This window comes from Rhinolophus ferrumequinum, chromosome 10, assembly GCF_004115265.2.
Source record: "Rhinolophus ferrumequinum isolate MPI-CBG mRhiFer1 chromosome 10, mRhiFer1_v1.p, whole genome shotgun sequence".
Taxonomy (NCBI): Eukaryota; Metazoa; Chordata; class Mammalia; order Chiroptera; family Rhinolophidae; genus Rhinolophus; species Rhinolophus ferrumequinum.
Window position 1 is genome coordinate 77590481 of NC_046293.1, and position 72089 is coordinate 77662569.

At 33.8% G+C, this 72089-nt stretch overlaps 1 protein-coding gene across 4 annotated transcripts; it reads right to left on the reverse strand.

Annotated features, from left to right (window-relative positions):
- Positions 1–4756: 4756 nt before the first annotated feature.
- On the reverse strand, positions 4757–50286 carry SLC6A15 (solute carrier family 6 member 15). Of its 4 annotated transcripts, XM_033118608.1 has the most exons (13): positions 49379–49661; positions 36212–36322; positions 33227–33691; positions 29523–29680; positions 29025–29151; positions 27594–27775; positions 20384–20494; positions 16916–17157; positions 16620–16812; positions 15269–15461; positions 11753–11912; positions 7042–7204; positions 4757–6025 (listed from the first exon to the last, which is right to left on the reverse strand). In XM_033118608.1, exons 3-13 carry the CDS (start codon positions 33513–33515, stop codon positions 5654–5656), a joined length of 2190 nt encoding a protein of 729 aa, XP_032974499.1. In that variant the 5' UTR covers positions 33516–33691; positions 36212–36322; positions 49379–49661; the 3' UTR covers positions 4757–5653. The 4 variants fall into 4 exon arrangements, with proteins under 4 accessions (XP_032974499.1, XP_032974501.1, XP_032974498.1 ...); XM_033118610.1 differs by lacking the exons at positions 36212–36322; positions 49379–49661 and adding an exon at positions 50034–50286; XM_033118607.1 differs by lacking the exon at positions 36212–36322.
- Between the last annotated feature and the right edge of the window lie 21803 nt (positions 50287–72089).

Below are 72089 nucleotides of genomic sequence, written 5' to 3' on the forward strand. Positions count from 1 at the left end.
AACTGGTTTGTCTTTTGTTAATGATATTATACAGGCAATACTTATTTTCCTATTAAAAGACAAACACTCATTCATACTTTCCCCTCTGGTTACCTGAACATTGATGTAAAGATGACTATTTAGAGTTCCATTAGGACTATTGTCGAATAATCATCATTATGTGTATTCAGAAATAGCATCATTTCATGCCCAAAGTATTTCCTCCCTATTTTAAAAAAAGTCCTTTAGGGCCTTGACATTACTTGATCGTAAAAAAAGAAATGCTTATGCTTTAATCATACACAACTATTGAATTCCTATGAAACAAATTACTTGTGAAATTTCAGATACTTTTTCATTTAGTCATGGCAAAATCAAGGAAAAATCTGTGAACTAGTGGTTGTCATCACTATATGCATTATAAAGTGTACTTTTGTGGTGAGAATACCCAAAAAAAGTGATATTTTTATCCACCATCCCTATTGTACAGGTGCTTTGCTCACTCTGCCTTAAAATAGAAATGAGTTCTAGCAGTCTTAGTTGAACAAGTTGGCAACTTGAAAAATTAAAATCTTTGAAAAATTCAAGTTTAGAATATGGACTACTGTATTTTTCTAAAAGAACACAAAAAGGTAACTTAACCACAAAGTGATGACAAAAAGTGTGTTGTTTCTACTATTGTAATTCATCTGTGAAATTCAATAGGAAGGTAGCTTAATCTACTTGTTTGAATTGGGATTTGTTTGAATATAAATATTTTATGAAGAGATGGGAAATAAATAGAAATGAAAAAGTTTTGGATGAGAAAGTGCTCTGTATGCTTCATGGATATGAGTTATGATAATGAGTTGAAAAGTAAAAATAAAATAGGCAATAAATTCCATATTATGAGAATAAAGTATATATTATGTCAATAATTAGATTTATTCTGCTTAATCAAAATCCTAGATATCAGTTTGTTAGTAACTTTACTTGGCTAAAGAAATGGGGAGTAGATGTTCCTCTTCTGAAGGGCTCGTTGGTTTGCAGTTGTCTATGTCCACATTGCTTAATTTATGCAGAAACTCAGAAAAAAATCATTGAGATTATTAAATATCGTACAGAATTATTTGCAAAAAGGCTGAATTGAAATAATTCTACCCAAAAGTGTATTAAGAAAGTATACAATGCATAAACTTCTCTTTGATTTATTTTACTAAGAGATTGGGCCATCCAGATACGCTCTTGCTCAGAAAAGCTATCTTCATTGTGCAATTCTATCAGTTACTGATTTAACGGACTTCAAATCTCCCATTCTGATCCTTTTAATACTCAAAATAAAGCAAGCCTTAAATTGAAGAGGAAAAAACTCACATTCCTAACAAAAAAAAAGTGTGTTCTAGGCGAATGAGTATATGCCAGGCATCTGCACCTATGAACTTGGTGGACCTTGTTGATAGTGTGGGTAATGAGCAGATAAAATGAACGCCACGTTGCTACCATGCTTTTACATTTTAAAGTTGACTCAATCTTTTCACATTGGGGTACACTGAGGTGTTCTGCTTTTTATAAACAGTCTTTTAAAGAACAGTGAAATTACATATTTTGGCAAATCTTTTAATGGCTTTTCCTGGGAAAATTGTATGCTCAGAAATATGTCAATCTCTTCCAAAGAACCTTTATCTTTCTTGCTATACAAGTGAATACCTGAAAAGGCAATCAGTGGAAAAAGAATGGCAGCTAGGATATCACCATTAACCTACAGGGCATGGTTCCTTTTATTTACAGGGCACAACATATGGTATTGCATAGGCACCACATGGCACATTTCTTAACGTTCATATACATCAGGTGTTTTGTTTTGGTTGTTGTTTGTGGTGGTAGTATGGGTATGTGTGTGTTTTGATGGTGGTAATAGGAATCATGTGGTGTGTTAAAACACTAGTCAAATCTGAAAGACATCGAATTTAGGACAAAATAATGAACCAGTCCGTTTTCTCTTTTTACTTCCACATGATAGGCATTCACAAGGCACTGTTTTAGATGAGAATGCATGTCAGGATAACTAGAAAATCAGCCAATTTTGGAGTCAGTCATTTGAGGCAAAATAACATATGGAACATTTTACTTCAGTCCTAAGCTATGAAGGTAAAAGTATGCTACGCTCCATAATGGATAGCTTATGGAAAGTGTTATCTTTAATATTTCCAATAGTTTTCTAGAGTTTTATGGTTTTTCCATTTTTGTCACAACTTTATGGCTCAAAAATTTACAATGAAAATTTATGGAAAAATCCATGCAATTGCTATTGCTTTTACTCATACCCAATCAACATAAATACGAATCTCTTTTGGGAGTGTTCAGGAAACAGAGTGACCAGAACAAAGTCAAAAGGAGAAAAATATTTTACTTTTAAAGAATTTTTTTATTATAAATTTCAGCTTCTAGCCACCAAATTATTTTCACCCCAGTTATCACTGTTATAGTACCTTCATTTACATTCTCTTTGATTGAGACAATTAGGATTCATATTTTACTTGTACTTTTTTTCATCTTCCTTACACTCATAGTATCTAACTCAAAATGCACATTAGAATACGTTTTTAAAAATATATTCATGTCCTGTATCCAATCCCAACAGGATTCGGATTCAGTATGCTGAAAATATGTCTTTAAAAGGGCACAAGAGACTTGAAAGCATAATTATAGTGAAGAAGTACTACTTCCTGATCTTAAACTTTCTGGGATCACAAACCCATTTGAAGATTCGACAAAAAAAGTAACTTCTGCCTAAAAAAACAATAAAATAAAAATGCCCTTATACACAGACACATGGTGATGCAAATATACTTTCATGAAATTGCATCCTAAAAATTCGTTGCACCAATATATTAGACTCTCTCATTATGACTCTAACACCTAATAGTGAGTTTATTTTCTCCCCCCTCCTTTAATTTCACTCTGAATACTCTATCAGCTCTCCTGTCACACTCCCCAGCCTGCCTTCCATTTAAAGATACACAATACTTGGCTATGTTACGTCTAGGTGAAAGTTTAGACCAAGTCTTCAACCAGAAGAAGTTTAAAGTAATACAAAAACAAGTAGCCTCAAATTTTAGAGTACAGAGAAGGATACTTCATACTATCACTCATTGATTAAATATTACACTATCTGGGAAAGGACAGGTAAGGGCTCTCCCTGAGGAAGGGGAGAAAGTGGGGAAAAGATGAATAGTTTATACTCTACTCACATTGGTGCATTGTCTTATTAGTAAAAATAGTGTAGATTCTTGGTGAATAGATGCTGAAAGAAAGGATGAGCACATGAATAAATGAATAGCCAAAGAACTGACTAAAAGAAAGAAGCAGGAAGGAGAGACCATGTTTATTTCGCTTTAATGACCTCTATGACTTTGTTTTGTCATATGCCAAGTGAGAGTATTAGAAGTAGTTTAGATTCTCTTCCTTTTCAAAAGTAGAATCCCTACCTTCTTCACGTCACTCTGTGAATAGAAAGGGGGGACCTATTCCCTAGTCGAAGGCAGGTATCCAAATTGTAGATCAAGAGCTTTCATGGAAAGAGAAGGAGCAAAGAAAAATGGTACTATTGGGGAATGTAAGCTAATGCCTTTTGCAGGTAAAATATTTGATACAGACTTTTTAATATTGGGGTAGCTTATGAAAAAATATTTCTTCAACACAAAAATAAACAAAATTTATATCACTTCAACTTCTGAAATAGTGAAGCAGATCTATGCGCCTTTATATGAAACACCGCCAAAATAAATTATTCATTGACATAAATACAACTCAGAAAAAAGAATACTGACTGCTGTCATTTATGTAATGTGTATACATAGAGCATCTTTCGAAGGATACAGAGAAACTGATAATGGTGTTTGCCTTCAACGACGGGAAATGGGTGGCTAGGAGAAATTTTGAAGGGGAAATTTATTTTTCACTGAATTGTTAATTTTTTTGAGTTTTGTATAATGTGCATATATTGCCGATCTATAAAATATTTTTAAAATATAAAAAGTTATAAACTGTTTTAAAGAGATGCAAAATATATTGGTGAATATGTAAAAACAAAACAAAAAACCCAGAAAGTTTCAGTCACCAGTGGAATTATATTTCAAAAACTATGATGCAGTTTGTTAACATGTCTATAGCAGACCAAAAATACTTGGCCAAAATAAATCAATGGATAGGGTATGTGCGACCTCCCCTATTTTGCTACTTTATCCACCATTGTTTTTTAAACTGTACATTTAAAAACTATAACTGATATAGTGGTTATAAATAAAGCCTTTTAAAGAGATGGTACTCAGTGGAGTTCTTCTGCTTCATCCAATTTTATATCTACAGCTTCACAATAATCATTGTAATTTTTTTTATATATTTCAAAGACAATACTGACCCAGCAAGCTGTCAACTGTACATGTAGTTTCCCAGAAGTATTTTTTTCAAGAATTGTGAGGCTATATTAAAACATCATTTAACCATGATACTCTATGTTGCCTTTGTCTCTAAGGTGGTGGTAACTCTGTTAATCAATCTATTAATCCCACTTGGAATGTGATGATTAATTACTAAGAAATGTATAAATGCTGACTGAAATGCAAGAAAATCCAGTTAAGGCGATACAAGAAAACTCAATATGGAAAACAAATATCATTTTTTACTTTATTCATAGCTTAAAATGTAATGCCATACAATTTTAACAATCACTTAAAAAAGGATTTATATTTGCATAAAACAGAAGCAAAAGAGAAAGATATGAAATAAAATGCAACCTTGCTTCAAGTTTTCAAATCAGTATTTGGAGTACTAATATACACCTATATACATTGCAAGTATATTATATAAATATACTATGAGTAATCTTGAATCCACAATAAATATCAAGGAGGTTTTTAGGCACACGGCATAGAAAAATGCAGAATCTGCATAATTCTTGAGAGTGCTGAGTGACTCACTCTTAAATCATTTTCACACATATATTTTACACAAAATATACAGCCATCACACACATGATCCCCAGTCACCTCGGAGTCTAACCTTTCATCCCAATATAAGTGCCTTCTTATTCTTTGATACTAGTTCTCTATACAGCCATTACATAAGAAAATATTTTGCAGTTTTCTTCAACTAATTGCCTAAGAAGGTATCAATACTACCAAAATAAGTACACAATATATCTATCTACACAATATAATCGTGGAAATGTGTTGAGAGGCACCAACTTACAGAACTGTTCATTGTAATACTGGGAGTTACCCTGAAGGCAAACTTACTCATTTTAAAGTATACCATTTTTGAATTGCCAATAGTATTACATCCAGAAATTTTTAGAAACTGAGGTAACACCTGTTTGTTTGTTTGTTGTTGTTGTTGTTGTTGTTTTAGTGATAGAAATACTTGAAAAAACACCAAGACTATTTTTAAAAATTCTGACCACCATGAACCTCATCACTGTAAGCTTGTCTGCAAGTCTTTCTGTGCAAATGTAAACTGAAGAACCCAAAGGAACACTCTAGCTGAATTTACATACACTGTTAGGGTTAAAGATCACAGCCATGGATAACCTGAGATCGCCCTCTCATAAGGGAAGCCTAATGCTTCTCTTCGTTGAGCCAATGTTCATTGACAAAGATGAACCGAATAAAACCCACTGATTTCCCACCCCCGCCAGCTACAAGTCAGATTCTGGCATATCTGGCATATCTGCCATCAAATACCCGATTCCATATCGTCCATTGGGAGCAGTATCCAGACTTGGTGATCCACTCTGTTTCCGATAAATATTTTTACCAAAATTCGGAGAGGACATCTCGCTTGGTATCTTTCCATGAATGAGGCTTGCATCATCTCCCTCTAAGTTTACAGGCTCCTTCAGAACCCTTCCTCTCTTATAGGTCACAGAGGCTAAATTACCAGAGCTATCATCTATAAGGTTGCAGCGACGAATGAGGAAGACAACCGGGACGGGGAGTATGGCTAGGACAACCAGAGAGACACAGACAACCATTCCCCAGGTTGGATAGCTCAGAAATTCTTCAGATGCCTGTTAAAGCCAAAAAAAAGTATTTATTAATATTCAGGTTTGTAAGCAAAGAATCTGGGCTAGTCTTGTGACTTGCTTTGTCTAGGAGAATGCTGTGGAAATGACATTCAGCAACTTTCAAGGCTAGGCTTTAAAGGCCGTGCAGTTTCGGCTTCTGTTTCATAGAATGCTACCCTGAATCCATATTGCTCGAAAGAAGCCAAGAATGAAAAATCAGAGAGTGACACTGGCTCTCCAAGTTTAATCAGCTTCCATAGGACCCAGGAAAAAACAAATCATTACATTTTGGGGTAGTTCATTAGTGAGCAATGGATACCTGTTACATAAGTCCTAAAATCTAAATTGTGAAGTGCATCTGAGCCAAAGGGGTTGGGTAAGGGATAACAAGCTTGTTCATGCCCCAGTCATAAATTTAGTTGTTATTATATAGAATTATTGACCATGGAATAAAGATCAGAGTTATCTCTGAAAAGTAAGCACTCTAATTTTATAACAGCTAATATATGTTTTATGATTGCATTATTATGTGGGTAATACAGCTTGAGAACAGAATTAAAATGGTGGTTGCTAATATAAAACAGCAATAACAAAATTTTACTTCAACAGTTACTTAAATTATGTCTACATGGCTAACACATATTTTCATTGTTATATAGTGTCTGGGATACAATTTAATATATTTGTACCATATATGAAAAAGATTTCCGATGGTTTGAGCAACATGTTTTCTAGTTAAAGGCCGGGTGATTATTGGTTCATCTATAGTGACATAACTAAAGCTACTAATGAGAACCAAGTTACTGTTTCTCGTGTATTTAAAAAAAAAAAAATCTACAGTATACAAAAAAAATCGTACATGTTTGTGACCAAACAAAACATAAATCTCTAGATCCTTGCATAAAAGCAATACCATGCATTAAACAGCAAAGTATGCTGTGAAGAAAGCAAAAGACAAAAACTTCTAAAATGGCATTTTACGTATATGTTTTTCTACAAATTCTTATTTTGTATTTTACCTTATCTTCAATCCATGCATTATAGCCAGGAGGATTTAATCCCATATTCACAACACTAGCTATTAGCAGTGATAATAGCATTAGAGGAGAAATATATTTCCACATATAGTAGTAATATTTGTTGGGAGCAAAGCCCAGCATATCCCTTAGGTCTTCCATAAACCTAAATAAAAAGAAAGCAAGTTTTCCTCAAGTTTATGTAATACCTTAAAAATGTGCATTATATCAGTGGTATGACAGGGGTTTAGACATGATACCCCATGCACCTTTTATACTGAATCAAAAAGTCCTATTAGAAGATGACTTAAAAATTAAGAGCCCATATATGGTAAAATGGAACCAGTTAATTACATGCTGTAATTCTCATTTAGTGAAAGCCCTCTTAAGCCAATCACTGAGAAGTTTCCTTCTACTGATGACTTTCTTCTCTATGAACACAGTATTTGCAATACATTAAAAATTCCTTGTCTTCTTGTCTTTATTTAGCAATAATTAATTAATATCATCCAATATACACAATCCATGTTTATATTACCTGTAGTCTCATTTCTTTTTATACTCGGTTCATTTGAATTGAAAGGTCAATACATTGCAACTAATTGATGTGTTTCTCAAGCCCATTCTTCTATTTTATTAAATGTATTAGGGTGACATTAGTTAATAAAATTAGATGGGTTTCAAGTGTACATTTCTGTAACACATCATCTATATGTTGCATTGTGGGCTCATCACCCAGAGTCAGTTCTCCTTCCATCACTATATATTTGACCCCTTTCACCCTCTTCTACCACCCCACACCCTACCCTCTGGTAACCACTAAACTGTTGTCTGTGTTTATGAGTTTTTGCTTGTTTGTTTGTCTTGTGCATTTGTTGCTTTCAGTTTTATATCCCACATATGAGTGAAATCATATCTCTAGGTTCCTTCTACAAATCTTTTTTTGTTTCTTCCAATTTTGTGCTGAATCAGCTGGGTCCTCTGAACTGCAGTTTGCCAGGCTGGCTTTTGCTGATTGTATCCCCACAGTGTTGCTTCATAAGTGCCTGTGATCCTCCTACTTCCTGTAAATTAGTACTTCGACCTAGTATTGATCAGACTTTCTTTTAAGTGAGCTTACTGATGTATTATTTACATGAAATAAAATTCACCCTCTTTAGGTGTACGATGTTAACACTGTCAAAGCACATGGTTATTACACACTAGTTTATCTCCCTTAATATTTATCTAGAGATTAATATTTACTGCCCACACGCCAGTCCTGTACCGATATTTCTGTAGATTTTGGGGTGGTCTAAAGCTAGTTCTCTAGAAGATTCTTCAAACAGGGAACACAATAACTATATTCCCTAACTTCCTGCATGCTTATAATTGTTTGTCTCTGGTCACTATACTTGTATATCATTTTGTCTGGATTTGAAATCTGTGGCTTACATTTTTTTTCCTTGAGAATCATTAAGTATGTCTACATAATATTGTTCCAAAATGTTTGACTATCACATTTTTCTCTTACAAATAATTTTGCTTATTTTCTATTGTTTTTGCCCAGATTCCCCCATTTTTTTTCTTTGTTTTGAAGTAATATCCTAGGCTATGTCCTGCTGTTGGCCATGATGTCTATTTTTCCAAGCATATTGTGCACCCTCTCAACATTCAAATTGGCATGTATTTCAGGTAAGTTTCCTGAATTATAGTTTTTAGTATTTTTTCTGGCCACTGTGCTGAGACCCTCATTGTACATATGGTGAATCACCTCTGCCTAACTCCTGTTTCTATCTTTTTTTTTTAAAATCCTCCGTTATTTCCCCTTGGTTTTAAAAGTCCTCCTTTCTACCTTCTAATACTTGTGGAAATGGCCATTGTGCTTACTGTTTTTGTGACCTTTTAAATTTGATATTCATTTCTGAGCTGTTTTGCTTTTATTCAAAATTATTTCCTAAGTTATACCACCTCTGTTTTCAAATCTTCCTTTCCCTAATTATCATATTTGTTGATTTTTAAGTAGCTGATACTTGCTGTTCTTTTGTGGCTTCTATCATTTATTTTTAAATCTATTTCAATTCATTTTGAAATATTGTTAGTTTTCCATTTATTTTGTTTGAGTGCTTTTGTTGTTTGCAGGCATATTATTCTGCTTCTTTTCTCTCTCTCTCTTTAATAACTGTTCTTAAGATTTCACGACATTTAAATAACATACATTTTCCTGTATTTTTAGGAGACAGGGAAGGACATTTCCTGTTTCTGCAAAGTAATTAAAGATTCGCCTCATAATTTCTGTTTTTCCTCCTTTGCAAGCCTCCTCATATTTATCTGGACTTTCTTTTTCCATTGGCCCTACTGTCTCTCTCCTGCTCAATTCAGGTTTTGGTCCCATCACTTTCTCTTCAGTGCAGAGCTTTACCTTGTAAGAGAACTGTGGTTTCTTAGTTTCAAGAGTTTTTGGAGACCAGATTGCCCCAGCACTGATGATCTTGCTGCATTTTGATTCATCTGCATTCCTTCAAGTGAGGGCAAGGACCCTATAAAATTTCTCCTATTTTAGGTCACTATCTTCAGATTAGCCTACCATACTTTGCAGGGAGAATCTGGGGATGATTTGGGAACTGTCAGTAGTCCAGCTGCATATCCTCTGCCATCTCCCACACAGATGTGGTACCACACATGTCTTGTGGCTGTCAGTGGTTTGTGCCTTACCTCTCATATTTGAGGGTCCATGGGAATGTCTTCTTGCCATGCCCATGGGTATTTGGTTTTGCTCTTCTAGTCATTCCTTCTTTTTTTAAAAGGAGATTTGGGGAGATGCAAGAACTACGCTGCCATTACTTACAGCTTCACAGGAAACTTCTCATTTTCTTTCATTCGTATTTCTCCCTAATCCCTAAATTGCTGTGCTTCAATATATAGTTTTTTTCTGCATTTGAATTTGCTGTCTCAAAAGTTTAGGTTTTTATTGCCTTCTTTCTCACAACCCTGTCTCTGGAAACACAGGCACAAGTGACAGAGAACGAAGAGAAGAATTGAGCTCATGAAACTGTTGAAAGTATAAACAGGAAGAATATAAGGTTGCTACAGAAATCTAAAAGAGGGGAATGTATTTACATGAGAGCATTTTAGACATGGGAATTCTAAACCTGCTCCTAAGCCAAAATATGAGCTTTGGAGACCAACGGACCTGGCTTCAAATCACAGCTCTGTCATCTTTAATGTATATCTTAGTCTCTCTGAGATTCATTTTGGGCATTTTCAAAAAAGACAATAGCTATCTTGGAAGGTTATTGTTAGGCTCCTAGACAACTGTGCAGAGCACACCACCTCACATGCAAGTAGGAATTTAATCGATGTATTTATGATTAGCATTATTCCTCCTTTGGGTATACGTATTATTATTTAGCAACACTACTAAAAGAGATATTCTTTACTATGCTTATTGTAAATGACCAAGTGTTTAAATGGAAATCTAAATTATGACCTTATTGATCCACAGACCAGTCCAATAACAATCTCAAATTCCAACACAGTGCAGGTTAGAAGTTGGAGGTAGATAACTAGAGTGTAGAGATAACTGGTTTTGAAATTATGGTCTAAATTAAACTCCTAGCTCTACAACTAACATACTGAGTCCTGTATAAGTAGGGCCAATTTTCCATCCGTGATATGGTGCTATTAGTTACCACAGAGCATTTTTATGAAGATTAAGGATTAATGCATGTCAGACAGCTATTACTACTATTGCTGTCTCGTACATGATTACAAAATGTAAGTTTTCCTTCCCTTCGTTGTCTGGAGCTTTTGACAATGATAAAAACTTTCTCTAAGCTTTGTCACAAAGTTCAGTCAATACGAACAATGTTCTTTGTATCGTTTAAGAGGACTCTGGTCTTCATTCAACTCACCTATTCCTACTTTAAACAGAACTCCAATAAGCTTGATGATCTTACTGCCTTAGTCCATTTATGTTAACCAGAGATAACAACTTTAAAAAATATTGGACAAGGCCTCCAGAGACTTTTTCTTCTGTGATTAATGTTTCATTTCACACCAAGTATATATACTTTTCACATTTAGTAGGTATATAATTAAGAGGTTTAGGCATCTAGTAAATTCAAGTAATAACTCCATATAAATATGAAGTTTATATAAAGTAAATGCTATATACATTTCAGAACAGAATGTATCATTTACCAAAATTGACCTGCCATATAAGGCCTGCTATATGTAGCATAATAAAATAAAATCCCTCTCATAAAACAGGTTGCAAAGGAATTAGGAGCATAGGTTTTAGAGTTAAGCAGAAAAGGCTATGAATCCCAGGTCTGCCTCTGGCCAGGTGAGATGAGCAAGTCAATTGGTGTCTCACTAAGCCTGAAGTTTCTCATCTGTGAAATGCAGACCACAATAAAAACTCAAAACAAAAAGATTCTTAAAACATAGCCAATACTCACTAGATCTTGGAAGTTACTATTTGATAACCAGAATTAAATCAAAGCTCCAGAATATTAGCCTATATTACAAAGTACACAATTCTATCCAGTTACCTAATAGAGGAATATACTTTATTAAAATTGCTGAATACAGAAGAACTCGTAAAAGATTTGATTTGCTGGCATTTTTCCCTCTAGTCATTTCCCTCCTCTTCTAGATGAAATAGATATTGACAATTAGTGTTTCCAAAATAAGGATGAAAAAATGAATGCATAAAAGTAAATATACTTACTTATCTATGCCATAGACAAAGGATACAGCAATATTCTCCAAAATGACTACAATTAGCAGAGGCAGTGTAGCAGAATAATCATCAAACATTGTAACAAAGTAATTTCCAGAGCGTTGCACAAATATCAGGCCAATACAAAATGCCAGAAGACAACATATAACTGGACAAAAGGAATAAATGAAAAATTAAGCCTTTATTCAGAATCAAGTCTTTTAAACGTCATTATGAATTATTATATTGAAACAATAATTTTGTTTTCACTTTTATAACTTGTCAATGAAATAAATAGGCAAGACCTTTCCTAATACTGTGGAATATCACATATTGGGAGTTAGTTACCTGAGTTAGCCCCGGATTTAATATAAATTCATTGTAAGACAGTAACTCAACTCATTTCCCTGACTCTGTGGAAAATTACTTAGAAAGCACAAATAATAAATGAGGCAAAACTGAGAAGATTTTAAAAGTATAAGTTTCCATGCCCTTTTGTCTTTATTAATAGCAAAGTGACCTTTTCAGGGGCCAAATTGTTCAGAGGTAATTTCTACTTTCAATAATGTTTTATAATTTTGGAAGCTATATTGAATTTTTTAATTAATAATGAGGCTAATATAGCACATAATGATTGTGATAACATATTTTTATATTTGATTGAAATATGGTTGTTTTTAAAGCATAAATGGAAAAAAAATCCAATCAGGCATAACCGAAGCACCAACACAAATCTGTACCTTAATATTCCCGGAACAGATTAGTTGGGAATACAATTATACAGGGTTGAGCAACCTGATTATCCAAGTAACTAAGAAGAACCATTTAAAAGGAATTTCTGCAGTAGGATCTAAGAAAGATGCAGAAACTTCTGACCATTAATATAAAAACTTAGAGAGATTGCTGAAATCCATATAATATTTCGATAGTTTTGTTAGACCCTTCATTCTCTCATGCATGTTAGTAGAGAAGCCCTCCAAAAATATATGACTGTGTTCTATTTTTCAACCACCTTTTAGCAAAGGTGAGTAAAAGTGAAAGAAGTAGAGCAGTTCAGGAGGAGAGAAAACAGACATCCCTGCGTTCAAAGACGAGGTTTCCCTAACAATCTCAACAAATACGGGTTAAATTAAGCCGTCACTGCCATCTCCTAAGCACTGTGCCAGTGGTATGAGTTACATAAACAAATATTTTATATAAACCTAATGTAGAAAAGGAAAAGCAACATGTACTGTACTTGGAGTCTATACATATTGAAATATTTCAATGCTTGTCACAGTATATTGTCTCAGGATGGAAGTAGCAGAGCTTAAATGTGAACCATAGCCTATGTCTCCCAATTACACTGTAGTATAAGGTAAATATGAAGAAAGTGCATTCTAGGTGGTACAGACAATAAGAGTTTCAGTGGAGATGTGAGAGGAAAAGATAATGTACTATCAGAGAAGACAAAAACACATCTGATAAAGGTAACGGGGGGAGATTTCAACAGGGTAAAATATAACTTAAAGTATAAGCATGATCCCAAAAGACAGGTAATGGGAGAAGAGAGTACATTCCCCTTTGCTCTGACTCTGGTGGGAGTCAGCTAATACTACCTTGTGTGTTTTTCCCTCCACACTGTTTTGGGGTTTTTTTTGCCTTTAATTTTGCAAGTGCTGATACCTCAGGAGGGTTTGGATATGGGGCAAAGATGAGGAAAGCAGCAAAGATGACTGTTATTTAGCCTGTACATTAGGAGGATATTGACAGCCTTAAATGAAATAGAAACTTCAAAATAGAGACTGCCTTTTGGGAGAAGATAAAGAAGTTTCTCATTTGTGTTTGGCTGAGTTCAGGATATTTACTATAAATATTTTAAAACATGCTGAAATTGTTTTACAAACACACACACATGCACACACTTAGCAAGCAGTGACAAAGTTATATATTTGAGAGTTATTTACACATAAATTATTACTAAATCTTTCAGAGCTAAAAACAGAGGCTTGAGGACCTCGTGCACCACTGCCCAGCATTCAAGATCACCTACATTTTTTCTTCCAATTTATTTTTGCCTCACTTACAAACACTGTTCCTGCACTCTGGTCTGACTGGCTTCCTTATGGTTCCTTCTATCTCTATTTATATATGCGTACTAAGGCTATCCTCAGGCCTCTGAGAAGACTCTTCCCCTTTCAACTTCTATCTATTTCATTTACAGTTCCATTATATATTTAGATGACCTTTGTTTCTTCTTTTTTATTCTTATAAGATGCAAAGTCTCCATTATGCCATCTATCAGTATATTACATGGTACAAGTCTTATCTATCCAGCTTGATTTTAATTATAAGTACTATTATTTTTGGAGAAGAGATTCTCTTATATCTCTGTATTTCTGCTATAATATCCATCCTTTATAACAAGAGGTATGACAATTAAGTTCTAGAACTTTTTGCAATGATGTTGCTAACCTATTTTTGATATCAGAAGGATTATTCATTATGAATTTGTACCAACTGGGCAGATTTAACCAAGTTTCCTACTTGGAAGTGCTGAAAAGGCTGTGTGAAAAAGTTAGACGACCTGAACATTTCGCCAACAATTCATGCCTCTTGCATCATGACAACGCACCAGCTCACACAACACTGTCGGTGAGGGAGTTTTTAGCCAGTAAACAAATAACTGTATTGGAACACCCTCCCTAGTCACCTGATCTGGCCCCTAATGACTTCTTTCTTTACCCAAAGATAAAGAAAAACATTTGGGTGACATTCAGGACATCAGGGGTAATACGACAACAGCTTTGATGGCCATTCCAGAAAAAGAGTTCCAAAATAGCTTTGAAGGGTGGACTAGGCACTGGCATCAGTGCACAGCTTCCCAAGGGGGGTACTTCGAAGGTGACTCTAGTGATATTCAGCAATGAGGTATGTAGCACTTTTTCTAGGATGAGTTCGTCAACTTAATTTTCTGATCTCGTAGTATATCCCTCAAGTACAAGATTCATACAGTACAAAACTAGCATTATAATAAATGCTGGCAGATGGGACTTATTAACAACCATTGATATGAATAAAATGTTTTACTGTCTTTCCACCTAGAGACATTAACTACTAGTAAACCACAATAACTATTTTATATGAGAAGTAAATTTAGGTTTATCAATTTCAGCTATGGCCTCTTTGGAAAAGGAGTAATGGATCTGAATTACCTTGTTATAATTGTGTGATTTGTACACAAAATTATACATGAACATTCTATGACTTTATTCTAAAGCCAGTAATTCATGCTAATAATATTACCTATTAATAAAGAGCAACATAATACATAATGATTAATAAATACTATGATCTATATTAAATCTATAATTTGCACATTATATAAATGTATAAATAATATGACAAATAATAGCAATGCATATTAATAAATAGACATTAATAAAACCCAAAATATAACACTTTCCTATTTGCATTTCTGATACTTCACCAAGAGTCAAGTAGCCTCGATCAATTCAACAAAACGTCAAATATGTAAAAACTCACCAGTTAGAATTTCTTTCCTCACTTTGAAAGTGTCCACAATAGGTGTGATAATCCCTTCAATGGTTCCAAACATGCTGCCTAGCCCTAGATTTACCAGCATGAGAAAGAACATCACCGACCAGAAGGGAGATGCAGGGAAATGTGTCATTGCTTCTGTAAAGGCAATGAAAGCTAAACCAGTTCCCTGAACGGCCTGTAAAATATACAAAATAACATTAATACAGAGCAATATTAAGTGATTGTGATATATATGATATATATATATTTATATATACGAGATATGTATATAAGTACATACATATCTCGTATATATAAATATATATATCATATTTATATTTATATATGTAAAATATATATAAATATATGAGGTAAATATAACATATATTTAATATATTTAATACATATAATATAAATATAATATATATAAATATATGAGATAAAAATATATATATATATATATATATATCTCATATATATAGATATATATATATCTCATATATATATAGATATATATATAAATTCAAGGTGAGGGAAAATTCTGAGTTAATGCCTGGGAGTAACTGGAAATAAATATGCTGTCATGTTGTCTCTTAAGAAATTGTGCTTTTAAACAAGTTTCAAATTGATGGCATTATCTCATAAAGGCCACAGATAGACCAGAATTTAAAAAAAATTTCTAAGGGCAAGTTAGTAATTAAATCTTTCCTCACAGAATTCAAGGTTTTTATAGTAATGATGGTTTCATCCATAATTTTCTGCCCATTATGCTTTATGTTTAGTCTCAGTATAGTTAGCTATCTGAAAGTGATTAATGGCCAATTTTTCCATTATATTTTCCTTTTTGGCAACACAGTAAGAAGGTGACAACCACTTAAAGAATATTTATTAATGTTCATCTATTTTGTGTAATTAAAGTATATGACAGTAACTAAGAAAAAGAACTTAACTTAACCGTGACTTATGGAACACAATTGTTAAAGTAGCCCAATATCATTCATGTGTCAAAACAATCATAATACAAAAATGATAGTCATAATTCAAATTTTGTATTAAATATACCAGGAAAGGTATAGGACTAAGCTCATTTTCTATGATGGAAATCAATTTATATTCATAGTTTAAATTACTGTGTCTTAATCAATGAAATTGTGTTTTTTTTTAAGTAAAGCAAACCTTTATGATTTAAGAAATTATGTTTTCTGAAATAAAGAATGTGAATTTTGAACCAGCACAACCTTCCACCAGCATTTTAAAGGTCATTTTCCTTAAAAACAAAACAAAAATATCTTCCAGAGAATGCATATTTTAACTAAATGATAATTATTTTATTGCTTAAACATAGCCTACTAACTTTGTTTAGCTCATCTCCAATTTGACAGGAATTGAGATGAAGAGCAGGAAACTCTTCTTCTTTCACTTTTTGAATGATGTCATAAACTAAATGATAATCCTCTGTAGTAATAGCGGAAAAGTTGATGTGATGGGGGATAATATCCTGACTAATGTTGCCCATTTTCAAAAATGTTATGATCATTTTCGAATTTCTGAAAAATAGAACAATATATTAATGAAGACTTACGGGTTTGGGGGGGTATATTTTTTTATATAGTTATACCATCAAAAGCCAAAGGAAATTAATATCCATACTCTGCAACGCATTTCTCATTTATGACATTTGCTTTGAAGCCCAGAACTGCAAACACCACCAATGTTGCCAGGACAGAGGTAAAAAAATTGATGAAGGACACCAAGACAGCATCAAAGTGGCAGTTGTTGTCTCTCTTGTTGTAGCTTGAAAAGGCAATGACGCCACCAAATCCCAGACCTAAGGCAAAGAACACCTGAGTAGCAGCTTCTCTCCAGACCTTGGGCTCCAGCATGATTTCCAGCTGTTTAAAAGGAAACATGATAGAAGTCAGCGGCAAAATAATATGTCAGACTAATCTACATGGAATTACTTGTATTGTTTAAATATATCGTAATACTTATGCACCCAAAGTTTATTGAAATTGGGGAGATAATCTGTTATTAAGTAGAAATGTTTTCATTTAAAAATGAAACAAATAATATGAATAAGAATACTGTAGACTTCAGACTATCAAGCCTTTAGATGGAGATTTTATTTACATGGAGATTTTCTACTTATATGGGAATTTTTCACTCTTTAAGACAAATTATCAAAGGACAATTTAAAAGAGAAATGAACTATCTTCAGCTATTTCCTATGTGTGTCTTTGTTTTCTTTCCCAAGCAAAATATATCTATTATCAATAAAAGTTAAATAAATACTTAACTGATACCCTAAGTTTTGTATTTTTTGGTGGAAGTCTAATAGTCAAAGAAGATAGTATTTACAAGCCTGGAAGAGTTGAACTATTTGTGCATTGCATATTCACATATATATTATCCATTCATTCAAAAAAGGCTTTCCTGAAAGCCTCCCTTTGAAAATTAGAGAAAATGCAACTATATCATCTCCAAGACCTTTTCAGATCCAAATTTCTAAAGTTCTGAATCTGTGCTGAACATATATTTCAAGTAATACTGCTTTACTTCTTAGAAAATGATCGAACCTTTTAAATGGAACAGTTCATATTAGCCATATCCGACATAGACCACAAGAAACAGTTAAGTTTGATTTCAGTAACAGTAGTGTTTAAATTGGTATTTTCCTTTTTTTTTTTTTTTTTTTTTTTTTAGCACCATTGTGTTGAAATAGCCTTTATTGGGAGCAATGTCAAACATATAGGTAAGAACATGAGTTCTACAGACAGTTTCAGATCCTGATTCTGCCACTTAATAATCTAAAAATAGTGCAACCTAAATTAAGTGGCCAGTTCTCTCTGAGTTTCAGCTTCCTCAACTGAAAGACGGGAGTAACAAGATGTACTATTTATCACATTGCCTACCACTCTCTAAGTGCTCAAACACGGCTGATATATATGGGCTAGAATGGCAGGCACACTGATAAGCCCTTTCTACATAGATTATCCCATTTAATCTTCACAATGATCCATTGCTACTATTATCTAAATCTTAGAAAGATTAAGTAACCTGCCTGGGGTTACACTGTTCTGGGGTGGAGATGAAATATGAACACAAGTAGATTACAAATCCATGTGCTCTCAAATATTAGGATCTAATGTTCAATTAACATTAATTATTATTATTGAAATGTCTACAATATTTTCATGAAACATAATAATTACATTTATAATTTTTGTACAATTAACTAAGATACACATATCGTCTGTTCACCATTGCTACCTTACTATTCTATGGTTAAAATGCTGATCTACTCAACTACAATCAACTGTCTATCTTTACTTTACCCACTAGATGGCAGAAAGCACCTACTTACTAAAGACATTATTCAGATTGCTGTACTTCCAACTCAGGAACTAAATCTCCATTCAGTTTTTGGAATATTTCACGTGTTTAGGGACTTTTTCGCTTATATAAAAAAGGTAAATTAAAAGTAATTAGCAACTTATTATTGTTATTATATTAATTATCACTTCTTACGTGACCTAATACAGAATCTGATCAACAGTCAATGAAAAGTGAACTGAAGAATTAACCATATTTTAAAAGAGATCCCTAGGCCTCATTTAAAATGTTAATAATGTTGCAGTTTTAAATATGGGGGTCATGTAAAAGCATCATACCAAAAAGTTTAAATTCTAAAATATCTATTTAAATCAAATATTTAGAGTTATGTCTCAAGCAATTGCCAACTTAAAAAAGGTAATATGCCAGAAATCCACAACAAAGCTAGTTGTTTTAAACTCAGAAAACTACATTTTTTTAATATTACAAATATAAATAATTTTGGTCATTAAGTGTGGCTACTTGAAGCTGATCTAAATGATGATACAGCTGAAATTTATGAATCTTTAACTAGTTATTCACTGAGGAGCTCCAGCAACACTAAATGTTAAATAGGACTTTTGAACTACTCCAGAAAACCAATGTCAATGTTTTTGCCTCTAGAGAATGAACACCAAGTCGGAACCAGATACCCAAAGAACTCAGTCTCTTTTACACAGTATCAAGGCCGCTGCCCAGAGTGACAAAGAATTCTTGGGACATTAATGTCTTCTGCACAATCATTTTTCAGATAACTTCCAATTTCTGAACTAATTTTGAAATTGCATCTTTATAGCACAGTGTCTGCCTATGATAGTGGTAGCAGACTGATAGTGAGATGTAACTTCATTTCAGTGAATAACCAAACACATATACCCCTTAAAACTTGTTGTTGCTTTTTTTTTCCCCCTGTCAAATCAGTATAACAAGTCCACAAGGTTGATTAATCAGATTCAATGTACCCGGTGTTGAGTTTAACTCTAAGCTGAATGACAGAGTTTAAGAGCTGAGCCCTTTATGAAGCCTAATGAGAATTTCCTGAAATGTATATGTATTTATTAAAGTTACAGAACTTTCCAAACTCACTATGCAAATATTCTAGGAGGTACAAAATCTCAAAACAAAACAAGAAAACATCGGTTTTTCTCTGAGGTGGGATTTACAGTAGGGTCTTTAACGTGGGTCCATGGATTTTAGGTGATCTGGCAACCTCCTGAGACGCTAAGTAAATTAATATGTTCATTTTATTTTCCTGGTAACGAAATCCTATTATCGTTTTTTTGGTTCTTTGTTTTTTTCTCAAAGGTGTCTATGACACAAAAGGTTAAGAACCACTGGAATAGAGGAGGAACAATAATAAAGACTAAACAGTTCTAAAAATTAAGTGCAAAAATTATAAACTAATTTAATATAAAAGAGGGATTTTTAAAGTTTAAATAGTGATGGCCTTACTCTAGAACTATTAGGTTGGTGCAAAAGTGATTGCGGTTTTTGCAATTGTTTTAACCTTTTAAACTGCAATTACTTTTGCACCAACCTAATAAAATGGGACATTTAAAATTGGGGATAGATGGATATAATTATAGATATATAAAATCTCTTTATCTAGGACAGGTAACATAAAAGCTATAATTTAAAAGTCTAGTGTACACATATTAGAAAAATCATCCCTTGAACTGTGGGAACATTTTAACCAAACATAATGCTTACGTGATCATAAGCCTTAAATAGAAATACAGTACATACCTTAGGGGTAAACATGTGACGGATGCCATCAATTGAACCACTTAAAAAGAGTGCTCTGATTAGGAAGCATATAAGTACCACATAGGGGAACAGAGAACTAAAATACATGATCTGCGAAGAGAGAAGAATACAAATAGGTGAGACACACCAGCTACTATATTCTTTTTTACAGGTGAGGTTATGTCTTCTGTCCCATACTTGGCATTTACTGGTTTTATAACATGATTAACAACACTATTAATAACTTGTATAGCCATCTAATTAGAATGGCTTATAATTCTTGATTTAATACGGTTTAGTTAAGATCTTGAGATATACCCAAAAATACAAACCACCTTCCGTATTTACTTTCCTTTAATATAATCCATGGGTATGGTGTAACTTGCATCGTATTGATTCCTTTTAGTTCATAAAAAAAGCAAAATTTAAGACAGTGAATGGGCACTAACTCCCTAACACGTTCCTACTTTTACAGTTTTAGGTAGAAAAAAAACAAAACAAAACGTATTTTCTCCCAGTAACCAAAGTTCTGTTACGATTCTATAAATCTTCTGGAGTAGGGAGTGGTCCCTATTGTGTCTCCTACAGAACTTCAACAAGTAACCACGTAAAGGTTTAACTTTCTGCTTCAGTAGTTTCACCACTGAGGTTGAGCAAATACTTATTATAGAAAAAGAATTGTCCAGACATTTACTGCTTCCTTGCCATCTTCATGTGGGAGCCTAATAGATCTCTAAAACTTTTCGTGTCTTCCGAAACTTCTGAATTTGCCCCAAAGCTGTCTCCACCCATCTGGGTAAGTGGCCCCACCATCCATCCAGTGGCTAAAGTCAAATGTCCAGAAGTAGTCCTGCACTACTTACAGTATTCTCCTAACTGGTTTCCAGGCTACCCAGAGCTAACTTGGGTTGGCTCATTCCCTGATTAGCACACGCCAGGGATCATGGACTCAGTTGGAATAAAATGCCAGTTGCTCCCTTTGACCCGCAAAGCCTTACTCCAGAGCCCCACCTGTCTTCCCCACCACTCTTCCCTCAACTGAGCTCTAGCGCTGCAAGCCCTTGCTTGCTCTTGGTAGACCAAACTCTATCTTCAAGGCCAGAGAAGAGCAGTGCTCTCAGTCTGCACTTGTCTCCCTCATTTGCACATGACTCTCTTCTCTTTATGTACATCTCCTCTTTATCTTCTCCAGCAAATCTTCCCACACCAACAAAAATAAGGCTATGATTTTTTCATCCAGTATTTCCCATCTGGCCCCCACTAATGCCTCACGAATCCTCCATAATATCTTGTTTTGGTTTTTTTGATAGCACTTAGCACTGTCAAAATTGTTTTTTTTTATGTGTTTCCTTATTAATTTCCAGTCTCCCCTGTTGGAATATAATAAGTTCTGTGAGGGCAGGGGCCTCCTCTCTCCTGTTCATTTCCATATCCCAAACACATAACACAGTTGCTGGCATACTGTAGGCATATGATATGTATCTGTAAAGGGAAGGAGGGTGTGAAGAATGAAGTAAAAACTGCCATAACAGAGGATGGATTAGGGCAGGTAAGATATATTGAATCCAATAATAACTATAGACAAACAACGTATAAGTCAACATTATAATTTGCACTTCTACAGTTCTATCCACTGTATCATCATAAACACATGTGGAACACCCTAAGAAAAAAATATCATGAATAAAATATCAATTACTTAAAAATCAATATTTTAATTAATTATATTTTAATTAGTTATAATAAAGCATGGATTTTCAATCATTTCAAATTGGTTTAATTCCTTGAGTACTTCCATTCACTTACATTTCTTTTATCAAAATGTCTTCACATGGAGTACTTTTTTTAACTCTTCTTACCTACTTTCAGCATTCTTTAAATTTGTTAGTCTACTATGTATCTACTTAAGTAGCCTTTATCTAACTTGAATTAAAGATATTCCTTTTATTATTCTTCACAAATCTTGAGGCAAGATTCACTAGTCAGAAGCAAGGATTCACTTTAGCAAAATAGCTATTTAAAAAAAAAATAAAACTCAAATTTGCTGTCATATAAGTGACTTATATAATTTCCATTGATTCCACTTATTTTAAAACTGAAAATGAAGGCTACACACTAAAATAGTCTGAATAGGTTGATTATGATTTTTCCAATAAGTATGACTTACACTCAGCACACTTTTAATATAACTTCAAACTAGAGGCTAAGGGAAGAAATGACTTGTCCTGTACTTTTGTTTGTCCAGGCTAATCACACTTTTACTACGTACTTCTTTTCCACGTCCCCTAACCAACTGATCAACCAATTCTATTGATTCTACCACAGAAATCTCACATCTGTCCCTTTTTTTCCATCCTCAGTGATGTCACTTTTCACTATTATAATAGTTTCCTGGTCATCTTGCCTCTAGACTCTCCCTGTCAGCTCTCCCCTTCATCCCTCAAATCCATCATCCACACTACTACCAGAATGATCTGTCTAAGTTAAAGATCTGATGGTGTCGATGAGCTGCTAAAAATCCTCAAACATTCCACACAGTTTGTTAGGTAACAGCCAGTCATTTTACCAAGGTCCACATATCCTTTAATATCTGTAGTAAACTTACATTTCAAGTTTCATTTCCCAAGCGCTCCGCAAGTTGTATATAGAAGTCACAGAGGGGTGCTAAGCGATCTTTGGGCTTTGTACATGCTGTTTTCCATGCATCCAGTGTTCTTTACTTTCTGGTGAACTCCTCCACAAACACAAAGTCTAGCCTAAACTTTACCTCCTCTATGAAAACTTCCCCAAATCCATGGTAATTTCAGTGGCTACTTCTATGCTATAACACACTTTTTATATGCCTCTATTACTGCACTTATTCTGCTGTAATTATCTCACCCATTAAAATATGAGGTCCATGCGCACAAAAGTGTGCTTATTCATTTTTGCATATCTATCAGTTTCTAACCTAAAGGAGATACTGAAAAATATTGTACATTGACAGAATTTAGAGAAAGTTAAGTTTTCCTTTCTGCATACATTCCCCCAAAAAGTTCATCTTTATTCTGCAGTCTTTTAAAAATTATATATTAATTATATTATCAGACCCATTTCAATTTCCATTTATTAATTCAACAAGTATTTGAGTTCTTAAAGACACCGGTCTGGATTCAATGATAAGACTCTAGCATAGCTTCCTAAAAAGGAAAAACACAATTTTATATTCAATGTAACATGGAGAAAAATAACACTCAAAATTTTAAACGCTTAAGTAGTATTAAGTAGTTCACATCCTAATTTTATTCTGTGAGCAGGTAAAACAAACAAAAAATAGCAATCATTAAATTCTGAGATTTATGATATCTTAAGTCAGCTCTTTATAGAGGTGTCCGTATTGTTTTTAAACACAAATTCTTTACATTTAATCCCAGGAGTCTAATCATACACTAAATTAGTAGCATGTTGTTATTAAAAATAGGTTAAATTCTACCTGGCTATACCTAAAATGTCATACTTTCTCCTTATCGCACTTTATTTTATGCATTGCTACCTGAACTTATTTTACAATTTTGTTTATTGTCTGTCCCTGCCACTAGAATGGACATTCCCTGAGGACAGGCATTTTGTCTGCCTTATTCATCGGTGTATATCCAGAACAAGATCAATTCCTGACACGTGGTAAGGGCTCAATATACGTGTATTAAATGATTGATGAATGACTACATTGCCCAGGAAGTATACAGTTTTAATAATTGGGAAATGAAACAGTAACATATGTTTCTTTGGCTGATTTTGAGACCGTCTGGGCCTTGATAACTGAAATGCCTTTCACAGCAAGTACATTTAATAAGAGGGATTAGTTTCTCAATCAAAATGTTGTATGAAAATACTTTCATTCTATTCAACTATCAAAGAACATAAGAGTATAAAATCATTTAGTTGGGTTTTTTTCCTTACATATTAACATGCTTATTATAAACATACTTTCAGAAAAAATCATTCTCTTTGAGGACATCATAGCCTAATTCTAGCTCTGCCATTTACCACTTGTTTAATTCAGGTCAATTATTTATTTTCCCCAAGCTTAACTTTGCAGTAAAATGAGGATAAAACTATGCAAATCATCTGGCTGATAAAAAGATTAAACAAGCTAACACAAAGTACTTAACCCAGTAGTAGCAAGGAAGGCAAAGTAGTACCAGTGGGAAAATATTAGAATGAGAAGAAAACTTAGAGCTTCTCATTTCTATCCTTCATGCTGGGGCAGGCATCCCCTTAATAGAGACTGTAACAAAGGGACATGCACCCTCTGTTTGACAACCTCCAATAGTACTGAGCTCTCTCACTGTTACCAGCCGTGATTCCTGAAAGGTCTTCCTTTTTGAAACGATTGACCACCACCCCACCACTCTCCATACTCCCCAATATTTGACAATCATTCTGTTCTCTGTAGCCCCACAGCACTAGCCTTACTCTGTTTATTCAACTATTTGAAGATTGTGATCACAGGGCTGAAATTTCTCTTCTTCACAATAAAGGAGGAAAATAGAGATTTCAGTAAAATTCAGTATTACAGGCATGGTTCAACTGAGGTGTGCCTACCTGGCTCAGAGGAGAATGATACTATCATACTCCTATTTTAATTCATAAAATTTCCGATTAGCATTGTGAGGTGTGTGTGTGTATGTGTGTGTGTGCGCGCGCTGTGGCCAAGTATATCACAAATTGACTAATATTCTTTTAGCTTCTAAATCCTCTAAATATTTTTTTCGTATACTACCCTTAAACCATATTATCCTTAAATCACATTTCTCTATATTGTACTTGTGTGATAATTTATTTGGAGGCATTTTTGTTTGGCAGGCAAACACAGAGCTTTACATTTATTCCTAAAAATTTTTTCTTATATTTAACTCATTGTTTCAGACTGAGGAATTGTGACAATTTATACTTTCATATCTTTGATCACATTACTTACAACTTTCTTCCTATCTGTGTCTACTGCATTATTTTGTCAAATCCTGCCCAAAAGCCATTAAAGACTGCTCATTGAATAAATTATACGTAGTATATAGCTTGTATTATTTTTTTCTAGATAGTTATATTACATGAAATAAGAAAAACAACCAACCCCAAAATTCTGGGTAAGAAAAGGACGAGTATTTCTTTAAATGATAAAACACACAGACTGAGAAGAAACAAAATATAGCGGTAAGACTCAAACACAAGGATTTTTGGACTTCTATGGCTTACCACATTTGGTTCTCTTTATATCAAATGATGTTATGTTAGAAAGCATGTAAAGGTGTTTAGATGTAACTTAAGAATCTATTCCTTTGTTTATAACCTGACTGTAATGTGTCTCTGACATAGTAGAATACACCCAACTGAACCAATTCATTGAACTTATTTAATCACACAAAACATTGTCATTCAGAAAGATTGAAAGATATTCAAATGTGTTATCTACCATATTCATTTCTTCAAAGGAAAAATGGTGTAGAAGTTCCAGCACAAACGTAAATGTAAAATTAGCTGTGATTTACAAGTTAAAAAATCATCCAACATTTTAAACTAAATATGAAATAACAGAAAGCAGAGGTGAATTAAACTTCTGACTTAAAAAACTTAACTATTTGGGGAGAAAAAAATGTGACAGTGGGAAACATTATAGTGTTGCAGTGAAATAACATGGGCTTTAGATTTAGACAGAGCTGGGTTTGACTCCAGGTATGAGCAACCACTAGCCACAACACTTTGGGCAAGTAACCTCACTTCTCAAAATTGTTTTGTATCTGTAAAACAGGCCTAAAAGTAGTCATTACTTCTTAGAGTTTTCTTTAGAATTAAATGGGATAAAGTATATAAAGTATGTATCACAGTGCCTGGGGAAAAACAATCATGTATTAAGTTGGTGCAAAAGTAATTGCCGTTTAAAAGGTTAAAAATAATTGCAGAAACCGAATAATAAACTTTGCACCAACCTAATAATAAATATTGGCTTCTGTTATTGTTCTTACTCTGATCCTTGTCAGAATCACCTTCACCATCATTATTACTATATGACTACTACTCCTACTTCTACTAGTATATGATGGCAAATGGTAATATATTATCCTGGAAATATATATAATCAGATCTATGCTTTGGAAAGAAAAACATTATACAGATAGAGTGTTAAAGAGCAGAGAGAAGAACCAATAATAAATGCTGGCTATGGTCCAGCCCAAAGATATAGAACACATTAAAACAATGATAGCAATGATGAAAAATGCAATATGAAAGCAAAAGACTGGCTAGCAATTACTTTCCTAATGTATTCTTAATATATATATTAATATATATTAATCACCCAGGAATGGTGATTAGCAGAATCAAGAGAGGCTCTAACATACTAACTTTTCCAGAAGACTGAATGCCTTTGATCATAGCCAAGCAAACCATGACCCAGGCAGCCAGCAAGCAGATGGTCATCTTCCAGTTTAAGCCCCCACTTTCGGAAATGGAACTGGAAATATTCAGTGCTTCTCTGTACCAGTAATAGGTGGTGGCAGAACTTTTTTCACATATATATGTATATAGCAAGGTTTCTAGAATTTACTTAATGTTTTTTTCCAATCACAGCCTCTTAAAATTTTCCATTTACCCTGGCAGACATTCTCTTTAGTCTTTTTATGTTACTATGAGTTCCTTGTTGAGATTATAACTACTTAATGATGTTCAGATCTTTAAGAAACACTTCACACTAGAGACTATATTAAAGAGTTTTATGCAATTATTCCTTAGAACACCTATCATAGAGAAAAATAAATGATAAAGGACAAATAAAAGGAACAAATTCTTCATTCTACCACTTTCCCCAATTTCCATGATTGGAACTAATTGGTAATCAGAGAACTAAAATATTAGAGTCAACTGAATAAATAGAAAAAAAAAAAAAGGAAAAAAAAGGATTTTTTTAGGTAGCGATAAAAAATTTCAAAGATCTTGATGAAATAAGATTATAGTTTTAGACTTCACTATAAAACATATATCTTTATTTATGTCCTTTCCTTAATTTAAACACATTTAAAAATAAAAAACACCTCTTCTCACCAATCTTTAATTAACTACCCAGAATGAACTGCTACTGGCAATTTGCCCACAGAGATTTATAGCAGAGTTTGAGGGGGTCACAGTACCCAGGAATGGTGATTAGCAGAATCAAGAGAGGCTCTAACATACTAACTTTTCCAGAAGACTGAATGCCTTTGATCATAGCCAAGCAAACCATGACCCAGGCAGCCAGCAAGCAGATGGTCATCTTCCAGTTTAAGCCCCCACTTTCGGAAATGGAACTGGAAATATTCAGTGCTTCTCTGTACCAGTAATAGGTGGTGGCAGAACTTTTTTCACATTCTGGCTCTACAACTGTAGAAAGGAAAGTGACACAATCATTTCAGACTATAAAGAGTAATGAGATAATTTTTTATTCCAGTAAGTCTGTAAATCAATTCTTAACATTTCCTAGAAAAGTATTACAATTTTGTAGAAGCATTGAAATTCACAATAAAAACTCAACTACAAAAATGTGAAATATCAACAGATATGTATCCTATTTGATATTTCTTATTACACATTTCTAAATAGGAATATGTGAGCTTTAGATCAAAATAGTTAAAACATATCACATTTATGTCCCTTTCATCCCCAGAGTTATCTTCTTGAGACAGAGCAACTGGCCATATGAGACATGAGCTGCTGGCCATATGCGACTTTTAGAATGGAGCTAGTCCAAAATGACATGTGCTGTAAATATAAAATACAAAGGGGATTTTGGAGACTTAGTATGAGAAAAATAATGCAAATTATTACATTAATAAATTTTACATTAATTGTATGTTGAAATGTTAATATTTTTAATTTATTGGATTAAATAAAATATTTCACCTGTTTCCTTTTACTTTTTTAAACTGTGGCTACTAGAAAATTTTAGACTACGTATGTGAGTTGCATTCTGTATTTACCAGACATCACTGTTATAGAGAATTGTTCTTTATTTTTATTCTAGGATATAAAAATAAATGATAGGAAAACTATGAAACAGCAGACCAAAAACATAAAAACAATTACTTCAATCCAAATTCTTCTTTTTGTCTTTTGTTTTATTTTAATGAAAATGTAAGGCATCAAGAAAGGTATACAAAATAAAAGACTGTCAAAATTAACAATTGAAGGCTTATAATATTTCACCCTAATGTCATGGGACACAATAAAATAACTTGGGAAGGGGAATGTAATCAATAATATTGTGACAAGTTTGCAAGGTGACAGATGATTACTAGAATTCGTAAGGTGATCACATTGTAATGTATAAAAATCGAAATATTATACACCTGAAACTAACATAATTGATATAATATTATATTAAGATAATTAATGTAATATTGTATATCAACTATACTTAAATTAAAAAAAATAATAATGTGGGAAGAGCTAATAAAATTAGTGGGTGCCAAAGATCTGTTCTTCTGAATATGCCAATCCTAAAAGTGAAGAAAGATTGTGATAATAATTTTGAAATATTTTTTCACATTATTTTACAAAAATCTTGAAAGCTCATGCCTTTACTAATTTAGGATTTTTAAATATAAAAACACTACATTTGTCCATGTCTTACAATTGTGTGAAGCATTTTTCACCAACGGACACTGATCCCAAGGTAGAGGTTGTTGAAAAGACTGAGAAAAATAAAACAAACTCCAGCCAATGATGACATTGTAGTAGAGAGCCACAAAAAAGCACACCTGCAAAATGAAAATATGATTACATTACACTTTGCATGCCCTTCCACCGAAACAATGAGATGATATGTTTAAGACCCCATTTAACATTTTAAAAATCCTCCTCATTTTATTTTCATTGAAACACATGATATATTCTAAAAAGATGTTTCTCACAGATCTTAAGAACATGCATTAACAAGATTAACTATATTATTATTTACGGCTTGTTTTGTATATCGGTGCAAGCAAGATCCATGTTTTGTTTTGTTTTGTTTTAAACATGATTAAAGAGCAGAGTAGAATTACACTCTCAAAAGTTCCATTTATATTCAAACTATATAATTACAAACCATGTAAAAATTATATGGTATATACCATACCAAGAAACTTACTATACAACTTGCAAATCCAATCCCACCCAGTTTAGGGCTTATGTAATTCCATACGCCAATGCTTCCTCGCCGAATTCTTTGGCCGACAGAAAGTTCCAGGAAAAAAATGGGAATACCTATTACCAGAAGCAGTATTAAATATGGCAAAAGATAGGCACCTACAGAGACAAGAACAAATAAAATAGATTACATTTTCTACAGTCACAGTAAAGAATACACTAATTCTGATTATCTCAAAGATGATATTTGAAGTTGTATATAGTACAGTTACATAGGACTTTAAACAAAAGGCAATTTCATTACTTTAAAACTTCTAGTATTTAAAACCTGAATTTGACTGCTACAAAGTTTGATTAAAAAAATATTATGATAAAATAACGATATCAATGAGAAGTTTTAATTTAATTTAATTGAAAGTATAAACAACTTCATTTTTCATAAAAATAACTAATTCCTTAAAAACATTTTTTCAAGCAGCTTTCATAAACTGGAAATCTTATTCACACGTTTATGAAGTCATTTATTAAATTAAATTAAATCATAAGCTGGAAATCTTATTCACACGTTTATGAAGTCATTTATTAAATTTTATTCATCTAAATCATATATTCCAAATCTGATAAATTAGAAAAAATAAAATTTTATGGTATTAAAACTGACTTTTTTCCTTAAATAACAACAGGGCAGAAGAAATGGCTGCCTAGACTTAAAAAGAAAAAGAAGAAAAATAACCTCTTACAGACAAATGTTGTTTTTTTCCCCATATGGTCTTCATATAAAAAGTACACTTCAGAAAAGAATTAATATTTTGTTTTGCAAAATTCTGTAAAGGGGTAGTGTAATTGACTGAGAAACTAATATATTTAATATCTATTGTAAAATATATGTGCTACTATCCTTGTAGCAAAGTTTTAATGCTTAAAAGAAGTATTACTTTATAGCTAAATCTCAAATTAAGACATATGAATAGTGATATAAAAATGTATTGAATAGTTTCACAATGTTAATATTAAACTCTATTAATTAATAAAGTTAAATATGAAAGTTGTACTCATTTCTACATGAGACTATATATACAAATTACTCATTAAATAACCTCTAATATGGACTTCCTACATTCAAATTTCTTATCTGGAATTTTGTCTTAACCAGATACTGTCAAGTGGGTCATGCAATTGATGCTACTAATTCCCTTTCTAAGTGAGGCCATTTATTATATTTTTCCCATTTAAAAATAAAAAAAAAAAGTGTTTAGTGGTATTGAATAGACTTTGGAAACTATTCAAATTGTTCTGGTAGTTATTCTGCTGAACAGGTAAATATTAATGTTTTTTTTCAAGTTATTCATCTTTGAAATAATGTTATTTATCTCTGGGTGAGAAAGGAAGAGAGGGAGAAAGAGATTAATTGGATTAACTGAGACTGGACTCATTGGGAATCTTTCCTCAGTTACGTGTGCAGAACATACTATTAGATACTGAGCCTTTTCTTCTAACTCAATTACTCTAACCTTTGCCTCCATATTAAAAATAATCAAAGCTAAAATGTAACTAAGCATTTACAATTCGCCAGGCATATTTCTAAGCTTGTTAAGCTATAGTTATTTATTCCGTACAAGAATCCAATAGAGGTAAGTACCATTATTACCCACATTTCACAGGTGTGGGAAGTAAGGCAGAAGAAGTAAGTTAACTTGTGCAAGGATCATGGCTCGTGTGGGAAAGTGCCAGGCTTCATAGTCAAACTGACTTCAAAACATAAGCTAGTGATTTCTATATTAAACCACTTATTAAGCTTAACCATGTGCTTTAAGTATAATATCTTCGGACAAATCAACTTATGTTGGGTCTATTACTTTTTAGTTCTATTATTCATAAAGTGCCTCAACTGATGAATGAGTAATATTTAGGCAGCCTGAGGCTGCTGGACTAAACTGCCAGAAGATACTAACTGAATACCCAGTAGGCTCGATGCTATACTTAATGCTGAGTACAACCTTTTGTGCTCTAATAACCATCTTGGAATGATAAAATCCATTGGTATTTTATAATATCCCACTCTAGGACTTGTGATTAGAAGAGAGGAAACAATACTAGGAAGGGCACTTTGACTCCTTTTACATATGAAAATTAGAAAGAGGAGCATCTTTACTAATAAATAATTACTAACTATGAAATCCTTTAGTGCTCTCCAACAAGACAAACATCGTATTAAATGGAAGGCAACCTGACTTTTCAGCAAAGACTGCCTTTTCCCCAAACAGTATGTCCAGTAAGGCTCATAAGATGACAGGTCTGAAAATCTGAATTCATCCTTTGTCAGTCATGGAAAATATGATAATTTGTGAGAAACAAAAAGCAGAGTATTACATACATGCTTATTGCTGATTTGATAAATAATTCATATGTGATGTTACCGACTAGCTAAGAGCTTACAATGTCAGTAGAGTTATATATATATATAGTACATCACTGACTTATGAATTGATTCTTACCTCTCAGGAAGATTTATCAAACAGGTTACTTTTCCCAAACTTGTTATTTATTTTGCCTGGTTGAATTAATTAAGCAAGATCTCAAATATATTTTATCACTGTAATACCTTAGCTTATTTTTTAGAGGCTATAAGAAGAAATTTAATATATGAATGGTTACATTATTTAATTTCATTTGTAAGGTACAACTACATCAAAATAAAACCTTGTTTTTGTCCAGTCAACAAAACTATCACAAACTAGAATCAAATATCAAAATATTCTTTTTATTCTTTGTGTACTGAAATGAAGTGTATATTTAGTTTATTATTACATTTACTTTAACAGCTTCCATACATATAAATAATAAAGTTTCAACACAAATGTTAGTTAGCTTAACATTCAATTTGACTGCAGTATACTATAGAGCTTATGTTTTACATGACAATCAATACATTTTTGGGGTTTTTCCCCTTGATTTTTAAGACAATGTTCACTAAATAACCCTAGGTAATCATAGCATAAATACAAAAAAACTAGAATATCATGTTGATACAGATATTTTTGTTTAAAACTAAGGATGTTAATTTCTTTAAAGTTCTCTTTGAAACCAAACATTGCCCCCAAATACTATAGAATTGGAAACCAAATACATGTGATATCTAAGGATGAAGAATGTCTGGCACTATATTAATTATCCAGTTAAATCCTTTCTACTGGAATCTACAAAGTTCTGGTCAGCATTTGAAAACTATAATTATTCTAAATTATATGTAATTTTTGCTTTTTTGAAGAATGAAACAACTTAAAATTCAGAGTTACTAAGTCATAGAGAGAAAATTATCTCTGTCTTCCTTCATCAAACTTGTCTCATACCAGAAACTTTAGGTTTTTCTCCAGAAAATAACTGACAGTCACAAGGGATGCAATACATGTTAGAAAAGTCAGTAATTTAGAGATATTTAAGAGCATCCACAGAAAGAATTTGAGAGTTTATTAATTACCCTGAAAACAATTCTGAGTATTCATAGCAAGCCATCTGCTCCTATGCAAACCTACTCTGAAAACATATCTGAACTCACTTTCAACAAAGGAGTCTCCCTAGCTTTATAATGGAATTCACAGTTTGTAAAATAATGAAACCCAGCAATAAAAGCAGCTATTTAAGACAATCAATTGCAATTTACTCAGTAATATATCACTTTAAAATAAAAAGACAAAAAAAACTTACCACCCCCATTCTTCTGACATAGGTATGGGAATCGCCACACATTCCCTAAACCTACAGAAAATCCAACTTGGGCCAGGATGTATTGTAGCTTACTGCTCCAAGCTGGTCTTTCATCTTCAACTTCAGATCCTTCTTCAGCATCTGTATCTTTCTCATCTTGGACATCAACGATTAGTTCACTTTTCTTAAAAGCATCATCAGCTGAGTCTTCATTGGAAAGAAGGTCTTTGACAGATTCAATAACCTCGTCATCTAGTTCTCTTTTTACCACCTTGCTATTCTTAGGCATTGGAAAGTATGGGTAGGACTAATTTTTAAAATTCCCTTATGGAAAATGTGTTAATTGTTTTTAAAACTATTTTAGTTGATATGAAGAAAAGATGGAGGAGGCTATGAAATAAATCCTTGCTTCAAGGTGATAATGTCATGGATCTTGAATCTGTATGTCCAATATTCTGTAAGTACCTGTAAAATTTTAAGTTGAAAAACAATAATATTTAATGAGGAAAAGTATTAAAAAATACTGAAGACCCTGTCTTATTAATTTTTATGAGGGAACCTCTTTCTACAGAGTATAAACCATATGATCATTGGCCTTTCAAAGCTTAATTGTTTCCACAAGTGTAAGAATTGTAAAGTACACATGAGTTTCACAAACATTTTCTTTTAGCTAATTCCTTCCTTCTTGCAAAACTCCACTTCGAGCTCTGACATACTCCAATGCATAATATAAGCTCTGTTCGTTAGTAATCAAAATTTGTGATTTTTTTCTTAATTCTTCCTTTTTCCCTCTCTGACTAAAGTACAACACTCATTTTATTACTTATAGAATTGCATACACAGTTGCATGACATCCCTGCATATTTGTCTTATGGAGAATCTCCTTTCATGTATCCACCCATTCACTAATGTGATATTAATTGTGATGAGACATTAAGAGATACAAACATTAATGACACTTATTTCATTATCAAATAGTATTCCAAGACAGAACTCTCCTTCAAAGATGAGTAATTACTAAGAATAAAAGAGTTTTACAAAGAAACATAGAGGGAGGGGTAGTAGTTGAGAGTGGAAGAAACATATACAGCACACAAATGTAGAATATATCTCAGGAAAGAGAGTGCTATGAAGTTTCTGAAAGATTACTTACAAAATAAAACAAAACAAAACAAACAAACAAAAAACCCTCAAACATTCAACTAATGAAAGATAAAAGAGCTGCCCTTAAGAAAAAGGAGAAAAGTTCAAGGAAAACATAAAAAAGAGTAACAGGAATAAAAAAAAGTTAGGTGGATAAATATTGAATACAGGTAAGCAATGGGTAAATCCATTACAGGAACAAAAGGCATAATAGAAACAAATAGAACTAGAATAAATGCTATTGCAACCACATCCAGAGACATGGAGGACAGGCTGAAGAAAACTTCTCAAAAGGAATAAAAGGGACACATTTTTTAGGTAATTTAGAGAAAAGCTAAGTGGATATTTAAATTAAAGGTGATCCAACAAACTTAAAATTGGGTACTCAGGCAAGAGAATAGAATTAATAAAACACAACATATTAAAGATAAAATAACATAGGTTTTGCTTAGACTTGTATGTTCAAATAATAATAATAATAATAATAATAATAATAATAATAAAGAAGGGTCAACACTGAGAAATTACTGGGATAAAGATTCCTAGGGATTTCAAGCAGAAGTAGAAAAGGGGAAACAAAAAGACTTCTCAGGATATCCAATAACCTCCATTAAAACAGAGAAAAAAAATCCTTGATCTCCAATTTTTATAGTCACTTACTTGCTATTCCAACTATAAAGGCCACAGGCAAATATTTTTATTCATAAGAGATCTGATGGACTGTACTGGGAAGAGAGAGGGAGGGGATACATGATCACAAAATTTAGCCAACCAAGAGAGAAAACCAAATAGTGATCTCAGCAACAGAGAAGCCATGTTAGAGAATCGAAGTGAATATTAATTTAAACACGAAAATAAGGTTTAAAATCTGTATGAATGATATAAATGTCTAATCACTATGTTGTACACCTGAAACTAATATGCTGTATGTTAACTGTAATTGAAAACCATAAAATTGTTAAAAAAATAAAGACAAAACTTGTACAGTGGTAAAGTTTTAAAAACTAAAAAAATCTGTAGAAATTTTACCAAGGGGAAAACATATAAATTGAAATTAAAAATAATATAACTAATAAAATCAGAAATTAATATGGGAGGAGACAGAAAAAATTAAAAGCATGAGAATATCCTCTTCTTTCATAGTAGGAAAACTACTTTAGATATGAAACTCATAGTCCAAAACAGAATAATGACCTCAACCTCTACATAGTTTCATATAATCCTTCTTATTTAATTTTAATGGGATCTTGTAGGAATTAACATTTCTTGCTGTGAAGAGACATGTAATGGTGCCAAACATTTATATCTAGGTTCTAGAGACATACTGAGTTCAAATCCTAGCTCTGTCACATATGGTTTAATGACTTTGGCTAAGTTACTTACCTATGCTTCAGATTCTTCATTTATAAAATAAGGAAAATAATATGCATATCTAATAATACAGTATTTGAATAATACAGTATTTGGACTCAGTATATTTTCTTTTATTACTAAGATTATCATCTTTCTTATGGCTGTATTATATTACAACTAGTTTGCTACATATTACTCAATTATGGATAATACAAATTCAGAGTCAGTGCTATATGTTTTATTAACAGTTGTTCTAACACCACTTTTTTAATACAAGTTTTCTATTGCTATATAACAAATCACCTCATAACTTAGGGACTTAACAAATAGAAAATTGATATGCCCATGATGCTGTGTGTTAGGCAATGTAAGCTAAGCTTAGGTGATCAGTTGTTTTGCTGGTCTTGACTTAGGTCAATTCAGCACTGTGGTCATTTGTCAATTCCAACGGCGGGAGATATTCTAAGATGGTAAGATGGTCTCACTCACATTTAGGCAGGACGCAGGCTTTCTGTCTGTCAGAGCACTTTGGATCTCCAATATGTAGTCTCTCCAATGCTAGCTCCAACTTGTTCACATTGTAAGCTTGGAGTTCCAACTCTAGCCAAAAGAAGGAAGCCCAGCACACAAGTGCTAGTCAAGCCTCTGTTTGTGTCACATTTGCTAATGTTATCACTGGCCAAAGCAATTTACACAGCTAATCCAGATTGATAAACTCCTTAATGGAAGAAGCAACAAAGTCAGATTGCGAAGAGTATGAGTAGAGGGAAGATAAAATTACCAAAACCTTTGAAAATTATCTTCCATGTTTGTCCAGTTAGATTTTCCCTCCCTAAGTAATCTTGAGGAGAGAAACAATGAATCGGCCTGTCATTCAATTCCAAAGGCATTATGCCCAGGCTGTAACTACCACCGCAGTCAAGGATCCTGGATCCTAGTTTTCATTCTTGCCCTTTTCCATCTAATTGCCAAGCACATTTTTTCTTTGAGTTCCTGCCACCCTGTATATACAGACGGTGCCAAAGAAAATTTATTTTAATTAAGGAAAAAAACTATTAAAATTGTAATACTCAATATATACCAATACAGAAAGATAAATACAAGTCACGTTTGACTTCTGAAATTACAAGAGGTGCTCAAAGTGGTTACCATCAGCATAATTTTGATACTTTTTTTTCCTTTCTTAAATTGTGTATACATATCTTTTTTTGGCCCCCTCCGTATATATATATATATATGAGCTGTGATCCAAAAATACAGTGAATGATTAAATTTAGATTCAGGACATCAAAGCAGTCATGACAGCACAACTAAAGACACTTTCAAAAGAGGACTTCCAGAACTGCTTCAGAAAGTGACAAGAACGATGCAATAAGTGTGTTCTAAGTGAGGGGGAGTATTTTGAGAAGCATTGATGGCAATGCGTCTTTCACTGTTACAATTTTTAAAATTTAAACATTCACTGTATTGTTTGGTCACACCTCATATATCATACACACACACACACACACACACACACACACACACACACACATATATGTTTGCTTCTTAGGAAGCATCAATTCCTTGCCAGCAAAGGGCTCTAAATAATACACATATTAAAAATTAAAAACAAGGCATCTTTCCATTCTTCTATTGTATGTAAGAACTTACATGCAAAAAAAATTATTAGAATATAAAATTATTTAAATTTGGACTTATATTTACATTTTTTTCATTCTTCCATTTTTGTATTGCTTCAATTATCTTCATGTGTAATTTTTCAGGGAAAAATCTATTTAAGGCATTTAAAACTGGGTTCAAAACCATTTTAAATCAACATAATAAATTTCTAACTCAGTAGTTCTCAACCCTAACCATTTTTTTTTTCTTTCTGAGATTTTTTTTTCCTTGCTTTCCCACACAAATTTTGAAATCAACTTGTAAATTTCTACCCCTAGAAAAAGAGCCCGCTGGAATTTTGAATGAGATTACATTGATTCTATAGACCCATTTGGGGAATACTGGCATCTTAAAAAATTGAGTTTTCCAATCTATGAACGTTGTATATATTTCCATTTATTCATCTCTTTAGTTTCTCTCTAGAAAAAAAAATTTTTACTACAAGCTTTCTGTTCTGTCCTGCAACAATGCTAAATCAAGTTGTTGATTTTTTTTAAAGATCCCTTAGGACTTTTATATACATAGTATGTCATCAGTAAATAAATGTAGTGCAGCTTTTTCTAATTATTTACCTTAAATTTATTTTTCTTGACTTATTGTACTGGCTAGGACATCCACTAAAATTTTAAACAGAAGTGTTAAGAGCAGACATCTTCATCTATGCCCCAATGTTATTTAGAAAGTACTCAATAAAGTAGTCAATAGTTTACTGTTAAGTGTAATATTAAGTATGGATTCTTTCATAGATACTTTTTATCAGTTTAAACAAGTTTCTTTTTATTCCTAGTCCACTGAGTTTTGTTTTTTGGGTTTTTTTTTGTTGTTTTTTGTTTTTGAATCATGAATGTTGAATTCAGACACATAATTAATTTTTCCTTTTATTAAGATAAATCATATAACTTCGCAATCTGTTCATATAGAGTATCACATTGATTAGCTTGGTATCTTAAACCAATCTTTCATTATGGGATAAACCTCACTTGGTCATGATGTATTGCCTTTTTAAATATATCACTGGAATCAATTTGCTAATATTTTGGTAAGGATTTTTTCAACTATATTCAGGGGAACATAGGTATGCAAATTTTTCTTTTTTTTTTTTTGTATTTTGGTTCTCTGGTTTTGGTGCACATAAAGGGTTTTTAAGAGGTTTTTCCTTTGTTTTCTGAGCAAATATATGTAGGATTAGTTTTATTTCTTCATAAATGTTTTGCAGCACTGATAAAACCATCAGGGTCTGGCGTTTTCTTTTAGGGAATATTTTAAATTAAAAATTCAATTTATTTCATTGACATACAGCTACTTAGATTTTATCTTTCTTGTTATGTTAGTTTGGGTAAGTTGTGCTTTTTGAGGAATTTGTCCATTTCATCTAAGTTGTCAAACTTATTGGTATACAGTGATTCATAATATTTCAGTTTTAATACCTGTAGGATTTAGTCATATTCCATTTTTCATTCCTGACATTGGTAATAGGTGTTTTCTTTGCTTTTGTCTTGATTAGTCTTGCTAATATTTTCACTATAGAATTAACTTAAAATATTATTCAATTGTTTCTATGACTTTCAAGACTTTTTAGCTCCTAAACTATAGTTACAAGCTCTTTTGAAATTCTGTTATACTAAATTTTAATTAACACTTCCGTTGAAAATATGCAAAGATCTAAAAATGCAGGCAGGCACTTGCATCTTAAAGATGAGAGATGACTCAAACAGACATGCCTGCACTAGATAATTATTGGCATTTGCCACAAGCTTAACATTCTACAATAAAGAACCAGAAAAACAGTAAATTATCTCCTGACTTGGACAATTTCAAATTATACTGAAGAAAGTTTTCTTTAAATGTGTACCCATTCTGAACATTGAATCTGAAATTCATTATGGATTTAAATGAAATATATTTTCTAATTCTGATATATAGGATATAGGATAAAAAGTAAAGCCTATCTGAATAAAAACAAAACGCTATACCATATTATAACAACCCACTTCCCTCAAAGTGGCACATGATGAGGAGTTTATAGTTATGGAATAATTGCAAAAGGAAAAAGAGATATGATATAATGCTGAAATAGCGATCTTGACAAACAATATAAAATATTTTCAACAATATGCAATGCAACCTGAACATTTCCTTTGCAAATTATATCCCCTTTTCATGAAATATTTCTATTAAGCAAAAAGATAATGAAAATCACAGAGCCAATCTGAGTGACACTTTTTATAAATGACCATACAAAGTCACAACTTACACTTATAACACTGGTTTGCCCTAAAAGTTGAACACACTTATCCATAGGACTAAAATTTTATAAAACTAATAATACCAAGTGTTGATGTGGATGCAAAGAAACTAGATCAATCATGTATTGCTAATAGAAACATAAGATAGTACGGCCACTCTAAAAAATAGTTGACAGTTCTTTTCACCCTAATAATAGTTAACATAGTGACCATCAATTTGTACTCTTAGGTATATACATCCCAAAGAAATAAAAACGTATTTTCAAGCAGAAACTTGTACATAAAAGTTCATATCAGCTTTATTTATAATAGCCCCAAACTGGAAACTACACCAGTGTGCTTCGATGAGTCAATGGTTACACAAACTGTGGTACATCCATGTCATGTAATGTCAGCATTAAAGAGCAAAAACTTTTGATACATTCAACAACTTGGATGAATCTCAACGAAATGATGCGGAATGGGGGCGAGGGGGGTAACAATTCCAAAAGGATACATATTTCATGATTCCATTTATATAACATTTTTGAAATAACATAATGATAGAGATGAACCACAGAACAATGGTTTCTGGGAGTTAGGGTAGGGAAGGGCAGATGGGTATGCTATAAAAGAGTAATCTTTTGAAATGGTATAATTTAGTATCTCCATTGTAGTAAGGGTTACATGAATCTATACATTTGATATTATTGCAAAGAACTATGCACGTGTACACACACACAGCCAGAGAAAATGACTGCATAATCTGAAATAGCTCCCCGGATTACACCAATATCAATAGGCTGGTTTTTATGTTGTACCATATTACTTTTACACAAGACTGCAAAATAGGGAAAGATAGGTGAAAGGTGCATAGGACCTCCCTATGCACCTTCCTGTGAGCTTGCAATTATTTCAAAATTAATTATAATTAAAAAGTAACCTCCATAAATTGAAATATATTTTTTGTTGACTTCTATGAACTTCTATGACAGATTTTAAATCCTATTTAACTAAAAGTCTTTTAAACACTTAAAATTTTATTAACGTATTGAAAATACCTCTGATTTAGGCAAGGTATTCATTTCCTGAGGCTGTAGCAAATTACTAATTTAGTAACTTCGAAAAACAGAAATTTATTCTTTTAAAGCTCTGAAAGCCAGAGATCCAAAATCAGTTTCAGTGAACCAAAATTCAGCTGTTGGCAGGTCCATATTTCCTCAGGAGACTCTAGAGGAGAGTCTGTTCCTTGCCTCTTCTAGCTGCTAAGGTCTGTCAGCATTCCTTCACTTGTAGCCACTCCTATCTCTACCGCCATGTTTATATTGTCTCCTCCTCTTCTATGTGTATCTAATCTTCCTCAGCCTCTTTCAAATAAGAACATGTGTGATGGCATGTAGGACTCATCTGGACATTCCAGGATAATCTCTTCATCTGAAGATTACGTTTGCATAGGCTTTTTTCCCAAATAACATGAATGCATTATTTTTAAATAAAAGATATCCCTCGTCCTAGATGGTTGCACTGGATAATCCTACCTAACATTTAAAGAATTAACACCAACTCTGCAAATCTCTTTCAGACAATACAAGATGATATAACATTTCACAATTAATTTGATGAAGCCGGGATCACTCTGACACCAAAACCATACAAAAACAGTACCAGAAAAAAAAAAAAAAGACATTATAGGACATTATAGATCTATATCCTTCATGAATATAGACACACAATTCCTCAGCACGATATTAAAAAAAACACCAGAATTCAGACACATATAATAAGAATTATATACCTTGACCAAGTGGGGTTTATTCTAGGTATACATACAAGGTGGTTCAATATTCAAAAGTCAATAATGTAGTAGACCATAATAGCAAGCTAAAGGGGAAAAAAAATCATATGATCAACTGATGCAGAAAAGACATTTTACAAAATTCAATATCCATTCATGATTTAAAACTGTCAAAAAATAAATAAATAAAGCCCAACTAAGAGTAGAAGGAAACATTCTCAGCTTGATAAAGATTGTCTGCAAAAAATGTACAGTTGACATTATACTTACTAACGAAAGACTGAATACTTTTCCCTTAAGATCAAGAACAAGATAAGAATGTTCACTCTTTAACTTTTGTTTACCATACTACTGGAAGTTCTAGCCAGTGCAATAATGCAAGAAAAGGAAATATAAGGTATACACATTGGAAGAAAGAAACATTTCCATATTTGCAGACATTCTGATTGTCTACATTGAAAATCCCAAGGAATTTACAAAACACAGACAGTACTTTTATGTACCGAAAAGTACAAAGTATTGATGAAAGAATTAAAGACCTAAACATACGAACAGACATACTATGTTCATGGATTGGAAGGTTCAACATAATAAATATGTCAAACTCTTCTTAAGTTGATATACAGGGTTAATGCAATTCCTACAAAATCCCAGCAATTATTTTTAGATATAGGAAACATTATTCTAAAATTTATACATAGAAGCAAAAAACTAAAATAACTACAACACTTTGAAATGGAAGAATGAAGTAGGAATAATTACTCTACCTGATTTCAAGACTTATTTTATAGTTATAATAATGAAGACTGTGTGAGGTTGGCAGGATAAACACATAGATCAATGGAACAGAAAAGGGAACCCATAAATAGACCCACACAGATATGCTCAACTGGTTTTTGACAAAGGTGCAAAAGCAATTTCAATGGAGAAAATATATCCCTTGTCACAAATAGTTCTGGAACTGAACATTCCTATGGAAAAATATAACCTTGATCTAAATCACACAGCTTATACAAATTTAACTCAAAATGGATCATGGACTTAAATGTAAAATATAAAACTATAAAACTTTTAAAAACAAATCATTAGAGAAAATCTTTGATATTTTGAGTTAAGCAAAGAGTTCTTAGACATGACACCAAAAGCAGAATCCATCGAAGCAAAAATTGGTAAAATAACTTTGATATTTAAAAAGCTTGTCTGTGTGAGAACCTATTAAAGAGGATGAAAAAATAAGCTAAAAACGGAAAAAATATTTGCAGATTACACATCTGAGAAAGAACCCATATTAAGGATCTATGAAGAACTCATAAAACTCAGCAATTAAAAATAATTTAGAAAATGGGCAAAGAACATAAAGAGACATTTCAATGAATATGATGTGTAGATGGCAAATGAGCATATGAAACGAGGTTGAATATTATTAGACATTGGGGAAATGTTAATTAAAACTACAGTGAGATGTCACTGCATACTTATCAGAATGACTAAAATATAGTGACAATCAAATCTGTCAAGAATACCCAGAAGCTGGATCATTCATACATTACTGGTGAGAATGTAAAACGATACATCTCTGTAGAAAACTAAACATGCCACTACCATCTAACCCATCAATTGCACTCCTGGGCATTTATCCTGGAGAAATGAAAACTTATGTTCCATAAAAATCTGTAAACACGTGTCCAAAGCAGTTTTATTCATGACAACCCTAAAATGGAAACCCAGATGTCATTCAATGGGTGAATGCTGAAACAAACTCTAGTAAATCCATACCATCGAGTACCACTCAGAAATTAAAACAAACCAATGACTGATACACACAACAACTTGGATGAATCTACAGACAATTATGCTGAGTGGAAAAAGCCAATTCCAAAACTTTGCATATTGTATGATTCCATTTAGGTAACATTCCTGAAATGACAAAATAATAAACATGAAGAATAGATTAGTGGTTAGCTGGGGTTAATGGGGAATTGGGGGCAGGAGCAAAGTGCCTGTGGTTGTAAAAGGGCAACACAGGGATCCTTATAGTGATTGAACTGTTCTGTAACTTGACTCTATCAATGTCACTATTCTAATTATAATGCTGTCATATAGCTTTGTAAGATGTTACTTTTAAGGGAAACTGCCTCAAGGGCACACAAGAACTCTATTTTATCTAACACCTTCATGTAAATCTATGACCACTTCAAAATACAATTTTTTAAAAAGTCAACGCACTAAAAAACGTATGCATGTTTATGCTGATATAACTAGCTAAAGTGAATCTATTAAGTATCATCTGCTGCTCTAATATAATTTTATTGTTAAGAATGTTAAAGAGAAAATGTTCTTGTAAATTCAGGAACTATGAAAATCATGGAGCCAAAATACCCACTATTATACCTTAATCATTTCAAAACAATGCCTAAACACTGTTTTCCCAACGGTATTTGGTATTGTTTTCACTTTAGAATATTTTTAATCTATATTTTAAATAAATAATATAATGATATGGTATTTAAGGGCGTAGAGTGAAAAATATCTTCTCACCCTTTACACCCAGCTTATCTACCTCAACCACGCTGTAAATTACCAAAGTTCTCCACAGATGTTTTGTATATATTCAAGCTAATGTATACATAATCGAACTATATGTTTCCTCACCTATCCAACCTGTTTCTTTTTACACAACGGATACTATGTACATAATTCTGCATTGTGGTTTTTCACTTAAAAAATCTTCAAAAACTTTTGCTCTCAGTACAATAGCTTGTTTCATTTTGTGTTTTGTCAATGAGTATGATGACAATCCATAGTATATCATATATTTAGGTATTTCTGATTATTTACTTCAGTGTTCAAGTAACTAATGGCATGTGCATGTCTGTAGAATAAATTTCAAGAAAGAGAGCAGAACTGCTTGATCAAAGGGTATATAATTTTATAATTTTGGTAAATACTGCCTGTATCAAACCTGTCTCAATTTTCAGTACCACAGCAATGTATAAGATTCCTGTTTTCCTCTGTCTTCTTCAATATAGCGAGAAATCTTTTTGATCTTTACCAATTTGATAGGTGAAAAGCTCCCAGGGTAAGCATTCTATTCCAAGATAACAATCAATGAATCTTATGTGAAAGGATATCTTAGCACATTAATCACATTGAAATAAAGTGACCTTCAAGACTAAAAAATAGTTCTATCCTATATCAAGTAATACTGTGCATTTACAACCACCCTGCAATGGCCTTTTCATTTGCAACAATAATAAAATAAATTAAACAACGAGAAATAAACTTAACAAAGGATGTAAAGAATCTATACACTGAAAACTATAAGATATTATTGAAAGAAATTGAAGAACACACAAAGACATGAAAAGATATCCCATGTTCATGGATTGGAAGAATCAGCATAGTTAAAATGGCCATATCACCCAAAGCATTATGCAGATTTAATGGGACCCCCATCAAAACCCCAATGGCATTTTTAAAAAAAAATAGAACAAAAAAAATCAGCAGATTTGTATGGAACCACAAAAGACCCTGAATAGCCAAAGCAATCCTGAGAAAAAAGAACAAGGCTGAAGGTAGCCTACTCCCTAACTTCAAATGACACCACAAAGCTACAGTAATCAAAACAGTACGGCATTGGCAGGAAAAGAGACATACAGACCAATGGAAAAGAACTGGGATCCCAGAAATAGACCCACATGTATATGAACAAATAATTTATGACAAAGGAGCCAAAAACATACAATGAAGAAAAGAAAGCTTCTTCAATAAATGGTAGTGGGAAAATTGGAAAGCCATATGCAAAACAATGAAACTAGACTACAATTTGACGCCATACACAAAAGTCAATTCAAAATGGATCAAACCTAAGTAAAATACTTTAAACAATAAAATGCATTGAAGAAAACATAGATACTAAACTTATGGACCTTAGTCTCAGTGAGGATTTTATAAATTTGACCCCGAGAGAAGGAAAGTAAAAGCAAAAATCAATGACTCAGACTATATCAAACTAAAAACCTTCTGCACAGCAAAAGAAACCGATAAAACAAAAAGTCAACCAACCAAATGGGAGAAAATATTTGCAAACAATATCTCTGATAAGGAGCTAATACCCAAAATCTATTAAAAAAATTATACAACTCAACAACAAACAATCCAGTTGGAAAATGGGCAGAGCACCTGAACAGACACTTTTCACAAGAAGACATACAGCCAACAGATATTTGAGAAGATGCTCAATTTCACTAGCTACAAAAAAAATGCAAATCCAAAGTACAGTGAGATAGCACCTCACACATGTTAGAATGACTGTTACTAATAAGAGAAGAAATAACAAGTCTTGGAGAGGTTGTGGGGGGAAAAGGAACCTTCATACACTACTGGTGGGAATGTAACTTGGTACAGCCACTATGGAAAACAGTAGCGGGGTTCCTCAAAAAATTAAGAATACAGCTACCATATGACCCAGCAATCCCTCTCCTGAGCATCTACCCAAACATTTTGAAAACATTTATTTGTAAAGATATATGTACCTTATGCTCATTGCAGCATTATTCATAGTAGCCAAGACATGGCAACAACATATATATCTTTCGATGCATGATTGTATAAAGATGAGGTACATACATACAACGAAATATTACTCAGCCATAAGATGAAATAGTGCCATTTGTGACAACAGGGATGGATCATGAGAGTATCATGCTAAACAAAATAAGTCAGACAGAAAAGGTCAAGAACCATATGAACAACAACAACAACAACAAAACAGACAACAGTATGGTGGTTTACCAGAAAGGGAAGGGGATGCGGGAGGTTGTAGGAGGTAAAGGTGGTCAAATACATGGTGATGGAAAGAGACTAAATTTTGGGTGGTGATCACACAACACAATATACAGATGATGTTTTATAGAATTGTACACTGGAAACTTATACAATATTATAGAATATTATTAAGCAATGTCACCCCAATTAATTTAATTAAAACCACTCTGTAGCCCAGTCTACAGGGCTTGTTTTTCACCTAGAAATATTTAGACAATCATAATTGGTGAAAGTTAACATTTAAGCAGATAAATTTGTTTATTAAAAATTATTTACTAAATTTGTCTAGAAGAGTAGGTAGGACTTGTTTTATGTTATAAGGCAAATTGGAAATAAATCTAAAGATTCTTGCCATGTAACCTTGAATGTTTTTATGCATCAGACTATGCCTGTGAATTTTGTTAATAATGCCATCTGCTCAGAAACTATTTTAAAATCTATTCTGCATAGGAATATATTATTATATGCAATCATGCATATGTACGTAGTAATAAGAGTTAACATACTCTCCAAAAGAAGGTAAGGAAATTTTTCAAAGCTTTTGATAATCAAGAAGACATCTTTGACCTCCATCATTCTAAGTCAATGGTTTTTTAATTATCTGGATGATAACCTCAGAGCTAAAAGGAATGAAAATTTTTTGTGTATTCATACACAAGTTTATTTTATGACAGGGCAAGGATACTTTCTAACATGCACAGGCATACAGTAAAGTTCGAACGGTGATCACTGGGTAAATCAATTATTATAAAAATAGAGTTTAGATTTGAGTAATTATCCTAATTCAATTTTAAATTTTCGATAATTGACAAGTAAGGCATCCATCTGATTATTGGTATCTCAAATAAATATAGTGCAATTCAACAAGTCTTTACTATTTGCTAGGTTTGAATGTTTGTGTCCTCCCCCTCAAATTCATGTTCATGAAGTTCTAACCCCGGTGACGTTGGAAATAGGAGGTAGGGCCTTTGGGAAGTAATAAGACCCCAGGGAGCTAGGTAGCCCCTTTCACCATGTGAGGACACAGTGAAAAGACACCATCCATAAACCAGGATGCGGACTCCTTACCAGACACCAGAATCTGCCAGTGCCTTGATCTTGGACTTCCCAGCCTCCTGAACTCTGAGAAATTAATTTCTATTGATTTAAACCACCCAGTTCTTGGTATTTTATTATGGAAGCCTGAACAGACTAGGTAGTACCGCTTATTTACTTTATTAATTGGATGACAGAGCACTTATTTCCTATAAACATGCATAAAGACTTTTAACGGCATTAAAATACTATAGCTTGAGTTACACATATAGGAAGTATATAGTAATCCTTGAATCAAGAATATAAATGTGCAATCAGAAAAAGAAAACGTGTCAACAGAGGTTATCTTCCTTTCAAAAGTGTGAATTTCTGTCTTTCTGGAAAAAAAAGAATACGTTGATTGTTGCATTTGCTGGAAAATCATCAATGAGTTCAATTTAAAATTTAGTGGGATCATATATTTTATTCCAATAAATATGCATGTATTACTTATCATGGGTATAGGAAAGGCACTCTCAAAAATAAAATACAGTCTGATGGTCCAAACCTCCGAATTTAATGAAAACACATACTCTTCAGGAAATTTCAGTCCATCAGCAAGTACTATGGTACAAGTCAAGCCCAGTACGAGGCGCTTAAGACAAATAGGTCTGTATCTCAGCACGTCTTGCAGAAATGGGGCCTAGGTTGGGTAAGGAGCTGGGTGGGGTTGCTTCATCAGAGAACGGTATTTTCTAAAGCAAACGCATTGCTCCAGGGAACCCCGGAAAGCAAGTAGGCATTGACAGCTGTAAAACAGCTTTAAAAACTGGGTGATGCGGCGCCCAAATGCAGTACAGAAAGCAAATCCTTTCAGTCCTCTCGGTTTCTGCGTAGTGATCCACACAAATGGTACAGAACAACACTGGGTCTACCTTTAAGACCTGGAAGAAAAACTGCCGACAGGGAGAAACGGTTGCGGTGTCATTTGCATAAGCACCCAAACACTGCCAACGTCACCACGCCCGAGTGCGGACCCCGCCTCGTCTTACTCCAATATCTCCCTACGTGGGAAGAGGAAGGAAAGGGGAGAGGGAGAGCTAGACACTGGAGAGCGCGAGTCTGGGGCTTCGCTCTTCGCCAAAGCTCGCAAACGCCGCTTCTCTGCTTAACGGAAAAGAATTCCCGCTCCTACATCCTCTGAGACTGAGTGGGTGACACCTGTCTGGGGGCGTCTCCGGCGTTTTGATTCAGTTTTATTTGTAAGGCTGGTGTGCCTGTATGTTACGACTAAAAGGCGCTCCCTACGTTCCGAACCGTCCTCTGCCCAGGCCACGCAGAGAATGCAACGTAGAAACGGTCTGGGTTTCCAGTTCCTCCCATCCTCTCGTAAAACCCTAGCACCACCACGCTCTCAAATCCCTGGATGCGCAGAAACACACGGGCTGGGCTGTCTCCGGGAGCCACGTGCCTCGGAAGAGGTCCACTTTAGGAACCTTTATCGCAGGATGCCTCTGGCAAAAGGGAATCGGGGTCACGTGACAATATACCACCTCTGGTCGCCGCCTTCAGTAGTTGAAAAAGCAACTAAGGCAGATGAGGAAGGAGGCTCCTCTCCCCGCCCCGCCGCCCACCCGCGCACGGATCGGCTTCCAACTCAGCTAGAACCTCCGGAGCGCCTCGCTCCGTCCCGACCCTCCCAACTTTCCTGTACAACTTGCACCAGTCGAACGCCATCCCTCAGAAAACCCCGACTGGATTTGGAAATGACTAGTCTCTCGAGGATGCTGTGGGCAATTTCCACGGCGAGAAGGAAAGAGGGATGGCGGCACGTTTCGCCCCATGTGCTTCCCCCGGCACGCCACCTCTTGCCTCCTCCTCCCCCACTCCCCGTCCACCGTGGGTGCACAGGTGCAGGGCGCAGAGCCTGGGGGGTCGCCCGCTGAGCCCAGCTTTGCCCTCCCCAGGCTTTGGAGCCTCCCTCCCTCCCGTCACCGCAGGACATACTCTGAGTCCTTCCTGGGATCCAGCCATCAATTCCGCTCGCGTCCTGCGTCCCCGGGCTCCAGGGTGGCTTACGGTGCACTCCACCCCACCTAAACCGTGCCCTCGGCAGTAGGAGCGAGTCATTACCGTTAGCGTGTCTGACCGGCGCCTCCTGCCGCTTCCACGTCCCGACAGGAGCAGCAATGGCTAAAGGGACGGGTCCGGGTGGCTGTGACGGAGGCCGCAAAGCAGCTATCTAAAGAAAAAGCAGCTGCTGGCAAATGGTTGGTGCTGGGGATGGGTTAGGGGGTCGCTGCCCTGCGCGCTGGCACCGAGAGACTCGCGAGCCCCTGTGTGTCCGCCAGGGAAGAAGCACGAGATGCAGCGAGCGGGTGCGTGAGCGCGGGTGTGTGTGAGTGTGAGTGAGGGTGTGACGGAGGCGCCCACGTGCCCGACCCGCCCGTGCTGCGGCCGCCGACAGGCTGAGGGGAGAGGGGGAGGCGGAGGGCGGCGCCGGGAGGGAGCCAGGTCTCGGGGCTGCGCGCCGCACCTCCCCGCCCCACCGCCGCTTGACGCAGAGGCCGCTGCGGCTACCCGGCCGCAAACTCAGGATGGGCCGGCCGGGGCGGGATGGGCCGGGGAAGCCCGCTCCATAGCCAAACAAAACAACACATCCTCCTGCCATCGGTCCTCCCAACCCACTCAACCGAAACAGTAGGCACCAGTTGCCAGCCCCCACCCCCCTCCCCGCACCCCCAGCCTTTGTCTCCGCAAGGATAACAATAGAAATGGTCCTACCTACCTCGAGCCCTCTGAATATTCTCTGAGTTGGTAATCGGACCAGAAGAAGTGGGTGACTCAAAGAAGCCTCTTCCCTAGCTTTGTCTCCAAACGGGCCATTTACATCTCTTGCAAAAGGAAAGCACTCTGGGCATTTATTGGCTTCTCCGTCAAACGGTGGCCAGATAGCGCTCTGCTCAGTGATTTGGGCCAGGTTATAAAAGGCTGTTTTGGGGAGCTGGTCCTCACCCTCTGTTGGTCCCTTGGCTTCCAACTATTTTCCAAGGTGAACGCTTACCTACCTCCTGTAGCAGTCAAGACATAATCATAGTTAAGCCACGTGGAGAATTCCTAAAATATACGTCACTGAGCACAAAGCTTAGCCTTCTTTAGAAAATGGCTGAATCTTCCCCTAAACATGGCATATGCTCCAGGATTAAAATTTATATCCTCAAAACTTACAAAATTTGAAATAAATGCCAAAGGAGCTATAGAGGAAAGGTTCAGAGACTTCATGAAGGACACTTTTCACTTCCAGATGATTAATAATACCATTTAAAAATACCTTTGTATATTGTTAGGCATTCCAACAATCCCTCATGTTTTAACAGTTTGTATCCAACTAAGATTGAATTAAACAATAAGGCCATTGCAGACAGGTTTTTCATGCAGTGAAAAATCTCCTGGAAAGAAGTCACAAGACCAAATTTCAGGTCAGAACTTTGCTACTAATCCTTAGCTTTCAAAGCAGCCAAGAGAGCTTTTTCTCAGTTTCTTTCAATACCACGTTTAAAATATTATTTTTAAATTAAATTAGATTTGATCCCCTGGATGTTGGCCCCTCCTCCCCTGCCATGGGTAAACAGTCTGACAGATGCCCCATGGGAAAACAACATAAACAGATACAATAACCTTCTTAAGGAACATCTTGCATAATTTGATTTTTACTTCACATGTTGGTGACAGGCAAATATTTCTATTGCCTGTGTGTGTGTGTGTGTATATATATATATCCATATATATATATATATATATATATATATATATCCATACCTATATATATATCCAAAAAAAGTACTCAAATTTTAAGAAAGGAAAATTTAAGAAAGGAAAATTGTATTAAAGTTTTAATACTCAATATATACGGATAACAAAAGATGAATACAAGTAACGTTTGACTTCTGCAATTACAAGAGGTGCTCAAAGTGGTTACCATCAGTGTCCACACACTTCTGATTACAGCAAACTACTGCTTGAGCAACGTTGACCAAAGTGTCCACATATATATATATATATATATATATATATATATATATATATTTTTTTTTTTTTTTTGCACCCCGGTATATATGAGGTAGGACAATTAAGTTCTCGAGTTCATCCTAGAAAAAGTGCTACATACCTCATTGCTGAATACCACTATAGTCACCTTAAAGTACTCCCCTTGGGAAGCTATGCCCCGACGCCAGTGCCTAGGCCACCTTACAAAGCAATTTTGGAACTCTTTTTCTGGAATGGGTATCAGAGCTGTCGTCAGATTACCCTTGATGTCCTGAATGTCATCAAAATGTCTTCCTTTCAATATTTCCTGTATCTTTGGGTAAAGAAAGAAGTGATTGGGGACCAGATCAGGTGAGTAGGGAGCGTGTTTCAATGCAGTATTTGTTTATTGGCTAAAATCTCCCTCATGGACAGTGCCCTATGAGCTGGTGCATTGTTGTGATGCAAGAGTTGAATTGTTGGCAAAAAGTTCAGATCGCATAACTTTTTCACGCAGCCTTTTTAGCACTTTCAAATAGTAAACTTGGTTAACCGTCCAGTTGGTACAAATTCATAATGAATAATCCCTCTGATATAAAAAAAAAACGTTAGCAACATCATTGCAACAAGTTCACGGACTTAATTGTCAGACCTCATATACCATGTTTCCCCGAAAATAAGACCTACCCCAAAAATGAGCTCCAGTTAAGATCATCAGGCAGACGGATGCATTTAGTACATTATGACGATGTTCCAGAAGAAGATGACATGACTATATTTGAATAAATGAAGATTGTCGTACATGAAAAAATAAGGCATCCCCTGAAAATATGCCCTAATGCATCTTTTGGAGCAAAAATTAATATGAGACCTGGTCTTATTTTTGGGGAGACACGGTATCATATATATACATATACACATATATATGTGTATATATATATATATATATATGTGTGTGTGTGTATATATACACACACACATACGTATATGTATATGTACATATATGTATACATATGTGTAGATATACATATGTATATATATATCATTATATATGTATAATTTCCACGATCTCTCTCTCTCCATATATATATATTTATATATATATATATACACACACATTATATATACATATAATATGTAAATTGAGATATAGTGCTAATATTACCAATCACAACTGTGAAGAATTTAAGAAAATAAGTAAGTAGAGCTATGTCCTCAGTAATTGGGATTCGGATTTTCTGTGGGAAACAGTTATCTGCATGCTTGCAGGAATGATTTTCCCTAGTGACAGGAAGGCCTCCTTGCCCGTATGTATTCCCTCCTCCCTCTTTTTCCCTGATGTTTGACACCTATCTCAAATACATGTACAAAGCTACATGTCACAAATTGTTTGTGGAGTGATACTCTCAAAAATGACTAATGCCAATTTATGTCTTGATGCCAAATAGGAGAAATAAGAGAAGGCATCTATTGAGTTTCCCACTAAGTACCTGGGGCTTTAAAATGGCTTGTTTAATCTTCTCAATTAACTAATGAGGTGATTTTGCCTAATTGAGAGATTATACAGAGATGACACTCAAAAAAAAGTAGAAAATCACACAGCTAGTTCAACGTAAGAATGGAGATTTAAATCCAGATCTGGCTGGCTTCAGAGTTCATTTTTTATATTTTTATATTTTCATGGTGTCCTGTAAGCCTGTAGTGAATATATAGATTTTAACAGGCAGAAAACGGAGAATTAACACAAGGGCTTGGCACCTTTTAAAATAAGAAGTGGAGTGGTGGTGGAAGGATCCCAAAAGGAGAGTCCGGGAAACCCAATCACAGAGATAAAAAGTATCCACTTTTAAATTTAATAGTAAAGACCCTTCAAAGATTGAACATTCAATTGCTATCTTGCAGCTAATAATTACTGAGTGCTGCCTGTGTCACAGAGTGGAAGATGACCACATGATGTTGGTATGGGAGGAGAGGCAGCCCACAGAAATGGACAAGCAGAACTTAGAAGAAGATTTAAAACTACACGTAAAGGAAGTCTGGTCTTTTTGGCTATCGTGTATTTAATAATATTAGCAAATATTGATTTCATGTTAAGTATGTGTTTTTGCAATGTACAGAATAATTTACATGCCTTATTTTTCTTAATTCTTACTTACCCTGTAGGTACACTTATTAGCCACATGTTGTAGAAGAAAAATCAGAGACTTTCGTTGTCCAAGTTCACACAGTCAGAAGGCATCTGTTAGATACTATAAATACCTGCCTCTACCTGAATCACTTTCTGAATTTTACACCTACTTTTGACCACCAAATTCCTCAATTTTACCGTGTTATGCAAAATCTTCCATAGATATAGCATCAGAGTTCAGAAAAAAATTCAAGGATTTACAAAAAAAAAAAATAACAATATTAAAGGAAAATATTGAAATCAATTCATATCATGAAATTATATTCATTCCTTTTGTTATATTGTTATATATGCAGTATATTGTGGGAATTCTTTTTTATTCTAATAAAAAATTTTGTTATATTATCGTCTATACCAAATGTTATTTGGTTTATAGTTTCAAAATTTTTATGAAACAAACGTCTGCACAATCCCAAAATACTTAGTGAATATTCTATTCACCCTACATATTCATAACTGATGAGGTGCCCAGGGGTAGAAGCTAGGCAAATAACTAGGTCATCTGATCTCTTTATGGGTAGAGGATAGGTTAGCTAAAGTGACAAATGTCAAAGCAATCAAATCAATTAGTATGGTTTACAAACTCACAACAATGTTGTTTACACAACTTCAACAATCACTTGAGGAAAACATGACAGATGAAAGGTTCTTTTTCCTTTACCTTTATAAAAGTAAATGCTTACAGTTTTTTCTGACATCTTTGGTAACTGTTATCCATCTTCTTTACAGTCTCCTCTTTCTAAATGTTGATCCCTTTAAGGTTCTATACTTGGTCCTTATGTCTCTTTACCCTCCATACTCTTCTTGGGTGAATTCATTCACTTTCATGTTTGAACCAACTAATGGTAATATTAAAATATTTCATTTCATGTAATTAAAAGCTGTAATTGGCACTGACCAAAGGAAATTGATTATAGAGAGGACCAGGGTCCCAAGAAGGAGGTAAGGGTGACTGAAATAACAGAAAGAAGGCACTTGGGGGATTCAGGGCACAGGTGTTTTTACAACACTATGAAAATATTTCAATATTGTTTTCAACTGGTAAAGCTCAACAATGTGTGATAACTGAAAACCATTCATATTGAAGTGTTTTGGTTTTTTGGCAAATATTATTTATCATATTAAAGAAACTCCTTTCATTACTAATTTATTGCACTTTTAAAGTATTCAACAAATATATTTTGGGCACTTACAAAAAATAGGCATACTTATGGGTACTTGAGATAAACAGTAATCAAAACAGATAAAGATCCCCACTCTCATAGAATTTATGATCTATTGGAGTGGGGTGAAGGAAGGCAAACAATCACAGTAAACATAATGAATAATTAAATAATGCAACAGGTTAGAAAGTGATAAGTGCTATAGAGTAAAAAGAGAAACAAAAGTAGGCTAAGGGAGTTAAGGGAAACAAGGGTGGACTTCAATTTTAAATAGAGTGGACACAATAGGTGTCATCGAAATTTTATTGGAGCAATGACTTGAAGGACTTGCGGATGTTGGGAGGTGGATGTGTTCCAGGCAGAAGGGTCAATCAATGAAAAAACCCTAAAAGAAATTCACCTGGCATGTTTGAGGAACAGAGAGAAAGCCAGATATAGCAAATGCTTTTCTTATTCTATAAAGGTGAGCTTATGATTTTTGAACTTTAATTTACATTCATAGATTTTTCTGTTGTTCAACTAACTATGTTTCCATTTCTGGATATGATATACTACTATTTTTCACATAAATTGATGGATCTAACTTTTTCACCTTTTATTTAGAGTTTTTCACCTATTTACATAAATAAAATTGATCTGTGATTTATCTTTCCTTTACAAAGTTTGTTTGTTATGGTTATTCTACCTTTATAAAATAAGATCCATCATTTACACTCCTATTCTAGCCTCTCAAGTATTCTTTCAGAAGATAAAATTATTTACTACTTGATTGAGCAATGAAGGAGATTAGAAAGGGGATGGTAAATAGAGATACTTTATTATTTTAATTTTTCTATTCAGTTAAGAATTTTTCATTGGGTAAATTTTGGTAATTCATTTATTTTAAATTGCTCATTTCATCTATTTTGAATTTTATTTTTACTGCTGATCATTTTTTTAAATTAAAGTTTATTGGGGTGACAATTGTTAGTAAAGCTATATAGATTTCAGTTGTACAGTTCTGTAATACATCATCTATATCTCACATTGTGTTTTCACCACCCAGACTCAGTTCTCCTTCCATAATCATATATTTGATCCCATTTACCCTCTTCTACAACCCTCCTCAACCCATACCCCCTGGTAACCACTAAACTATTATCTATGTCTATGAGTTTTTGTTTCTTCATTTGTTTGTCTTGTCCTCGTGTTGTTTCAGTTTTATATACCAAATATCAGTGAAATCATATGTTTCTCTACTTTTTCTGTCTGAATTATTTTATGAATTTGACTCCAAAGGCAAGGGAAGTAAAAGCTAAAATAAATGAATGGGACTATATCTAACTGAAATGCTTCTGCACAGCATAAGAAACCATCGACAAAATAAAGAGGCAACCAACCGAATGGGAGATTTTTGCAAACAGCACCTCCAATAAGGGGCTAATATCCAAAATATACAAGGAACTCATACAACTCAACGACAACAAAAAACAATCCAATTAAAAAATGGGCAGAAGACCTGAAGAGACATTTTTCCAAAGAGGTCATACAAATGGCCACTAGACATAATGAAAAAATGCTCAACATAACTAATCATCAGAGAAATGCAAATAAAAACCACAATGAGATATCACCTCACCCCAGTTAGAATGACTATCATCAACAAGACAAACAATAACAAGTGTTAGAGAGGCTGTGGAGAAAAAGGAACCCTCATACACTGTTGGTGGGAATGCAGATTGGAGTAGCCGCTATGGAAGGCAGTGTGGAGGTTCCTCAAAAAATTAAGAATAGAATTACCGTATGATCTAGCAATCCCTCTCCTGGGTATCTACCCAAAACAATCTGAAAACATTTATCCATGAGGACATATGTGCTCCGATGTGCATTGCAGCTTTATTTACAGTGGCCCAGACATGGAAATAACCAAAGTGTTTCTCAATAGATGAATGGATAAAGAAGTTGTGGTATACATACATAATAGAATACTATTCTGCCATAAGAAAAGATGAGATAGTACCATTTGCGACAATATGGGTGGATCCTGAGATTATAATACTGCGGACCATTTGTGTTGATATTTTAGTCAGATAATTTGATCTTTATAATATCAATTCATTTGGAATTGTTGAGATGTCTTTTGTGGCCTAGTATATATATTCAATATATTCAATATATTTTTTAAGTCATTTCTATTTGACTCAAAAGAGTGTGTATGTTTCACTTGTTGGGCTAAGTTTATTAATTATGAATTTTCAATATTTAAATATGCATCTAGACTTTTGAGTCCCATATGATTGAATGATCCTATTCCAACTAGATTAAAAAAATAAATAAAATGTATGTTTTGTGTTTTTGTTTTTGTCTTACTTCTATACTTCCCATGAACTTTTATTTGGCTATGCTGTGTCATGTTCTTATACCTGAATAAACTAAGGTGTCTCAGGAAATGAGATTCCTAGTTCCATAATGATCACATGGAGTAGAAGAGACTTCTCCCAGTGAAAGAAGGTATTATTAAGAAAAGGAGCAAGAAAGAAAAAATCTTTTAAGTAGTTAAAAATATGAGCTAACATAAGAACCCCTACAATGCAAGGTATGAAAATACCTTATACAGGCTGTATAGTTACATTGCATTCTGGGTATTGGGTGTTGAAAGTGATCATCAAAAGGACATAACTGCCAGTTCAGAAGGAGTCTGGGCCATCCCCCAGAGTTCCTAAACTGTGAGCGATTGGCAAATTGAGTATATTTGTACTCTCCATCTGAATAGCGGTCTGGTTTGTGCGGGCACTGAGTCTGGTCTAACGAGAGCTTTCTCCTATCGCTATACAAATAAGGCTGCCACTGAGGTATTTTTTTTTAATTACTGGGTTCTCAGTCTACAGGGATAATCACTAAGAAGTTTCCTGTGTCTGCACACATGATCTTTGAAGGTTCTGTGAGTTACTACTATTCCCATTCCATGTTTGGGGCCCAACAATCTGTTAAGGCAGAGAAACTTGTACCTAGGGTTCTCCCAATCTTATAATAATTATTATTTTTTTAAATGATTGCCTGTTTCCTCTTTAGCAGCACATACTAATACCAAGCCATAGCTAGTATGGGTATACTGTATGGGTAGTTTGATAAATTATCAAATAAAACCTATGTGCTATCTTTGACATCCCCCCATATGCTGCCACATTTCCTTCCATTCTCAAATCCAATATTTTTTTCACTGGAAAGTACATACAAAATCATGACATCTGGAGAATTAAAACCTTTGGGAAATATTTCTTGATGCCCCCAATTGCCCCCTAAGAGGAAGGGTAAATAAGTAAAGTTGCTTTAGGACAATCTTCTAGTGAGACTGTCTAAAAGATGATTTCTGTTGTATGAGGAACCCAAAGAAAAACAAAGGCAAAGTTACGCACTGTAAGCGAATGCGAGAAGGAGGGGAAGCTGTTGTAGTGAGAAAGGGGCTTTATCATTCATGGGCAATTAAGTAAGGGGCAGAAACAGTAGAAATCGAGATCAAATATCTACATGTAAAGTTCAAATACTGTAAATCTGTAGCCCTATTGCTTGAGCATACTTTCAACTCATACTTCTTACACTCAGTGTTGCCACTGTTCCTTAGTCTCTTTGCTAATATTAGAGAGACTATTAGAATATCTTTTATCAGCTTCTAGAGTTTCACTAAACCCTTTAAATATATCCAAATTTTAGAATCAATTCCTGACTCCTTTCCTTAAGATTCTGTTCCTATAGAACCACTCTTGTATGAACATTTTAATTAGCCTTGGTTTGGGCAGCAGAGCAGAACCATTATAAATGTTAAAGGAATAAGATATTTAACATAGGAAATAAAAGTTTAAAAATGTGCAATGTATTGGGTAAGGGAGTAAAGGTCTAGAACACGACAGCCAGAGAATTAGAGAAATATTCACTAATAACTTCAGCCTCAGAGCAGTGTAGCAGGTGGAGATTCCCCAGCTCCCAGGGAATTCCAAGAAGCCACTGCATCTGGCTGTGTGAATTTGAGAGTTGTGGCTTCCACTTCACTTCTCTCTTGCAGCACATGTGTATTCCTCTATTGGTAAACCCTAAGAGTCTACAAACAAAAAAGGGATTCTTGGAAATATCATGCCCACCTAAAAGGGAAGTAATAGTGGTATCAAGGTGACAACAGCCAATCCAGCACATAGCATCTCTATTCATAATTAGTTTTTTAAATGAGTTTCTTTTTTGAATGTGATAGTTTCACTAGGTATTGTTATTATTGCTTTGCTGATTCTACCAAATAGATTGGGAAGATTTTATGTTTTGTCAAATTGTTGGACAGTGTGTATGTATCTCCTTGGTATTATCTTTTCTTTGAAATATTGAAATGAATTAGCTCGTGAACAAACCATCGGGGCCTAGTAATTTTTTCAGAGGTAATTCTTTCACATTTTTTTCCAAGAACCTCCAAAAAAATCTGCCTGTTTAGGTTTTCTTCTTCCTCTTTATTAATTTTAGAGTTCTTTCAAAGAATATATATTCTCCAAATATATTCTTTATTTCAACCAAATTTCAAACCTACAATTGTGCATAATGTTATTTTATACTTTAAAAAAATCTGATTTCTAGCTGTGCATACATTAGTTATCCTTGCTGTACAACTGACCACCCAAGGATCTCAGCTGCTTACAGCAAGCATTAATTTTGCACTCATATTATATTTCAACAACTGCAGTTTGCTCAGTTTTTACTTCTCTAAAACGTCACATAAATGAAATCATACAATAGTACTATTTTATTAAGTTTTTTTCACTCAGAATGATACTTTTTAAATGCATTCATCTTATAATGTAGCTCATTCCTTTTTATCACTGAGTAACATTCTTTTTGTATGAATATAAATACACAACGATTATCCATACTCCTATTGGTGGATACCTGGGCTATTTCGAGTTTGGGCTATTGTAAGTACATTTGCTATAAACATTTTTTCATACTTCTTTTCATTGACATATATTTTTATTTATTTTGGGCAAATTTCTAGGAGTAGAATTCCTATGGCATATGGTAGGTATATGCTTAGTTTTATAGGATGCTGACTAACATTTTCGAAAGAGACCTGACTTCTAAATCTGTGCTCTTACTAGTATGCTATAGAGCTTCAACTTGGGCCTTGCAGGAAAAATGGAATTTTTACAAATAGAAAATTTAGGGAAATATATTTCAGATTAAGATGTTTCCGTTTAAGAAAACACTATTACCAAAAACATGTCCTTGGGAGAGTGAATTTTACTAATTAGAAGGAAATGAGGTATGTGTTTGAGATAGTAAGAAATTACAAAGGTAATTAAGTAATTTACTGGAGATCTACTTGATCACAGTGCTAAAGATTTATGGCTTAATGTTATAAAAAAATTGGGCAACCATAGGATTTTTGGAGAAGGAGTAATCATTCATTCATTCATTCTCTCCAGTAAAATTTGCTGAATTCTAAGCATATGCAAGCACCACAGTGGTCTTTGTGATATTTTAAGAGGTGCTAAAGTCTGAAATATCACAATATCAGGAAAGGAAAGAACATCTCTGAGAAACACCTAAAAGGACAATGCTAAGGATTTTATAGTTAATTAGATTTAATTTTCTGAAAGACACTAGGAGCTTACTAGTATTAGCCAAAGCTTGAAAAATCAGGCAATTGATATTGCCCTTAACCACTACAGATAATTTAAAAGACAATCAAGTTAGGACTAGGAAGATGGAACCAGAATGTGTTTTGGAAGACATACCTTGTAGGAAACAGAGTAATTCTGTTACAATATCAAGTACCTTATAATGAAAGGTCTAAAATGTAACAGAGTTTAAGTGTCCCAGGTTTTTACATGGAAAAAGCTTGTTTAAACTACTCTGTAATAAACATAGGGCAATTTTAATTCTAAGTTGATATATCATAGTGTAATTACCTTTATAAGTTATTTCAAATAACCTCTTAGAATATTTTCATTTAATGTAGGAAATATAACCAAGAAGATCATATTTCCTTTGAAAAATAGCAATATTCAGGGATTTAGAATTTGATTTCAGGGCTTTTAAATTTAACAATGCATAAATATTGGTGGTTTTTTGGACATAAGACAAACTAATTTTCAGAACTTAAAGACAGAGGGAGATATAATAGCATGTTTTTCAAGAAAAAGCAGTGTGTAATCATATTTAATAATGTAAGTTACTTTAATGTTATGCCTATAAAGAATTTTGGAAGATGTGTAAAGCAAGAGAATTTATAGTGAGTCAGAAGAGAATCTATAATCTAATAAACGCTCTACCAGCAATTTTTCTCTTCTATTATTTCCACACGCCCTTACTCTGGGTCTAATTGTCATATTGTAATTTCTTAGTTATTTGCACATGCTTCTCTTGTGAGTAATACTTGAGCATTATATTTTATGCCCAACTAAGTAGATTCTTAAATTATATTCCGCTTTTTTCATTATGTAGATTCTCTATGTGATAACACTGGGGACCACCATTTGATGATCCTTCTCTACCTCTCTGCACAGCTCTGTCAATTTCTGATTATGAAAAGGAAGAAAAAACTTCACAATTCAAAATAATACCATGACAGGAGTAAATGGGAGAGACTGGGGAGATGCAACTGGAAGACAGTGCTAAGTCAAGAATAAAATGAGGAGCACTGAATAAGTCAGGTATTGCCACAATAATGTTGCAAAAACAAATCATTCCCAAACGCAGTGGCTTATAACTAATTACAACTGATTATCCTCATCATATATTTATGAGATGGTCAGGAATTACCTTATCTAGATTGTCCTGGTTCTATTGGTTCACTTCATTCGAGGCTGTTCCACATTTCTTTCATCCACCTTAGATCATTAACTTTCAAGGTATGTTTTTCTCATGGCAAGAGGCAGGAGGGCAAAATGGCCAATAGAAACTTCATTCCTCTTAAAGCCAGAATTAAAACTGATCCACTATCACAACTGCATACATTCCATCAGCTAAAGCGAATCACTTGACCAAGCCCCATATAATAGGACAGGGAAGCATGTTTCTCACATAAGGTTGGGAAAGGGGCTATATATTATGAACAATAAACAATCCAATCATCTAAGCAATCTACAATATTTCTGTAGCTAGACTTCTTTCTAAAATTTCACAACTACCGGTATGTATTTCTCTACCTAGCTGTCAACCAGGTAGCTCAACTTCTCAATCCTTGACAATTCTAGTCTTACCCAACGGCATGTTTTAAAGATCTTCATTTGTAGGCACAGACTTACCCAGTCCCTGAGTCATCAATAATGAAGAAGGCAATTTATTAGTTATTTCATTTCTATTCAGTCTTGTTGTAGGAAGTAAATATTGTGTCTGGAATAGGACCTGTAGGTTTGCTTAGCATTGATCTCCTTTTTTCTAAAAATTGTTTGCAAGGTGTGAGCAGCTTCTAAACTAGGATTCTGTATCAATTTTTCTAAGTGCAAAAAGGGAGGTAGAGATAGTTTATTTTTAAAAATGCATTGTATAGTGTGGATATTTTAACAATATTAATTCCAAATTCCAGTCCATAAACATGGAATATCTTTTCATTTATTTATGCCTTCTTCAATTTTTTCATCAGTGTTTTGAAGTTTGCAGATCTTTTGCCTATTTGGTTAAATTTATTCCTAAGTTTTTATTCTTTTTGATGCTATTGTAAATGGGATTGTTTTCTTTATTTCTTTTTTAAACAGTTCATTGTTAGAGTATATAAATGTAACTGATTTTTGTATATTGATTTCGTATCCTGTAATTTTACAGAATTTATTTACTCGTTCAAGTAGTTTTTTTGGTCAGATCTTTTAGGGTTCTCTCTATATAAGATCATGCCATCTAAAAACAGAGACAATTTAAAGTTTTCCTTTTCAATTTGGATGTCTTTTATTTCTTTTTCTTGCTTAATTGCTCTGACCTAAATTTCCAGTACCATATTGAATAGGAATGGTAAGAGAGGGCCTGTTTGTCTTGTTTCTGATCTTAAAGGAAAAGCTTTCAGCATTTTACCATTGCTAATGATGTGAGCTGTTGGCTTGCCATATATAGTCTTTATTATGTGGAAGCATATTCCTCATATACCTAATTTGTTGAGAGTTTTTATCATGAACAGTGTTGAATTTTGTCAAATGCTTTTTCAGAATCTATTGAGATAATCACATGATTTTTATCCTTCATCCTTTTAATATAGTGTGTCATCTTTATTGATTTGCACATGTTGAAACATCCTTGCATCCCAGCCATAAATCACACTTGATTATGGGGTATGATCCTTTTATTGTGATGACGGATTCCGTTTGCTAGTACTTTGAGGACTTTTTTGTATCAGTGTTCATCAGGGATATCGGCCTTGTAAAGCTGAAAAAAAATACAGTTCTATGCACCAATCCAACATAAATAAAATGAAAAGTAATTAAGAATAAAGAATGCTTTGTTAGTGCAATGACAAGAGAAGAAACAATTCTCATTCTCATTTATTTAATCAATAAATGTGATGGAGAACCTAGCTTGTGCTCCGCACTTTTCTAAATTCAAGATTTCAGAGGGCTGAGAAAGTGGAGCATTTGCATAAGAAGTGGACCTTAAATATGGGAACAAAAGGAAAAACAAATGATAATATCAGTAAAAAAATAATGATTTGTTTTGGTTTTCAAACCTAACTCTGCTCTGTTCAAGCTATATATTATTCCATATGCAACTTTACAAAGTCAAAGAGCAGGTTTAAAAAATAACACCTATCAAAAATATCAAATTCATGTTTATCTTTAAAACCTCATCTTTGAATATTAAAGACACATCTAGTTATTTAAATTGAAGGAATAAAATGTTCCTATATAGTTTAACTTAAAATATTGGTGTTTCACAATATGTTCAATGCATATATGAAATGTCAATGATATAGACTCATAGATAAATCTTGCTTTATATTTGAGTTTTTAAAGTTAAAAGTTATCTGATTGTTTTAGAAACAATTGAATTAAAAGGTACAACTGATTATATATTATAGAAAGATGTATACTGCTCAGATAAAATATAAATATAACAATAAACTTTATTCCATGTTTAGTGGTATAGGTTGAGTACATTTTTTCTCTTCATTATTGAGGACACTAGTATATTTCAGGGCATACAATTGGGAAAGTAGATGCATATATATATTTGCATATATATAGTTAGATAGATAGATAGATAGATAGATAGATAGATAGATAGATAGATAGATAGATAGAGTCATAAAACAATAAATATTACCCTTTACTCTCAAAAGAATGGTCATTCCATGGAATATAATAATAAAGTAACTTGCATTCTGTAAATAACTGAATATATTTAATAATTGCTTAGTTTATGGTTTGAAAAATGTTAGCACAGGCAATTAAAAGAAATAAGTAACTGCAGCATCAAAAGTAGCATTCTTATTTTGTTATGCTTTGTCTTTCTAAATAAATGATTGATATAAATATAATGAATTTAAAATAGTGCAAAAATATGTCAACCTCACTATATTTAATTAGTAAAAATGTATATTTTATAATAATATTAGTTAAAAAGAAAAATAAAATTTAGCTTTCAATATATCATACTTTTAAAAACTATAGTTCTAGTAGAAAACTTTTTTCTGCACATAGAATTATTTCTTAAAATCACTGACTTAGTATAATGAGAAGTGAGCTAAATAAATAAATTTAATGAAGCATTTTACCATTTAAAAATAATTTACTCAAAATTTTATCAAATTTTGAATTTTTAGTTAAAAATTGATTAGGAAGATCAGTAATTTACATAAAAACTGGCTCGTTATCATACCAGCTGCTGAAAATTTTGTGAAACAAGTTTCATGTTGGCAAGCAGAACTACAGGCTGTCTTAGATGTAAAAATATCTGCAGGCATGAAAGATGTTCTATGCAGTTAGAGAAGTACAGACCGAAATATCTGAGAATTTATCTTGTGGATGATCTTTATTCTCAGTGAAGATGGGAACTGATAGGTAAGTTATTAGGAAAGCTTACCTAACAAAGGTTACCTGCCTAAATTGACCTATTCCTGGATAAAAGTATTATTATAGGTAAGGCTACAGGATCACATAAGCTTAATGAGTGGGCTGGCACCAGATGTAGATGTGCGCTAAACACTTTTCATAATAAACGGTACTCAATGGGTATTTCAAATTATATTCTGAAGTTTCCATATCCTTTATTTCTGAGAGAGTTAAGAATTTTGAAACATCTCCATGTTGTTCCACTTGAATTATTTTCCACTAGATAGTAAAACAGTCAAAGATTAAAATATCTTTATTGACAAAACTTTTCAGATTTTGATTTTGCTATCAAATCTGACAGGCCAACAACAGAACAAAAAAACCAAAACCAAACAAACCAAATACCCAAGACAATGCTACTGAAATATTTTTGTAATTTATATAATGCTATGATCTATTCTCTGGAGGATATTAAAGGTAATTTTTTAGAATAAAAAAAATACAAATTTATCCATTGAACTCAGATTTTGAAAGAGTAGACGCCTCAAAAATATTTTTAAACTGAACTACTTACGTTACATGAAGTTCCCCAAACACTTATCACTAATCATTTTGTGCCATGCCCGAAATATCTTCAATCTATCATTTATAATTATTAGTGTTGTGCTTATTTTTTTAACTAGAAAAACTCTGGTTTCAATCATATTAAAATTTAAATATTAATGCAAAGGTGTATTTAACTCTAGGTTATATAGGCAAAGTGTGGTTATCCCAATAATGCAAACAAGATTTTTTTTTTTTGCTTCTCTATTGATTAAACATGTTATGTCAAAGTACTTTCTACATTATTCCTTACTTCCTCCAATTTTTTGGATTAGTTATCTTCACTAATATTATGATCTTTAGGTCAAAATAACAAAAAATAAAAATTAGGCTAACATAATTAAACGAATTTTCACTTTGTAAATTCAAATCATAATCTGTGTCAAATATTTTTTACTTTAGGTCAATGTATTTTTTCCAAGATCCATATTAAAATGCATATTTACCTCTGTAGAAGGTAAAAACAGGATTTGTATTTTTCAATTTGCTGTCAGATTTGGGAGCTGCATTATTTGGCTTATCTTACTATGTAGCTGAAATTAGAGAGGTTATTGGATATTTCTGTTCATTTTGTATTAAGTTAACATAAACTTTAAAAACTGTATATACCAAAGGTAACTATTGCAATAATTTTCATGTCTGTAGGTTAGTTGTTCCCAGGAATATTTTATTGATTTAAATTCACATCTCTATCATGGGGCAAATTTGGACTTAAACTAATATTTTAATTCTACTCTTTTTTCTTCTTCACATTGCTCTTTCACTGGTAGTGTCTCGTTGATTGCATATTTGCATCAAAAATGCAATTAATATTAAATTCTCTCACTATCATAATATGACTTATGAAAGACGTAAGTGAATTAACCTTTGTAATCACACAATTTTATTAAAGTAATTATGAGTATCTATTGTCCTAAAGCCTATCCTTAAATCTAATGTATATATATTTTTCAATCATAGGAGACTTAATAAACAGGATGACTAAACAAAACTGAAAATTTTCATAAAGCTTTCCCAAGTCTTCATTTAATTTAAGAATCCTAATCCAAGAATGTTTGCTGAATATTTTCTATAGTTAAGGCAGAGTGAAACATAAAATTTGCACCCTATCCTCAAGCAACTCACCATCTACATGCGAGATACTACAAATACACTTGAAAAGAACAACTAATGCAACATTTTGAGGGAGTGTTTTGCATTACATGACCATTTAAAGACTGTCATCTCTATCTGAGTTTTTATTTAAAAAAAAAATTGAACAAATCAAACCAAATTAAAATATTGCTAAACCTTCAAAATATATCAAGAAAGTGACTACTTCTATCTCCTCTTCTTTCATTTCCCTTATCAGAACTACAATCTCTCTCTCACCTATATTAATTACTCCAATAGCTTCCTAACTAGGTGACCTAATTCTGACCTTGTCCCTCTACACTTTCTTTCTTTCATTTTTTTTTAAATTAAAGTTTATTGGGGTGACAATTGTTAGTAAAGTTACATAGATGTCAGTATATAATTCTGTTATACATTATCTATATCTCACATTGTGTGTTCACCATCCAGAGTCAGTTCTCTTTCCATCACCATATATTAGACCCCGTTTACCCTCTTCTAGAGCCCCCCTTCCTCCCTTGCCCTTTGGTAACCCCTAAACTATTGTCTATGTCTATGAGGTTTTCTTCCTTCAATTGTTTGTCTTGTTCTTTTGTTGTTTTCAGTTTTATATACCACATATCAGTGAAATCATATGGTTCTATACTTTTTCTGTCTGACTTATTTCGCTTAGCATTGTAATCTCAAGATCCATCCATGTTGTCACAAATGGTCTTATTTCATCTTTTCTTACCGCCGAATAGTATTCCATTGTGTATATATACCGCAACTTCTTTATCCATTCATATATCGAAGGACATTTTGGTTGTTTCTATGTCTTGGCCACCGTAAACAAAGTTGCAATGAACATTGGAGCACACATGTCTTTATGTATAAAAGTTTTCAGATTTTTTGGGTAAATACCCAGGAGACAGATTGCTAGGTCATATGGTAATTCTATTCGTAAATTTTTGAGGAACCTCCACACTGCCTTCCATAACAGCTGCATCAGTCTGCATTCCCACCAACAGTGTATAACGGTTCCTTTTTCTCCACAGCCTGTCCAACACTTGTTACTATTTTTCTTGTTGATGATAGCCATTCTAACTGGGGTGAGGTGATATCTCATTGTGGTTTTTATTTGCATTTCTCTAATGATTAGTGATGTTGAGCATTTTTTCATATTTCTATTGGCCATTTGTATGTCCTCTTTGGAGAAATGTCTCTTCAGGTCATCTGCCCATTTTTCAAATGGGTTGTTTCTTTTGTTGTTGTTGAGTTCTATGAGTTCCTTGTATATTTTGAATATTAGCCCCTTATTGGAGCGCTGTTTGTGAAAATCTTCTCCCATTCACTTGGTTGCCCCTTTATTTTGTCAATGGTTTCTTTTGCTGTGCAGAAGGTTTTCAGTTTGATATAGTCCCATTCATTTATTTTAGCTTTTACTTCCCTTGCCTTGGGAGTCAAATTCATAAAAGGCTCTTTGAACCCAAGTTCCATAAGTTTAGTACCTATGTTTTATTCTATGCAGTTTATTTTTTCAGGTCTTATGCTTAGGTCTTTGATCCATTTTGCATTAATTTTGGTACATGGTGACAGATAGCAGTCCAGTTTCATTCTTTTGCACATGGCTTTCCAATTCTGCCAGCACCATTTATTGAAGAGGCTGTCTTTTTTCCATTGTATGTTTTTTTGCTTCTTTGTCAAAAATTATCTGTCCATATTTATGTGTGTGTATTTCTGGGTTCTCAATTCTATTCCATTGGTCTGTGTGTCTGTTTTTCTGCCAATGCCATGCTGTTTTAATTATTGTTGCCCTGTAGTACAGGCTAAAGTCAGGGAGTGTGATACCTCCAGTATTGTTCTTTTCTCTTAGGATTGCTTTGGCTATTCAGGGTCTTTTGTGATTCCATACAGATCTGATCATTTTTTGTTCTATTTCTTTAAAAAATGCCATTGGGATTTTGAGGGAAATTGCATTAAATCTGAATATTGTTTTGGGTAATACGACCATTTTAACTATGTTGATTCTTCCAATCCATGAGCATGGAATGTCTTTCCATTTCTTTGTGTCTTCTTCAATTTCTTTTTAAAATGTCTTGTAGTTTTCAGCATACAGGTCTTTCACATCTTTCGTTAAGTTTATTCCTAGGTATTTATTTTTTTGTTGCAATTGTAAAAGGAATTGGTTTTTTTAATTTCTTTTTCTGAGATTTCATTGTTAGTGTATAGGAGTGCAATGGACTTTTGTACATTGATTTTGTAGCTGGCAACTTTACTGTATTCTTTAATTCTTTATAATAGCTTTTTGGTTTTCTATATATAGCATCATATCATCTGCAAAGAGTGACAATTTAACTTCTTCACTCCCAATTTGGATGCCTTTTATTTCTTTTTCTTGCCTGATTGCTCTGGCAAGGATTTCCAACACTATGTTGAAAAACAGAGGTGAGAGGGGACAGCCCTGTGATGTTCCTGAACATAGAGCAAAGAGCTTCAGTTTTTCACCATTAATTATGAGATTAGCTGAGGGTTTGTCATATATGGCCTTTATTATGTTAAGGTATTTTCCTTCTATACCTATTTTATTAAGTGTTCTAATCATAAATGAGTGTTATATCTTGTCAAACGCTTTTTCTGCATCAATCGATATAATCATATGATTTTTGTCATTTATTATTCTAATAGCAGCCATAATCATACTTTGAAAATTGAGGTCATATCCTGTTACTCCCATGTTTAAAACAACTAGAATCACTCCCCATTTCATTCAGGGTAAAGTCAAATTCCATAAAATGGCCTACAAGGTCTTCTAAGATCTGCTCTTCATCTCTTAACACACTGCACAAACTTATATGCAATTATTTCTTGTTCATCTCCTTTGTTCACTTGGCTCCTGCCATGTTGGCTTCCTTTCTGTTCTCAAACACTTCAGGCATGCCCCGCCCTTAATAAGGACTTTGCAATGGCTGCTCCTCCTCCTGGAGCACTCTCTCTCTAAATACCTGCAACTGAAATGTCCACATCTCCAACTCTGCTCAAGTATCCTTAACTATACTCTTTTAAATTGCATCTTACTCCTCAGCCCAAGACCTTTCAAGTCTCCTTACCCTGCTCTAATTATTGTTATTCCATAGCAGTTATTGCATTCTAATAAACTATAATTATTTAGTTATTTGCCATGTTTTTTTTTCTTAAAGCCCATAAAGCTAAGAATCTTTGTATTGCCTAATGATGTATTTCAAGCATGTAAAACAATGAAGGACTCACAGTGAGCCCTGAATAAAAATGTGTGTAGTAAATAAAGAAATGATTATATAAACAAGTCAGAAATGCTAGTATTTTTTTTTCCTAAAAAGTTTGATTTCGCTTAAAATGGAAGCTATTTATTCTGTTTGGATTTTTGTTTATTTTTTATTCTTTCATTTCCAATCATGAGCTTTTGCTAGAAAGACAAAAATACCCTCACCAATGCATGTAGAAGACCCAAAAAATAATAATAGAAAAATTATCAATGAGCTTCTCTTCATTATTATTGACCAAATGTAGAAGTTTAAAGTTAAAGTCTAATTATTTTGCTATTTGTTATTCAAAAGGAAATATCTTTGGGGATGCTACATTAGGTAAATTATTAGTCAGATCTTCCAGCAGGCAGATCAAAGTCTGGGCTTTGGACTACTTTCTGACAGGGAAAATCTTATGTAAGTTTTTTAGAAAGAAGAGACTGAATAGCTTCTCCCTTTTAATGAAAACAGACCTCTACACACCTGTTTTGTTCTCAGTCCCCTTTCACTGGTGCTGGCACTTTTCCCCCTGATATATATATGCTAAAGGGTATAAACTGAACTATGTGAAATTCATCTCTGTGTTAACTAAAGCTCTACTTCTTTCTTTTCTAAAAAAATAAATAATACATCCATAAACACTGGTTATTTGCCTACCTATAAATACAAGATAATGGTATAGATAGAATAGATAGAAAAACAGCAGAGAGTTTTTACACTGAGTAAAGAATTACTACTGGGTCAAATGCTGAGCATGTTTTTCCAAAGAACATGGGAAGGCAGATTCAACTGCTCCATACTGGCTGCTGAATAGAACTTTTATTGATTCTTTCATTCATTCATTTTTTATAAGTTATTGAACCCCATGACTCAGACTGTAAGTATATTGTATAACAGTGTTCAAATATAACACATGGTTTTTGCTTAAAAATAGAAATCTACAACTAGTTAAGAGAGGGAGAGATAAAAACACAATTGGAGTACATTATATTACTTTCCCAAGGCAGCCAAATGTAAGCAAAAATTCCACAGAAGAAATGGAATAAATATTTATCTCTAAAACTGAAGAGCCAATATTCACTAAAATCGAGCTCAAGTTCTGTATTTTGAACACTCTACAATTTTGATTGTGTGATATCTTCTTTGCCTTAAAATTACACAAAAATTTGCATTTAGAAACCAAATCCCCCATGCTGATATCAACCTGGAATATCTGGGATATACATTTAATTATCTCTCTCAGTGCCCTCTTACACACCCCTGCCAGTGATTACAAGGACTTTCATAACTCAAGCTTTCGCCTTTACTTCTCATGTTCGCTTCCATATCTTGCTTTTCTAAAATCAACCATCTCACTTTTCCAAGGACTGTACTACCTCTTGATTCAATAATGTGGAACCTCTTCTAGTTTCCTCAAAATCAAACTGATTTTTCATGCTTCTGAATCTTTGTTCATGCTGTTTTCCGTACCTAAACTACCATTGCAACTTGTTCCCCTAGTAAACTCTATTTATCCTTTAAAACATTCTTATATTTACACTCTGTGAAGCCTCCCTCGAGGCCACAGAGTTAACTAGTCCTACTTATACCTCTGGAATTATATTTAAAAGTTTTTCTTTTGCATATATCACATCACTTTTTAAATGTTTGCTCTCTGTCTCTGCCTGGAGAGAGAACCTTGAGACTAAGAGGCATAACATTCATTTATATTTTAATTATCTCTCACATTATTGGGATACAGTAGTTGTTAAGTAAACATTAATTGATTAAAATGAGTTTAATGACCATTTTATAAGTTATTGTTGTTGTTGTTGCTTTGTGCAAATGAAAGTGATTTCTATGTATCTACACTTACCATTTGCCTCTCAAGAAGAACTAGTTTGCCAGATTCTTCTAGCCTACACTACTTCATCATTTTCTGTTAGACTCACAGAATAAAACTACATTAACAAATTAAGATTACTCTTGGAGATCCTCGATGGCAGATGACATAAACACTGTGCCTGCCCACTTCAATGAACAAACAAAAATTACAAATAAATTATAGAAAAATCAACCTGGACAATAATCTGAAGTCTGATTTAACAGAAGTTTTATAACTAATAATATAAAGAAGAAGCCACATTGAGACTGGTAGGAGGGGCAGAGACACGGAACAGAATAACACCAAACCTCCGTGCGGCAGTTCAGAACCTGAAGGATTATATTGGCTGAGGAAGTTCCCCTCAGAGGCATGAGGGACCCAACCCCCATGCTGGCCTCCCCACTCCATGTACTGGTGACAGGAAGAGGAACCACCACAGCATGCGGTTGTGAAAAACAGTGGGGACACTGACCATTAGGACAGTCGAGAAGGTGGCAGGAAACACAGGCATCCTCTTAAAGGGCCTGTGTGCAGACTCTCTCACTCTCAGGCACTCACTTTGGACTACAGTAAGGGACAATAACTCAGACATACAGGTGGCAGACTGAGTTTTGTGGCTTTGAGGCAAGTGC

Excerpts from the sequence above, each read along its gene's own strand:
- SLC6A15 (XM_033118610.1), bottom strand. The coding sequence starts at position 33,515 with ATGCCTAAGAATAGCAAGGTGGTAAAAAGAGAACTAGATGACGAGGTT. Across the intron at positions 29,152-29,522 it reads TTGGATTTGCAAGTTGTATA|GTGTGCTTTTTTGTGGCTCT; the intron begins GTAAGTTTCTTG and ends TTCATTTTGCAG. Across the intron at positions 15,462-16,619 it reads TTGGAGATGAGCTAAACAAA|GCCGTTCAGGGAACTGGTTT; the intron begins GTTAGTAGGCTA and ends TATATTTTACAG.